General features: G+C 40.6%; 3 protein-coding genes across 3 annotated transcripts; all 3 read right to left on the bottom strand.

Moving 5' to 3' along the window:
• Nucleotides 1–275: 275 nt before the first annotated feature.
• On the bottom strand, nucleotides 276–2,418 carry LOC146385245 (uncharacterized). Its single transcript, XM_084929927.1, has 3 exons — nucleotides 1,643–2,418; nucleotides 1,070–1,393; nucleotides 276–416 (listed from the first exon to the last, which is right to left on the bottom strand). The coding sequence occupies exons 1-3, from the start codon at nucleotides 1,835–1,837 to the stop codon at nucleotides 276–278; spliced, it is 660 nt and encodes a 219-aa protein (XP_084786053.1). The 5' UTR covers nucleotides 1,838–2,418.
• A 7,518-nt stretch (nucleotides 2,419–9,936) lies between these two features.
• Nucleotides 9,937–20,503, bottom strand: LOC146385244 (von Willebrand factor A domain-containing protein 7-like). Its single transcript, XM_084930865.1, has 18 exons — nucleotides 19,928–20,503; nucleotides 19,258–19,480; nucleotides 18,538–18,745; nucleotides 17,955–18,040; nucleotides 17,746–17,839; nucleotides 17,497–17,625; nucleotides 17,210–17,396; nucleotides 15,212–15,381; nucleotides 14,905–15,017; nucleotides 14,536–14,652; nucleotides 13,964–14,167; nucleotides 13,744–13,879; nucleotides 13,286–13,438; nucleotides 13,063–13,155; nucleotides 12,651–12,760; nucleotides 12,009–12,173; nucleotides 11,419–11,742; nucleotides 9,937–10,798 (listed from the first exon to the last, which is right to left on the bottom strand). The coding sequence occupies exons 2-18, from the start codon at nucleotides 19,450–19,452 to the stop codon at nucleotides 10,355–10,357; spliced, it is 2,928 nt and encodes a 975-aa protein (XP_084786991.1). The 5' UTR covers nucleotides 19,453–19,480; nucleotides 19,928–20,503; the 3' UTR covers nucleotides 9,937–10,354.
• Nucleotides 20,504–29,191: 8,688 nt separating this feature from the next.
• Nucleotides 29,192–45,629, bottom strand: LOC146385243 (von Willebrand factor A domain-containing protein 7-like). Its single transcript, XM_084929925.1, has 18 exons — nucleotides 45,438–45,629; nucleotides 45,099–45,306; nucleotides 44,812–44,897; nucleotides 44,612–44,705; nucleotides 43,968–44,096; nucleotides 43,364–43,550; nucleotides 38,049–38,218; nucleotides 37,830–37,942; nucleotides 37,408–37,524; nucleotides 36,700–36,906; nucleotides 36,420–36,555; nucleotides 35,820–35,972; nucleotides 35,645–35,731; nucleotides 35,110–35,219; nucleotides 34,625–34,789; nucleotides 34,150–34,449; nucleotides 31,262–31,713; nucleotides 29,192–29,929 (listed from the first exon to the last, which is right to left on the bottom strand). The coding sequence occupies exons 1-18, from the start codon at nucleotides 45,627–45,629 to the stop codon at nucleotides 29,740–29,742; spliced, it is 3,096 nt and encodes a 1,031-aa protein (XP_084786051.1). The 3' UTR covers nucleotides 29,192–29,739.
• Between the last annotated feature and the right edge of the window lie 15,319 nt (nucleotides 45,630–60,948).

Here is a 60,948-nt window from a genome sequence, read left to right as displayed (position 1 = left end):
CCTGCTCTTTTCGTGTGCTACTGCTGTTGCGAGTGTAACTACCACCCCTCCCATCTCTGCTCAGCGCAAACACAAGGCTGACGTGCAGCGTGAAGCGAAAAAAAGTGAGAGAGAGGGCAAGAGAAAGAAAAAAAAAAAACTTCAAAGAGCCAGCTCTAAGAGCCATTTCGTTCGCGACTGACCCATCACTACAGTGTAGGTAACCAGCGTAATATTCTCACCCCCTGCTTCAACCACTGTGCTCATATTCAGAGTACCATTCCCTTGGTGGATGGTTACACTCTCAATGCCAGTTCCATTGATGCCATCAGGGAAATGGCGATGAACTCCCACTGGGAGGAAGCACAAAGCAATGAAGTGGAGGCACAGGTTGATGTGTTGACTACCTGGCAAACTGGACGGTTAACATCTGTCACCTGGAGACAGAGAAATAAACACGATGAGGAGAAACAGGTTGGGAATGTGTGGTAGCAGTTATTAAAGATAAAAAGAAAAGAACATAATCAAATCTTTGCATGTCATTTAGATTCAGTTTATCCTGCAAAGTATTTCTTGTTAAGTCTCTGTCTTTGTGGTAATGGTAATTGCTCTCACATTTCTGTCTTATTTTAGTAGGCTTTTGCATTTAGTTTTACTTCCTTTAGCTCGTCCTTGATTGTTTGCACTTGTTTGTTTACCCGCCTGTTCCACATTCACCTAATTATTCGTTGCTTATTAATATCCTCAGTTCTCCCTTTGTCATTTTTGTGATATCTTTCTCATGTGTCTTTCTTATAAATAAGAAAGACTCATGAGTCTGCATTTGGGTCCTTGTCTAGCAACCCATAACAAACAATTTAACATCAGTAATTCAGAAGAGAAGTATGACACACACTGTTATTTTTATTTTTGAAATAAAAGTAACAAAATATGTATTTCTTTTTGATGCATTATGTACGTGATTATTAATTATTACAGAATTAAGAATAATGTTAAAAAATATTACATTGAAAAATATCACCTAAGTCCCACCCCCCTCGGGACCCTATTAACGCTAAGTAAATGAGAATGGATCTAAAATATCACTCACCTTAGCAGTCACAGAAAACCTGAGAACTACATAGTTGATGTCGGTGGCAGCAGAGTTTTCTGCCTCAATGGTGAGGGTCACGTCTGTTCCTGATGCAGCACTGGATGGAGCCGTTAGGGTCACGGTGCCAGTGGCTTTACCACCACTGCCTGTTACAGTAGTAATACTGCTGGGTGAAGTGGAAGTGTAACTGCGGTCATTGCTGACTCGCACTGTAAATGTCTCAGTTGCAGAGTCAGTTATAACTCCATCAGCAGTTGTGGCGACTGTGAAGGGGATGGAGATAGTGGTGCCCGGCTCGATGTTGGTATTATTGGCTTCAGCCTGGACAAAAAGAGAGAGAGAGGAGCAGGGGAATGCAAATATTATTTTTAACATTGTTGACAACAATATGTTGATATGATTTGGTGTATAAACAACAGTGAGAATGTGTTTGTTATTGGTACACTCATTTGAGTAGATGGCTATTACAAAAATTATAAAAAGTGAAAAGAAAAATCAGTGTAAAAATCTTTCAGTTTATTTATGGTGACATTAAAGATTCTTCAGAAAGCACACATTAACTGTTCTCACAGTGACAGAGATGCTGGAGGTCTTGATCCGTGTGGACGCTTGTCTCTGGAAGCTGCTTGAAGTGGACCTGGAAGTGGAGCTGCTGTCCTCTCCTTTCAGGATAAGCACAAACTCACCTGCTGGAATTCCACTAAATGTCACCAGGAAATCGCTGCTTCCTAATGACTGCATGAGACAAGAAGGAGCAACATGCATTGTTACCAGATTAACAGTAACCAAACAATAAAGAGCATCTTTACTGCAGGGAAGGGCAGGTGCTAAGATTATTTATGGACATCGCAGCAGGACATTCATGTATTTAAGGTTTGAAAATTAGCTGCCATGAAATAGAGTGACAAAAATTGTCTACCTTCATTGTAAAGCCCCTGTCATAGAAGATCTTCATATAGCCTGGAAAAGTTTGGTTTGTAAGATTCGCCTCCAACCTTCCTTTTAACTGGAAAATTCTTGATAGAGTAGTTTTAAAACAGACATCTAATCATCTGCAGAGCACTTGTTTATTTGAAGAGTTTCTGTCAGGTTTCAGTTCATCACAGCACAAGGTTAAAAAATTATCTTCTTTTGGCCTCTGACAGCGGACTCATCTCTGTGCTTGTCCTGCTAAACCTCAGTGCAGGATTACAGTGATTAGAGCATGCTTTAGGTATTAAAGGTCCTGCGCTGCAGTGGTTTGTATCATATCTATCTAATAGATTCCAGTTTGTTCATATAAATTGGGAGTTTTCTTCACACACTAAGGTTAATTATGAAGTTCCACAGGGTTTGGTGCTAGGACCAATGCTGTTTACATTATACATGCTTCCCTCAGGCAGTATCATTAGAAGGAATAGAATATATTTTCATTGCTATGAAGATGATACCCAGCTTTATCTATTTATGATACCAATTTGACACAGACACCAATTTATTAAGCTTTCCATCCATCCATCTTCTTCCGCTTATCCGAGGCCGGGTCACGGGGGCAGCAGCCCAAGCCCAGAGCTTCCCAGCCACCTCCTCCAGCTTGTCCGGGGGACCACCAAGGCGTTCCCAGGCCAGCCGAAAGATATAATCTCTCCTTTTTTCTTTTTTTTTGCCTGTCCCGTTTGGCTCTTTTGCCATCAGAATTATTGTCTAAAGGCGAAGAAAGATGCCCAACGGATTTACTTTACCAAATGGACCATCCCAGCCTTGCCGTAATGGTCTATTTGATTCACCTTTTATTGTTTATTTTATTTTATTTTTACTTGTTAAATACGGGACAGACTTGACTGGGGAAAAGAAAGGGGAGAAAGAAAGAGGGAAAGAAAAACAGCGGGGAAGAGGGACGGGGATAAAGGGCAAAAAACAAAAAACAACAAAATAAGCAGACAAAAAATACATATATCAATCACCTGGATCACCTGTTGAGAAAGAAAAAAGAGAAAACAAGCAGAAGAAAGAAAAAAAGAGCAACATAATAAACAACATCACGATGATCTATGGGAATATAACAGTAAATACTAAATGTTAAACATTATTGTGCAGCACGTAAGATCGACAGCGCACAGTGTGCTTTAAGGTAGGAGCCAAAAAGGGTGTAGTTTGTGTGTGTGAGCACCCGTGTGTACACCTGTGAGCATGAACGCGCTTGTTTTTAAAAGGTTCCTTCATGTAATGATCTGTTAGAGGGTGTGGGGAGCCTGCATGAAGCAGGTATGGAGGAGATCAAGGCTTCAGACATCCAGAGGCCCTCAGAACACAAGAGACCAAGGAAGACCAACAGAGGGGCAGCTGCGCCACTATCCCAGAAAGAGCTGAGGAGAGTCCCAGATGAGGGTTCACTCAGCAGCCGCGGAGCATAAGCCGGGGGGGTTGCAGTGATGTGCCCGTGAGCTCCACCGGCAGCCAGCTGTGCCAGAGTGACCGAGCCCCAGGCCGAGAAGCTGAGGGCACCCCACCCCCGAAGTGGCCCGAGCGAGCCCCAGGCTCCAGGCCCTGACAAGCAGCCACCAAGGAGTGAGCCGGTGGGTACCCGGACGCCCATCCCCAGACACAAAGAACCACCAACGCACCGATGTCTGCGGGTGTCTGCCACCGGCAGGGGAAGTGGAAGATATAATCTCTCCAGCGTGTCCTGGGTCTGTCCCAGGGCCTCCTCCCGGTGGGACATGGTTACTTAAAGCTACTTAAACTCCTCCACTTGGGGCAGGAACTCGTCCCTGACCCAGAGTGGGCACTCCACTCTTTTCCGGCTGAGGACCATGGCCTCAGATTTGGAGGTGCTGATTCTCATTCCCACCGCTTCACACTCAGCTGCGAACCGTTCCAAAGCAAACTGGAGGGCATCACCTGATGAAGCCAACAAAGCCACATCATCCGCGAAAAGCAGAGATGAGATTCTGAAACCACCAAAGTGAAAGCCTTCCGCCACTTGGCTACGCCTAGAAATTCTGTCCATTAAAATTACCAACAGAATCGGTGACAAAGGGCAGCCCTGGCGGAGCCCATCACCCACCAGGTCTTGTTAAACTACAAGATTTTTTTTAAGATATAAAGAACTGGATATCTTCTAATTTCCTGCTTCTTATTAACTCTCTTGCACAGTATGTCTTTTGTCGTGTCTTCTCGCTTTCACCGCAACTGATCAGAGCAGTCTGCCAGAGGTTTCTTCCTGTTAAAAGGGAATTTTTCCTTCCCACTGTCACTTGCTTAAAGATTAAAATAAAGGAAGGCGTTAGTTGATGCTAAGATAAATGTGAGATTAAAATTGTTATTTTCAATAATTTTCAATGGCCTTAGGAGCAAATGTCAGTTTTTGCGTAGCATAGCCATTTTACATTAATTGAAGGAGTTCAGTTAATTTAAGATGACAAGAAAATGAATATCCTCTGACAAATATGAGGTATATTCATTCAGCACAGCCAAAATGGCATGAGAATTAAAAAAAAACAACAACAAAAAAAAGCCTGAATGGCACAAATGTCCTAAGGATATAGGACATTTATATTTTTAAAAGTAATTTTCACTCCAAGTTGAATATGAGATTTATTTTCTTTAATAGTAGAAAACAGTATGTTTTACTGTTAACACCTGTAGTCCAGACAAGGCCATTTCTGGGGTATCTCCTCCTCCATGTGGAAACAGACTGTTGATATGATCTTTGAAGACGACTGCATTCGCTGTCGTAACCAGAGGTCCAAAATCTGCATATAAAATACATAACATTATAACAGTATAACAAGTATTTACTTTATTATATTCTTACTTAAGTAAAAATTAAGTTAAATAAAGTTTAATATACTTTTAAAAAACTCACAAATTTAGTCAGAAGCAGCACAAAGTCATAAAATGCTTTTCAAACAAACAATAATATGTTTTCCGATGTAGTATATGTAAAGTAGAACAAACTACCTGGGTCATTGAAAGGTACCAATATATAACAGAGGGTTCCTGTCCTGTTCCCCTTTTTCTGTCAATGATCTCAAAAGAAACCCTCTTTGCTTCATCAATGTCATCACTCATACTTCCTGTTGTGTCCATGACAAAACACAACACAGGAGACTGGGAGAGGCCCATCAGTCTGTAGAAACAAACATGAGAAAAAGCAAATTACATATTGTCATTATTGATGGGGTTAAATGGGGAGAAACTACTGTAACATACTGGGATGCAAATTAATTTGGTTGTTGTGTTATTATTTTTTTGTGTGTTCAGAATTGCCACTTAGTTAAAGCAGAGATACTCTTACACCTGCAACAATATGATTTACTGAATTTTCTTGAATGCGTAGTAGCCTAGAGGCTGCAAGGCTCATCAATTATCTCAGCTACTTATGACACAGGCGGTGCAGACACAAGAGTGTGTACAGTATATGTGTTTGCGTGTCCAGTGGTGATTGGTGTTATTTTGGTCTGACTCCTTAGAAGAACCAGCTCTTACAGCTCCCAAATGGATCAGTCAGTGTGACTTGTGTGGAAATACAGAAATTTTATTGCTCATATATAATCTGCAGTTTTATCATTTATTTCTTATAGCATTTGATATTGTATTAAAGATGTTTATTAAAGCTAATCCCACCATGTTAACCTTTTATTACAGGTACAGCCAGAAGTATTTTATACACATTGCATGATTGTGCTCATTCAGAGTTGATGTTCAGTCTCAGTTTGTTGAAGGTTTCAAGCTTTGTGAAGCGCTATGACTTCACAATCTATTGTGTAAAAGACTTAGAACATAGAAGGCCGCGTACACGCTTATAATACATATACACCATATATAATCTAGAAACAGGCCTGATTAAAGGCCTGAGTGTATTCAGCAACCTGCTGCGTTTTAGTCTACTTGGTAACAGGTGACCAGAGTCAAGGATCAGCCCTCAGAGACCCAGAGACGTCTTTGATCCGTATCTGACGCCATGGGGGGGCGTGTACCCCAAAGCTTTAAAAGTGTACTCAAGATGTATTTTTGGCAGAAGACATATGCTGATGTTTCCTCTCCTGTGTGTTAATAAACTCATCGTTTGATTGCACTCGTCTGGGCCTTCGTGGTTTGTTTCACTGCTCTACATTGATTGATTTCGCGACACTTGGAGCTTTCTATTTTAGTATAATGTTTATCTAGTGTTTTCATAAGAAATGTATTACTGGGTCTTTTGTTTTGCAATAAATGGCGCTTATTTTTGTTTGAGTTGCAGAAAGTCGTGGTATACCTGCAGTTCTTTTTTTGTATTTTTTTTTGTATTTTTTCTTTTGCAAGATAGCACTGCAGCGGTAGAAGAACTTGGCTCAAAACAAGGAAACCTTTCCCAAGTCAGTGGATGACATCTGGAAGAGAGAGGGCAAGTTCTCCTCTAGCTGCATAGAAATGCCAGGGGTCTTTTGATGTCTGTTCAGTGTTGCTGTTGACTATGCTCTATTGGATATTTCATTTTGCATGGAAATACTTTGCATTCAGTTTAGCAGTCTTGAAATGCAGCTAGATGCTGGTCCTTTGCATGGTGTGCCCACCAAAATAAAGTACCACCTGTGCCTGCATGGATTTTCTTAGCGTGGGCCTTATCAAAATACAACAGATTATTAGGTATAAGCTGCAATCATTTGGCTTGCAATGCAAAACTTTAATTTCAGTATGAGGATAAGGCTGTCCATTATATCTTATATATCACATCTTATATTGTGCATTTACTTCATTTCCTACATTTACAACAACAAAATCATTTTTTTTTCAGTTTTTATGGTTTGTTGAATATTGAATTACCATCTAACTTAATTTTATATCTGCAAATTTAACATCTGTTATTTGCGAAAATCTTGTTTTCATTTTCCAAACATTTTTACATTTGACAGTAGAATATTTTGTCGGTATTCCAACTAACTAGCTGTGCATAGTGTGCAGACATTAAATCTGACCAGCAGGTGGTGCTAGAGGGTTTTTTGATTCATTTTGTTTTTGCAACAACTAATCAGAGCCAGAAGCAGGAAGTAACTCACTCATGTGGCTGGGTCATTCCTGTAGTTGGGTGCCATTTGAGTGTATTTTGTATAAACATGGGCCACTATGTGTGTCTAAAAGCGTGTCTTATACTATTAGCCCTCCTCTATCATAGAAAAAATTATATATATCCAAAAATTAGCATGAGAGGCCTAAAATCCCATGTGCCCAATTATCTGTTCAAATTCAGTTATCAATACAAAAAGTTAGAAAAATCAGAAGAAAAAAAATCTGCTGCATAGCCTTACTTATAATCTGCACCAAGTGTTATTTTTTTCCATTGATACACTTTTTGGAAGGAGATAATCCTCAAGAACCAGAGTAAATATCTCTCTTTCATCAATCTTTTCTTTTTGCCACGTTTCAGAATGATTCATATACTGTATGCGTAAAAGCATAACATGTCTACCCTGATACCCTTATTTACAGTATAAACAGATATTTTTGTATTTTTAATAATTTCTTTTATAAACATGTCAAAAATAATTTTTGTTGTCATCATTCGGTAGCCTTTTATGCATTACATGAGTAATAATGACTTGTATAATGACTTAATATCATAAAACTTACAAATAAAACATCCTCCCTGTTATTGTCCATCCTGTTACTTTATGGTCCTGGGTTGTTGACCATATGTTTTTTGTTTTCTGGCTTATTAGGTTCTCTCTGTTAATGAGCCTCGGATTGATTCCTAGATTGTTTAATATTTAATTTTTCACTTTTGTGCGTGCCCTGTTGTGTTTTCAGTCTTGTGTGTTTGTCCGTGCCTTCTGCTTCAGTTCCTGATTCAGTTCCTTTATTTTTTGGCAGCGTCTCATCTCTTGTGCCTGGGAGGTTTATTTACCCATGTCTTATTTTACATTGTATATGTTTTCATTGATAATCATTGATAATATGGCAACAGATGTAAGTGAGAGTGAAAAAAATCTTTGCTGATTTCGTTCCGTTTGACTCTTTCTGTATTTTGAAGGGAGTGTATTAATAATGTCACGTGTTGAAGAGTTATCTATCTGCCTAGCTGTGCCTACATCAGTAATGCCAAAACACATTGTCTATAAAACAATTATGTTGATTGTTTTCTGGCCTATATTGTCAAATTTTGATGTACCTGCTGTAATGATGTCCCGTCCTCCCTGGAAGGCCTCATCGTCAAAATGGCGTCCTGCACTCAGCGAAAAACCCTGGTCCACTAGTCCGTTGTTGAGGTACATGGTAGCAATCGATGTTTCAAAGTGGATGGTAGATGTGTCTGTACATGAACAGGCCTTTTTCACCTTGGCAGCAGTCAAGCTGTTATCAATCTTCAGAAAGGGATTTGTATATTAGAACATCTTAAACATGGCACTTTGATGTAAAGTAATTGTTTAGGATGTAAATATTTGTACATTACTTACTTAATCTATAAGTGAAGCAATACTTTATAATTTTCCAGCATGTTTATACAAATCAGCCATGGCATTGCTGACTTTATTACACAAAACAGCTCTGACTTACTGGACTTACTTGAATTCTGTGTCTTGTAATGACACCAAATTATTGACAGCAACTGGGCCTATATTGATTGCTTGGGCACATCTCAGGAACTTTTAAATGGATTAGGATCTGGGAAATTTGGAAACTTGTTTGGTGAAGTCAGTGATTTTAGAAAAATGTATTTGTATGTATTACTCCATGTATTCGTGTTTGTTTTTAAGAGTCTTTCCAAATCACAGTAAGACAGAAGTCCAGTCCTTTAGAAGCAGCGATATCTCGGCAGACCTCTGCTGTCTTTCGAAGGACAGCTATTCGCGTGATGTCACGGTGGGTGAAAGAATTTGAGTAGAAGAGTGGTTTAAAGCTACGAACGAGACACGGCAGGAAAAGGACCAGCACCACCAGAAGCATCATTACCTGTCTGGCAGTCATGGTCATAAAGCAGGAGGGCAGGATTGTAATGCTGAAAAAAAAGAGAAAAAAGTTCAGAGGTCTAACACAACTATGGGCAATTTAGAATCATTAATTAATTAAGATACGAGATGTGCAGCACCTGAAACTACGGATACTGGATGCCTGTGCTGGCATTTCTCTTGCGCTGTTGCTATCAGTGTGTGAAGAGTGGGAGAATCCAACACAATGGGCAGCACATTGAACACATTTTATAAGTGGTCAGAAACTCTTAAATAACTCATGAAAGAATAAAGTTATGTTGAAACCAAGCACACCATTGTTTTTCTTGTGACATTACCAATCAGTTTGATGTGTCACATGGCCCTCTTCCTATTGAAAAAACAAAAGTTGTATCCAAGATGGCTGACTTCTAAATGGCCACCATGGTCACCACCCATCTTGAGGAGTTTGCCCCCTCACATATACTAATGTGCCACAAACAGGACTTTAATATCACCAACCATTCCCATGTTATTACAGTGTATCCATATAAATGGCCCACCCTGTATATTGTATTTGTGCCCTCTTTCTTTCCTTTCATAGTTGTGCCTGTTGAGCTGTTTTGGAAGCAACTTGATCATATGGTATGGGGAAAGACTCATCAAGCCAATCCAGCTTCTGGAAATGCTCCAGGAAGCATAGAGTGAAATCTCATCAAATGACCTTAAAAAGGTCTCCCAGGCTGTAATCACTGCAAAACTTTTTTTTTTTTTTAAATGACAGCAAAATTTGGTGAACACATTTGTTATTTGGATTTAAATCATTACCAACTACTACTAACTCTGACTCAGCATGCCCAGTTCATTACATTTCCTATTCATCGTAATTTCATATGTTTTCACGGAAAACAATGGAATGTAGAAGTTATACCAAATATCTGATTGGTAGTGTTTATTTGTAGAACTTAGGACTTTTATTGTTATTGTACAGTTGCTTGCACAGTGAAATTAGCTAGCAAGACAAAGGTTGTTGCATATAAATCACAACACTGCAACATAAAAACTGCAATTTATTGTAATTTTGAGTGCAACATTGTATTCTGTTAAAATTACAGACATTGCCTAATGTCTTATATTCTTAATGAAGTATTGTAAAATACAATATTGTAAAATAAAACATTTAAAAAAAATTCTAAATATGTGCCAAATCTTTAGGTCCTAAAGAAGATTTCTCAAAGTCAATGCCGATGTGCCGATAATTGCAGGTCTTAGTATATGTATTTTTTTTTTATCAGTGTTTTGCTTCATAGCCAGCTCAGGTCAGCAGTCAAGGTTAGGTCACTTGACCCATATGTCACAGATTCAAAAATTCAGCACAATTGGCATTTCGTCTCTGTTACTTCAAAAGTACTGAAAACACAACACTAAGCCAAAGAATGGTTGATATGTTCAAAGTGTACCCTCCGGTGGATGTTGTTTGAACTGCAGTTGTAGTTGCAGGGGTAGGTGTCGTAGGAGGAGGTGTGGTAAGCACTCTAGCCTGTCCCACACATGTCCCCACATTTCCTACACTATCTACAGCAGTCAGCTCCACAATCGGTGAGCAGCAGGAGGCAGTGTAGGTAACCAGGGTAATATTCTCACCCCCTGCTTCAACCACTGTGCTCATATTCAGAGTACCATTCCCTTGGCGAATGGTTACACTCTCAATGCCAGTTCCATTGATGCCATCAGTGAAATTGGCAATGAACTCCCACTGGGAGGAAGCACAAAGCAATGAAGTGGAGGCACAGGTTGATGTGTTGACTACCTGGCAAACTGGACGGTTAACATCTGTCACCTGGAGACAGAGAAATAAACACGATGAGGAGAAACAGGTTGGGAATGTGTGGTAGCAGTTATTAAAGATAAAAAGAAAAGAACATAATCAAATCTTTGCATGTCAGTGTCAGTTCTTGTAAAGTTTCTGTCTTTGTGGTAATTCTTCTTACATTCTTGTCTTATTTTAGCAGGCGTTTGCATTTAGTTTTACTTTATCTTTATCTCGTTCTTGATTGTTTACCCGCCTGTTCCACATTCACCTAATTATCCTTTGTGCATTAACATCCTCAGCTCTCCCTTTGTCATTTTTGTGATGTGTTTCTCATCTGTATTTTTTTTATACATAAAGGTGTTTTAGTTTGTTCAGCCAGTCTAGTGAGTCTACATTTGTGTCCTTGTCTAGCAAACCATGACAAACAATTTAACATCAATAATTCACAAGAGAAGTATGGCACATAAAGCCTTACTTTAACTGCAAACAACAACATCAAATCAAATTGCATGTAAAACCTATCTATCTTTAATTTGAAATAAAAATGACAAAAATCTGTATTTCTTTTTGATATATTATGTACGTGATCATTAATTATTACAGAATTAAGAATAATGTTGAAAAATATTCTAACCATTATCACTCACCTTAGCACTCACAGAAAACCTGAGAACTACATAGTTGATGTCGGTGGCAGCAGAGTTTTCTGCCTCAATGGTGAGGGTCACGTCTGTTCCTGATGCAGCACTGGATGGAGCCGTTAGGGTCACGGTGCCAGTGGCTTTACCACCACTGCCTGCTACAGTAGTAATACTGCTGGGTGAAGTGGAAGTGTAACTGCGGTCATTGCTGACTCGCACTGTAAATGTCTCAGTTGCAGAGTCAGTTATAACTCCATCAGCAGTTGTGGCGACTGTGAAGGGGATGGAGATAGTGGTGCCCGGCTCGATGTTGGTATTATTGGCTTCAGCCTGGACAAGAAGAGAGAGAGAGAGAGGAGCAGGGGAATTATTTTTTTTTTTAAAGATTGTAGATAATAATATGTTGATGCATAATGACATGACTTCACACTGAAAGGAGCACAGTAGGAATGGCTGTTGTTTATGATTGTAGACTTATTTACGTAGATGGCTATTACAAATTATATAAAGTTAAAAAAAAATCAATGTAAAAATCTTTCAGTTTACTTATGGTGAGGTTAAGGATTCTTCAGAAAGCACAGATTAACTGATCTCACAGTGACAGAGATGCTGGAGGTCTTGATCCGTGTGGACGCTTGTCTCTGGAAGCTGCTTGAAGTGGACCTGGAAGTGGAGCTGCTGTCCTCTCCTTTCAGGATAAGCACAAACTCACCTGCTGGGATTCCACTAAATGTCACCAGGAAATCGCTGCTTCCTAATGACTGCATGAGAGAAAAAGCAGCGACATGCATTGTCACTGGATTAACAGTAACCAAACCAAACAATATATGACTACATCCTTATGGCAGGGTAGGGCGAGTGCGAGGACTATTTGTGGATGTTGCAGGACATTCATGTATTTAAGGTTTGAAAATTGGCTGCCATTAAATAGTGTGGCAAAAAATAGCGGCCTTCATTTAATTAAAATGAAAACTTCTGCCTTGTAAATTCACACAATATGAATTAAGCTCTGAAATGCCCACAATATCTCTGTAGTATGTAGTAATATTATCATTTCAAGTAAATGCTTTTTCATTTCACTGAGGTTTATTCACAGCTCGTGATTTCTATTGGACCAATGAACACTATGTTTTTTTTCTTTTTCAGTCACTGTGTTGTAGATTTGCTGGTGACACTTGGGATTAATGCATGACTCCAACTTCAACTAAGCCTTATCTGTCAGATAGATGGCCTCACACCTGCAATGATCCTTTGACCTCTGTTGGACCTGAGCTGTCAAACAGTGTGACTTCTGTGACCTTTACTGTTTCACTTCCTGTCACAGTGATCAAGAAGCTGGTATTACCACCTGAAAGACAGGTAAAGAAAAAAAGGTAACTAAATGAGTATCAGTATGACATGCCCTTAAAGCGAAACACAACCTGCACAAATAAAAAAGGTAAGCTGTAGGACAGAATAGTTAAGTTTGAACTGTACTGACTGTAACATGATGTAGCATAAACCTTTGGGACACAGAGTAACTTTTTCAAGACAGATGATTGTTGTTGTTGATTAAAAGATGACTCTTTGGACAATGTAGAAAATTGTCTACCACAACAGAACTTTACAACTATAAAAATGAACAAACAGTCACCATAAAAGTAGCCTGACCTGAGAGAGGACGTCCTTCTTTTACACTGAAGTCCCCATGGGCTCCCTCATGCTCTTCGACAAGGTTATAAATGAAGTCCACTGAACTTTGACCTGATACACAAAATAGATCAGAAGGGATGGAATACGTATGTTCAGTAGTAGAAACAGACCTTGTAAATAAATTTTTTCTAAAACATTTCATGTAACTCAGAGCCTAAAAATAAGCTTCCATGATACTGACCTGTAACCTTTACTAGGTAAGGGTTACTTGAGCTAATACTGAGTTGCCATAGGCCCGTTTGATTATCAGTGTTGAGGCTTAAACGACGCAAGTTTCCTGCTCTGGTGACAGATGCCAAAGGACCACTGGACTGACTGGAAGACTGAGATACACCTGGAGGAGAGGGACAAACAATTATAAAGGTGTTTTCAACATGACTGTGTAAGAAGTAAAAGTTTAATAAAACAAATGCATCAAATAGAGCCTTAGAATTAAAAGCCTGAACCATGAAATACTCGGCAGAAAATGTGTTTTTTGTGAACCTTCTCATTAAATTAAAAATAAATAAATAATACATATATATACTATATATATTCAATATAGTATAATACTATACTATATGCATTCAATTTGCATACATGAGTTTAAATTTCTATCATATTTGCTACAGGGTAAACAGACATTTATGATGACAAAACCTGTGGAGCTGGTGAGGCTGAAGGTGAGAGGTGAGTCTCCTGTGATGTAAGCTGTTATGTTCTGTAATGAGCTATCAACAGTAAAATTAAAATTGTCAGGCCTTCCAGGATTCCTTGATGCCTGAAAAACTGTCACCTAAGAGAAAAAGGAGAGAAACATCACATTTACTCACACAGTGTGATCTTCAGTCAGATATGATTCTCTTGATTGATGTCTTACCACAGCGCTGGCTGATGAGTCTACTATAACACTGGTAGCCAGAGAGAGTTCTGACTTAGTGACCTGAATGGCCTGACCTCCAGAAGCTTCAGCTAGGTCTTGGTATAACTGGACAGCAGATCGACTCATTACACGTGGAGCCACACCCTGAGAGGTTCTGCGGCGCCGTCGACCTGCTGCAAAGCCTGTGAGCATGAAAGTAACCTGCAAGCATGAGGAAAAAAATCTTAAAAGTTCTTTTCACTATCAAGGACCACAATCCTAAGTGTGAATGGAAAACATTTATTGATAATTAAGATGAAAGATTAATGATAATCAATGAGCTAGGCCAGAGGCAGCAGCTTTCAGGCCTGGCAGCCTTGACAGACGATGAAAAACATGCAAAGGAAAGGAGGTTGGAGCACAGAAAAAAAGGCACATACAGGTGTGTGGGGCACCTGTTTAAAAAGTTTGGTCCCTCCGAACTTCAGATAATGTTCTTCATTTCAAGACAAACGTTATACAAATTATCAGATGTTACATGCAAAAAATGACATTTTTAAGAGCAAGGATGATACAAAGTTCACTCTTACCTGAGATTTGGTGCTCTCTATAAGAGCAATAATGGTGTTTTTCAGGTGGGCGTCTTTAGCTGGAGCATCAGTGAAGAGAAAAATCTCAGAGAAGGGTGGAGCTGCCGTCAGTGCAAGCTTCAATATTATTTGTATGAAAGACAGGACAAAGTATCAACAATTAATAATTAATAATAATAATAAAAAAAATACAGTCTGAGTGAAAAGTGGCATTTCTGGCCACCTCAACTATACGTGTTTAATAATAAAAGGTCATTCTGAGAATACTGTGTCTATACTTTTTCTATACCATTTTTTTTCTCCCAAATCAAATATGATGTTTTTAAACTTTTGTCTAAAGTAGAAAACAGTTTGTTGTGTTGTTAACACCTGCAATCCAGACAAGGCCATTTCTGGGGTATCTCCTCCTCCATCCGCAGTCAAACTGTTGATCTTTCCTTTGAAGATGTCTGCATTAGATGTCATAACTATTGGTCCAAAATCTGCACATAGAAGAATAAAATTAAAAAAAATGTTTTGCTACAAACACAGCTGCTATTATATTCTCATTCATATGGAAAACAGAAAATTAACTCCCGAATTAAGTCTATAATAATATAATAATTATTATTACATTCTTTTCAAACAACATCTTTTCTACATAACAAAGCACAAATTCAACCTGTAAATGATCTACCTGGGTCATTGAAAGGTACCAATATATAACCAGAGGGTTCCTCTCCTGTTCCCCTTTTTCTGTCAATGATCTCAAAAGAAACCCTCTTTGCTTCATCAATGTCATCACTCATACTTCCTGTTGTGTCTATGACAAAACACAACACAGGAGACTGGGAGAGGCCCATCAGTCTGTAGAAACAAACATGAGGAAAAAAAAACTAATTACATATTTTCGTATTATTAATCTGATTTCTTTGAAACTATGGTTTCATCCATCCATCCATCCATCTTCATCTGCTTTATCCGAGGCCGGGGTCGCGGGGGCAGCAGCCTAAGCAGAGAGGCCCAGACCTCCCTCTCCCCAGCCACCTCCTCCAGCTTATCCGGGGGAACACCAAGGCGTTCCCAGGCCAGCCGAGAGATATAATCTCTCCAGCGTGTCCTGGGTCTGCCCCGGGGCCTCCTCCTGGTGGGACATGCCTGGAACACCTCACCTAGGAGGCGCCCAGGAGGCATCCTTGTCAGATGCCCGAACCACCTCAGCTGGCTCCTTTCGATGTGGAGCAGCAGCGGCTCTACTCTGAGCCCCTCCCGGATGGCCGAACTACTCACCCTATCTCTAAGGGAGAGGCCAGCCACCCTTCGGAGGAAGCTCATTTCTGCCGCTTGTATCCGCGATCTCGTTCTTTCGGTCACTACCCACAGCTCGTGGCCATAGGTGAGGGTAGGGACGTAGATCGACCGGTAAATTGAGAGCTTCGCTTTTACACTCAGCTCCCTCTTCACAATGACGGACCGGTGCAGCGTCCGCATTACTGCAGCTGCAGCCCCAATCCGTCTGTCGATCTCTGGCTCCCTTCTCCCATCACTCGCGAACAAGACCCCGAGATACTTGAACTCCTCCACTTGGGGCAGGAACTCGTCCCCGACCCGGAGTGGGCACTCCACCCTTTTCCGGCTGAGAACCATGGCCTCAGATTTGGAGGTGCTGATCCTCATTCCCGCTGCTTCACACTCAGCTGCGAACCGTTCCAGTGCGAGCTGGAGGCCCCCACCCGATGAAGCCAACAGAACCACATCATCCGCAAAAAGCAGAGATGAGAACACAGACTGGAGTGGTGCTAACAGCAGCTACGCATGATGAAGCAGTAGTCTTTAAGAGTATGATGATTGTCAAAGCCTATGCATTTTCTTTTTTCACAAGCATCAATGAAACCATGGTTTCATTGATGCTTAATTCATTAGCAGGGAAAAATACACTTATTAGGAACACCTGTTTAACTCCTTGTTAACACAACTATCTAACTATCAGGTCACATTGCATGAACCCCATGTATTTAGGCATGTGAACATGTCCAAGATAATCTGAAGTTTTAACCGAGCATCAGAAAAGGAGAGGAAGATTTAAGTGACTTAGAACGTGGCTTAGTTGTTGCTGCCAGACAAGTTGGTCTGAGTGCTGCAGAGAAAACTGCTGATCGACTTTGATTTTGCCACATAACCATCTCCAGTGTTTACGGAGACAGTAATATCCAGTGAGCTGCAGTTCTCTGGGTGAAAATGTCTTGTTGATGTCAGAGGTTACAAGAGACCAGTGGCCAGAGTGCTTTAGGTGAATAAGAAAGAAATAACCACCCACTCAGACCATCTCTGAATGCACAACACCTCCAACCTTGAAGTAGGCTATCTACAGCAACAGAAGACCACAGCGTCTGACACTTCTCTGTCAGCTAAGATTGAAGCTAATAAAGAGGCCACTAGAAACTGGACAGAAACGGTGGCAGTCTACAACGTCTGTATTTGAGATGCAGAAAAATATAGCTCCATGCACAGAAATACCTCAGACAAACCAATTTTTTTTAAATCCCCCTCATCTAAATCTAATCTAAAAATGATGATCAATTCAATAAAAAGCAAGAGGCGCAGGAATGTTTAAGTGTTTATTTTTATCATGTGCTTCAGCTCCATTTTCCCCACATTTGTTTCCTCTTGTGTGACACTTGAGAGCTAGCTTTACCTCGTGAAGTTTGTGTCTCCAGCTGCTAATCTGATGTCCTCCAGAAGCTCCATGGTGGCACGAATAGCCAGATTAGCTGCTTCATTGTGACGGAAGCCATGACTGGAATTAAGTGTATCCTTATTGATCCCGCCCACTGGATCCCTCCTGCTTGTGCGATCAGCAGATCCACCGTGACTGCATTTACCTTTGAACAGGGATAACATTTTATCATTTTGTCAAGAGATATTGAAAACATACAAATACTTTATCATAACATATCAAAAGAGATGATTTCTTCAAGTTACCTGTAGGTTTTGATGAGGAGATTAGGTTAAAGTAGCCTGAAGTCAGAAGTCCCTGGTTCAGCACATCAGGCAGAATGTTGTTAGTACAGTTCTCTCCTACGCAACTTCTGCAAGTTGGAGTATTTTGTCCTGCAGAAATATCAAATAACAAAGAAAATAAATATTGATTTATATTTTGAAAGTAAACATTACAAATACTACTACAAATTTAATCTAGATCATATTTAAACTGGAATTCTCAACTCCTACCTGCCAAGTTCTTAAGAGGTTGGTCAGGTCTGATCAGAGCACTGTATGGAGCTTTATTTCCCAGCTCCATCCAGTTACTGTGGCTGTAAAAGTCCTTCATATACAGAAAATGAAACAAATTTAGAATATCACTTTTGCATTTTGTTTTAATTACACAATGCTGTCATCTAGCAGTCTTAACAAATTAGCAGTAAATTAAGTATCGGTACCTGTAGAGTGTGACAGATTTGCCCTAGAGACCACCTCCCTCTGAAATAGTTTTCTATCTTAGCATGCGCCTTCACCACAGATGCACCTTATTATTAAAATACAACAGATTAGACACAAGCTGCAATAGTGTAGCCTGCACTGCAAAACCTGAATTACAGCATTACATCACCAGTCTTTATCCACTCAAAGCAGTGTTACAGTGTGTGTGTGTGAATGTTGAAGATGTTATTCTGCAAGATTTCTGTTTGAAGTTGGCAGTTCCAAGTGACAAACAAGTCTTGTTTGTTGAGTACTGAAGTAATCTGTAACATCACTTTCCTTCCCTAGATATAGAACTTTCAAGTATGTAAGACTTTTGTGGGAATTGCTACAAACCTAGTTGAAATGAGAAATGTTACAAAAATTCTTTCTAGATTTCAGTTTTTGTTTTTTGATTTTCTGTTATTTACCAAACCCTAATTCTAAACACTTTTCTTCATTAGGCTGTTGAATTCTATAGATCTGTATTCACATGAGTTAGTTATACATAGTATAACATTATTATTTTCATTATTAAACTATTATTGACAAGCTTTGAGGTACCTTCAGTGATGATATCCCGTCCTTCCTGGAAGGTCTCATTGTCAAAATGGCGTGCTGCACTCAGGAAAAAAAATCCATCCACCGCTGCATTGCTGAGGTACATAGAAGCAATGGCAGTTTCAAACTTGATGGTGGAAACGAAAGATGTGAAGGTATCCATAGATGAACAGGCCCTTTGCACCTTGCCAGCTGACAAGTTGTTATCAATCTGGAGACAATAAATTTGTATATTACAGCTCCTTAAATATGTTATTCGCATGTTAACCAAAATTGGTACTAAATATTGCACTAAAGGTAAGAGTAGTCTTATCTCATCATCAGCAATTATGACCAGCTAAGTAGTTTGTGTGTAACATAGTACATAGTAATAAAGTGCAGGTCCCACTGGTGACACCACTAATTTTGATAAGAGACCACTGGCAGCAGTGTGGCCTCTGTTGACTGGGCTTGCTTGAGCACAATCCAACAGAATCTTTGTCATTATGTATGCAGATGGATGTATCAAAGTGACACCAACATGAATAGTAGGACACGAGGTTTTATAGCACAACACTGAACTGTACGAAGAAAAATATAATTCATGTTGTGGCTGACTGATATATTTCTCCACTCAACAACATTAGAATGAGAATAACATATATTCTTTCGTTAGTGTTAAACACTAAGCGAAGCACAGATGTATCACTGTTCTTGCTGTGTTTCTTTGTAAGTCTAACTCACAATCAGATTGAAGTCCAGTCCTTTAGAAGCAGCGATATCTCGGCAGACCTCTGCTGTCTTTCGAAGGACTGCTATTCGTGTGATTTCACGGTGGGTGAATGAATTTGAGTTGAAGAGTGGTTTAAAGCTATGAATAAGACCTGGGAGAGAGAGGACCAGCACCACCAGAAGCATCACTGACTGCCTGGTAGTCATAGTCGAGCAGGTAGGCCGGATGGTAATGCTGAAAGAAAAAGAAATCCTGATGGAAACTCCCCATGAATGTTTACACCATTCTCATCAATGGTCATGACAATTTGAACAGAATCAACCTTTTGGGACAAAAAGGATCAAGCACAGAGACTGCCTTTGCAGTTAATGTAAAGCAGTGCAACTATTACACATTGAAAGTAAGCGGAAATAATCATGTTTGATATTTTATTAAACAGATTAACGCTATTAACATCAGCACTACATCATATGATAATTTTATACTGGACCTCACATTTTACTTAGATGTAAAAACGATTGATACAAATGCGTTGGTCATTTACTTCCATTCATTAATATTGAAAATAATATAGAAAAAACAAATGGGATACTAGGAAAAAAAACAGATGGTACAACATATGTTTAACATGCCAAAATAATTCTATGATACACTATAGAAAGGTTTCACTGTCCATCTTACCTGTGTGAACCGTTCTTAGGTCGTTCTTAGGTAGTTTTGTAGGATTCAGTCTTTAGCACTTCTTCAGTGTGAGACTTTGTTTACTCAAGTAGATTATAGTCTATAGTCAGATGTGTGTTTTCTGTTTCAATTCTAGGCTGCATCTGAGTGTGCTTTGGGTGTGTGTGTGTGTGCTCTGAATCCTTCCTCTTATAGTTGTGCCTCCCTTAAGCTGATGAATTCCAAAGAACACCCACACAAACTGCTTTTGTTTTATCTGTGCATCTTAGTGTGACATCAAGAGTATGAGTAAATGTGTAACAAAATGACACATATTGTACTGGTTGCTAATCTGTCACTTATCTAAAACCTAGATAAGGAATCTAAGAATCCCATGAATCTATGAATACTAATTTCAGTTAAAGGAATATTCCAGCGTATAAGTTGTTTGAGTATGGAGTTGAATGTAGTCTCGATTAAAAGTGTAAAGTAGGTTAAACAGAAACGGTAATGCTCAAATGTTTGTGATTATCCAATTAAAAGATATGTCATCAAATCACCTGAGATATAATTAAGATACTGCAGAGGTTAAAAGGCACTTATATAGACTCAGATATTTGACATTCTGAGTATTCATTTATGGATGTAATCTGTCTCATTTGATTAATTTAATGAGCTTTTCTTACAGACGGCCAAGCTGTAGAAGTCACTTCTTTATTTATTTATGCTGGAAATTTTATAATGCTTCTAGCCGAGGACTTATGAGTGCTGGCTCACAAAAGGATGTGAATGTTAATATTTGATAATAAGAGGGCAAATAAGATTATATGACATAATAAAATAACACATCATGGTCATTGATGAGGCCTCCGACCTGCTGGTGACAAAGCAGCAAAGCAGCTGCCTGCCGTGCTAAGAAGAAAGCTGTGCCTTTAATCATAGTAAATAAATTTATCCAAATAAATATGACAACAATAAGCATGTGAATACGCTCCTGCAGAAGTAAGTCCTCTTCCTTTATTCAGTTTAGTGTAAAAGTTCACTGCATTTCTTTGTTCTTTAGCAGCTTTTATATGAATAAAATAAAAACATTACAAATAATACTTGAAATTTCAATCTGGTTCACTGTAACTCTCATTTCATTGTTACCTTGTTACTACGTGGAGTGGTATATTCTGATTGTAAATTTGTTGTTTGGTTTGGGTTAGGACCGGAGATAAATGTTAATGTTAGTTTGTTCCCTGATTTTTGGTGCCCACTTGTAATATAAATTGGATTGTAGATAGGGGGCAGGGTTTAATAAGAATATTTTCTTCTTCCTGCTCCTTTTCACACATGGTTGTAGTGCTTTTTGATAGAAAGTGTGGTTGGTTTGTTTGAATTGTTGTACCAAGTGTGAAATAAATAGATAAATGAAATGAAATGAAATTTCTGAACACAGACAATGGGGAAAGTACAGACTACTACTATGAAGCTTTATGTCATGATCCGGAGTTTGTGACTCCGTGTTTATGGTTTTAGTAGTTATTATTATTTTGGGTTTTGTTTTCATGTTCCTATGTGTTCCCCAGTCTGTGTGAAGTTTTTGCGTTGTGTCATTGGGTGTATGCGTTTCCTGTTTTATTTTTGAAGGTCTGCGTCTTATGTGAGTGTTTTCAGTTTGCCTCCCTGGTCTCGTCACGTTAATCACCCCCAGCTGTGTCCCCCACCTGTGTGTGATCTCCCTGTATTCTCTGAGTGTTTTTAAGTCTTGTCTTCTGTCTTAGTCGTTGCTGGTTCGTCTGCGTTATTCCCCTCCGTCATCCTGTGTTGTTTCCCCTCGGTCTCCCTGCGTCTCTCCGTATGTATTTCCCCGGACCTCCCTGCATCTTCGTTTCTGGTTTGTTTTGTTAGTTTTACCCAGTTTAGGTTTTCCTGCTTCACCTTCACCCACGCCATTGCTGTTTGTATTTTCTTTTGTTAAATAAATACTCATCTGCACCCGAGCTGCCGCATTTTGGGTCCTATCTCCAATTCCACACGTCTGCCACCGCGGTCGTGACACTTTATTCCACAGTCTGTGACACACAGAATATGAAACTGACCTTTGCATTTTGTTTTAATCATACTCTGCTGTCATCTATCACTAAAAAAAAAAAATCCTTCAAGGGTACGATGGGTACTGTTAACTTTCACTTAACTGGGTGAAAGGACACTCTCATGCTGAACATAGAACACACATACACATGCATGTACACTGAAACAGATACGCACTCACCCACCCCAAATGCCTCCGATGCATGTCACGTGCTTTACATGGTGTAAATGTGAATATTCGTGTGCTTTTTTTGTGCTGAGGTGGGTTTTTTTTTTACTGACCTCAAGCTGGTTTCCAAGTTAGGAGCACAGTTCGAGTAGAGTTCTTTTTTTTCTCCTCTTGTCCCTGTTTTTCTTTTTGGCGTGGCTACATCTGTGATGGTGCGGCTGTTTTGTGATGGTAATGAAGTCTAAGCTTTGTGTTGATCAGATACAGAATAGAATAAAATAGCCCTTGATTTTCATTGCACATGCACAACGAAACTATGATGAATCTCTAAGTGAATAAACTGTAACCTGATGTACTTGGAATTTCAACTTTTAGTCATTTACAAATAATTGCACAAGAACCCTTCAGACAGGTTTTCAGTAAGAATTTTATCTGCACTGTGCAATTTCAGCCTCACAGTCTTGCACAATGTCATATTTTGTCTTGAATCTTTGTTTCATGTATTAACTGTGGTCTAAATCATTGAGTACAAACTAAAACGAGATAGCCAAGATAATCTCTCTTTATTTGCAACAGTATAGTGTACTGGCTGACCTGTTTTTACTTCTCTGGTCTGACAGAAGGGCCTAATACTCAAAGAATGCTCTAGAACTTTATCAATAGAAAATCACAAAAAGAGCAACGTGTGAATAATTGTGACAATTTACAGAGTAACATTTTTCAGCTGGACAGGCATGTTTGTTATAGTCATATTTCTGCACACTGCCACAGTGTCTTTTAAACCAAACAATCAGCATTGAAGTGCAGCCTTTTAGCTATGATTTTACATCAGCTTTCATTCAGTGCATTTTTTCAATGACTTTTAGATCGACATCAACATTTGGTGATGTCCTCTGTTCCTGTTAGAACTAGAATTATATTCTTCTTTGAAAGGAAAAAAAAACACATGGTTTTATGATTCTCTTTTCTTTTCTTTCTTTCTTTTTTTGGGGCAATTTCCCCTCATGGACAAGTTCATTTTTATGTTGTTGTCAGTCAGAGAAGATTTTAAATTAACTTTTAGTTTAATCTAATTCACATAAAACAATAACTGATATTACCTAAAGTTATTAGAAAATATCAGTTAAGAAGTAGACACTGTCTGAATCCGAATGTAAGATGGGATTTAGTCCTAACAGTTTCTTTACACTTACTGTTAACTTTCTGAGGTTGTATTAAACCACACACTAACAGCAGAATGTGCAGAATGTTAACTTTAAATGCAAGTTTTAGACAACATGTTCTTTACTTTGGACCATAAAACCTAATAAAAAAAAAAAACCCCAAAACAAAACAAAGAATACTGTGTGAGAGTTAAAACCTGTTATGAATAGAGGTATAAAAGGTTCTTAAGCAGAGGGGAAAAAACAGAAAGACAAAGAGACATAAAATACTTCCCAAATACTAAAAGACAGTGAGCTACATTGTGCAGAGATTTTATGCTAATGACCACACGGCTCTTGCCCCACACAAACACATAGTAATACCACTGTCCACTTTCAAGACAAATACATTTATCAGCACTTCAAATGGGTGTGTCACAACAGTTGACATGATGGAAGCTTTCACAGTCTCACTAGTTCAATAATAAACAAAAGACCTGCTAACCCGCACAAAGGCATTCATGAGCTTCCCTTCTGTTGATTATTTTGCCCTGTCCTTGACATTTGGTCGACCGTGGTTCAGGGGGTTGGGAAGCTCATCTTGTCTTGAATATCTTGAATCTCGATAACCTATGTTTATAGTGACAGTAGTGCACTAACTGACATATTTTTGCGTTTGCTTTTACTTCTTTGCTCTGACAATAGATGCTGACGCTCAAAGAATGGCAAAAGAACAATGATATGATAGTGACCACTTGTAGAGTAACATTTCTCGTAGTTTAGTTTCTGCACACAACCACAGTGCCTTTTAAATCAAACAATCAATCACGCTTTCAGCCTTGATTCTCCATACTTTAACTCAGTGGGTTTTTACAAAGATTTTTACATTAACCTATGGACATCAACATTTGGTGATGTCCATACAACGTTTTCTTTTTCTTGGAAATCTCTGCTAACCCTTTTCTGTGATCATCTTCAGTTCCTGCTTGTTTGCTTGAAATGCTTTCCTGCCTGTAGTTTTGTGTTTAAGAACTAAAAAAATTCAGGCAGCTTTTTAGTTCTATTGTGTTGAGATTGGGTAACTGACTTGGCAATTGAGGTATACTACATTCCTTTGCCTTGAGAAACTATTGGATTGCTTTGCTTATATTTCACAATTCATCCTGCTACGTATATCAGCAGTCATAGCTTCAATAAATACTAATGACCTGATTCCACTGTCAAACAGTCATGCTTTACATTACATAACCTCCACCGTTTTTGATAGATAATGAAGTATGCTTGAAAACCCCAAGGCCTCATCCACCTAGCACTGTCTAAATGAGGGACTTAATATCTAGCCCCAAGATAGTTGATAAAGTACAGCATTCCAAAATATATACACATGAAATTACAGTACTGGGGAGTTTAAAAAATGCAGTATTTAGGATTAACAGATGCAATAAAATGATTAAAAATAATGATTCTGTAATTTGTCTAAATGAGAGAAATGCAGTAATGCTGTGAACAGGAAGTCATCAGGGTCATCATATATGGCACAACAGGAGACATGTACCATTAAGAATGATCTTAGCAGGAGGGGAAATAGGGGGAGTAGAATTTTTAAATGACTATAAAAATGGGTGATTCTGTATTAATGGACTGTTGCTGTCACAGACCTTGCTGTGAACAGACGAATCATCTTGGAGAAATTAGTATACCAAAGGTTTGCAGTTGGATAATAAAATGAGGAGTGCCAGAGCACTAAACAACAAACCCATTCTTCTAGGCTCACTCTGCTGAGTTATATTACGGACTTTGGGAGAACTATGGGAGTTTAGGAAGGTGTCACCATTCCCTCATGAGATCTACATCCATTGAGGCAGAGGAAGGACTGTTGTGGCAAGTCAATGATCCTCTCTTCTTTCTCTTTCAAAGCAGCAGTAGTAGATGTACAACATCAGCTCTTATGATTAATCTTAGTGATGTACAAAAATTAAAGGAACATTCTCAAAACATATCAGATCTCAGTGGGATCTAATGGACTGCGATTCACCTTTCCAGCACCCTGACATAGACTTTGATGGGGAGGCTGAGGAGTGTGATCTCCTTATAGTTGGAGCACACCTAACGGTTCCCCTTATTAAAGATGGGAGCCATCACCCCAGTCCGCCAGTTCGCAGGTACTGTCACCTGACATTGTAGACCTGTGCCAATCAAGACAAACCTACAACATCCAGAGCCTTGAGGAACTCAGAGCGAACCTCATCCACCCCAGGGGCCATGCCACCAAGGAATTGTTTAACTGCCTCAGTGACCTGACCTCCAGTGATGCATAAGTCATCTCCCTCTTCCCCAGACTCTGCTTCCTTCACAGAAGATGTGATATGTGACAGGCACTACCTTGCAGCCATAGCTCAGTGCAGTAGCCTAGCAGTGGAGGTACTGAACACAGTCCATTCTGACTCAATGTCCCCAGTCTCCTTCGGAATGCTGTAGAAGTTCTGCTTGAGGGGGGAGTTGAAGATCTTGTGGACGAGGGCCTCTGCTAGGCATTTCCACTGCACCCTCACTATATGTTTAAGTGTACCAGGTCTGGCCAGCATCCTTCCTCACCAAGAGGAAAAATGGTAAAATGGAGTCCTTTGGCTAGCACTTTCTTTTCAGGTTCAGTGAAATTCCTATCCGAAAAGTTCTTCACCCAAATTTCCTGGCTGTCTTTACGACACCAACTGTCTGCCATCTATAGTCCAGTTTTGAGATCCCTTCTGAGACGACTTAACGTCTGCTCACATCCAGGGCCATTTGACCTCAGTAAATCAGGTTTCACAATGTTGTGGCTTTTGCTAGTCGCTCCCTTCACAAAGCTGAACTCCCCTACTGTACTTCAGAGAAGGAGTGCCTTGCTGTGATATGGGCCCTTGAACACTTTCACCCATATGTTGAAGGCATTCATGTTACTATGTTCACTGACCACAACAGTCTCAGGTGGCTCATGTCTCATCAAAACCCAACACTCCGACTCGCCCGCTGGTCACTTCACCTGCAGGCCTTTGATTTCACACTAGTGCACAAACCTGGCGCACATAACAAAGTTCCAGATGCGCTGTTCCGCAATTGTTTACCTCTGACTTGTGAGAGGCCGACAGAACACGCTGTCATGGGCAGTCTGGACATTTGTACTCTTAGCTCTCTGAACAGCTAAGACAGTGCTACCTTGTTACAGTATGTTGTGTATTGTAACAGTTGCTGTTGTAATGCAGTGTATCACCACATGGTGGCGCCTCCTGTCTCATGACTGGTGTGTCACCCCCTTTTTGTTCTTCTTCGCACTGTCCCTGTAATGGATGCTCTTGTGTGTATGCGGACTAGTGTGCTCTCGAGTAATGTGTGGTAGAGGTAGCACTTTTATTTTTGATATTTTAAATAAATGACTACTTGTGGAGAGGCAGAAGCTGTTGCTCATTCGCTATCCACCTGCACACCTCCGCGGCTGACTTCATCTCCACCGCACGTTACAGTATGACTCTCTTTTGTATCACAGAGACCCCAAGTCCACATGAGCTTCGCACCCTTTGAAAGAGCTGAAACTGTTTGCCCCTGTTTCCATGAGAGGAGCCTTGCTAGTCTATTACCATGATCACCCCACAGCAGTTCACCTGGGTGTTTCTAGGACACTGGCTGGACTGTGCTTTAGGTTTTTCTGGCCCAAAATGGCAGCTGATGTGAAGCACCATGTGACTTTATTACTGATGTGAAGCACCATGTGACTTAATGCTCAGTGTGCCAACTCACCAAGCCAAATCAGAAAAAAGCAGCAGGTCTTATGGTTCCCATTGTCCCCAAGAAACCCTGAGAGTATGTGGGTGTGGATTTTGTTAGGCCAGTGCCCTGCACCCCCGCTGGTAATGCATATTTGATCGTGTTTGTTGACTATTTAAATAAGTGGGTTGAAGCCAGTGCTGTCAAAGAAGCTACATCTCAGGTAGCAGCTGGTAAATTTGTCACTGACATTTTTGCTAGACACGATACACCCACTTACCTGATTTCTGACAGACGGTCTCCTTTTGTGAGTGAGCTTTTTGAACAGGTTGTTTCTGCTTTAGACTCGGTGCACAGACTTACTACAGCATATCTCCCTCAGACAAATGCTACTGAACGCTTCAACTGGACTCTGAAGACTGCAATCTGCTCTTATGTAGGTGATAAGCACACATCATGGGACAAGTTTCTCCTTCAGATTTGTCGTGAGTTGGACTCCCCACTTGACCTTATCACTCAGCCTTTTACAGCAGGTGTTGATGAACCGGGTGTACTTTACCCTGAGACTCTTAAAGCCTCCCCACAGGGAACTCACAACCACGCCAGAACGGCTCTTGACTATAGCCATAGCAGACAAAAACATTACACAAGCAAGGTCAGACGCTCAGTCTAACTTTACTGTTAAACTTGCACCATTGTTTGAGGGACCATTGTGTGTATCTCAGAGACTCAGTTATGTTAACTACAGGCTCACTTGGGTGGACTCCGGTGTGGATGCAGGTGTTTATCATGTTGTGAACATGCAACTGTTCCATACCTGGGACTCTCTCACTTCCAAGGAACATTCTGTTTCATCTCATGCTGTCAGAGAGACCACAAAGGATCTGGACACTGACACTCAGGCCCACCCTGCCCCCAAAAGATGGACAAATGATTTTCACATGACTGGGCTTGATCTGAAGGGAAATGTTTTGATTAAACCTATTTCATGTTGTCTTGGTGCACTGCAATTTTGAGTCATGAAGGTGTAGACTTTTCTGTTCACTCTTCTTAATCCAGTTGTATGGCTCTTTAGTGTGTTAAGGTTCACGTTCTTTGAAAAACAAAGAAAACAGATTTTGCACTGTACATATTCATTTCATTTTATTTTTGCCAAATTCATTTTTAAATGGTCTTTTAGAATAGAATAGAATAGAATAGAATAGAAAACTTTATTTGTTAATTTCTTCAAATGTACTTGCCATACAAAGGAATTGAAATTACGTTTCACACTGTCCCATGCGTAGACATTGACAACAATAAAGTGCAGATGCACAACAAAAACAGCCCTAACAATAAGGTAATATTAAATAGGTAACAGGATAGACAAGACCTAAAAATAAATAAAATAAAGTGTTCCAACAGTGTTTGCCCTGTGTGTGTGGTGATCTTAGCTATAACCTCTATGTACAGGGTACTGTTAGGTGTGGTGTGTGCTTCTTTAGCTGTGGGGACTATATAACAGTTGCTGTTGTAGTACAGTGTATTGCTGCATGGTGGTGCCTCCTGTCTCATGACTGGTGGGTCACCCCCCTTTTGTTCTTTTTTGTACCATCTCTGTAATGGATTCTTCCATGTGTACGCGGACGAGTGCATTCAAGTAATGTGTGGTAGAGGTAGCACTTTTATTTTTGATATTTGAAATAAATGAGTACTTGTGGAAAGTTAGAAGTTGTTGCTTATTCTCTATCCACGAAAGTTAAACCACTTAAAAATAACTGAGCACACGCTTCTAACAAAGGTTAAATTATGTTTTTCTTTGTTGCATGTTTTTCTTTGTTGTATAATCTCGGTGCCTTCAGTTGCCAAGTAGTTCCTGGAAAGCCAAACTGCAGAAGCAAAAGTGTCAAAGGGATAAACTCAACATAGTGCTGGAGGCAGGTTTAATCATCAGTCAATGTGGCAAACTGAAACTGCAAGAAAAATATTAAATTCAGTCACCTCATACTGTAATAGCCTATAAGTATAGCACATGATGGTAATCTCTTTAGGAATGAGACAATAAAATGAGACAGTTATAAACTGATGAAATCACATTTATTTATTGCTTAAACACATTAAAACTGTTTTGTGATTCTGACAAAATTCTTAAATATAAATTATATATTAATAGCCTGTTGTAAATCTTCCACAGTAGCATCAAAAGGCATCCAAGCTGTCTCATTCGGAAGTGATGTCTGGACTGGTGGCATTTCAGGATTTTCCAAATGGAGTTTTGTTTCTAAAAGTTGTCTAAATCATCATTCCCTTAGCAGATAGTAGTTGCTTATTACATTATACTGGGGCATGAAATGCAGCTTTGGACACTAAGAAATTGCTACTTTATGTGCACAGGTTAAAATGAATCAAATACTTTACAATTTCATCTATGAAAAGATTAACTATAACTTTGTAAGAGAGGATATTAATGTTGATTTATCTAGTGAATTCAATATATATGTTTACTTGGATCTTTTTTAGCAGGCAATGAAAAAAACAAATAAACAAAATGTACGTTATTATACCACTTTCCCATTTTCACCCCAAAAAATAAAAAAATAAAAATATGAGATGCTCAATTACACCTTTACAAAAATGCAATGGCTCATATTTTAAAAAGAGTTAAACGTATTACTTTTCTAAAACTGATTTTGATTCAATTCTAGTTAAATTTCTGTTTATATACCTTACTTAAAAAGCAGTGAAAAAGCAATGCTGATCCAGACATAATGTGTTACACTCATTGTATGACCTCTAGTGGATGCTCTGTTAGCTGCAGCAGTAGTCACCGAGGGAGTCACTGCAGTGGTTGTAGGGACAGGAGTAGTTGTAGGTACTGGTGTAGTTGTAGTCAGAGAAGCAGTTGTAGGTACTGGGATAGTTGTAGGTACTGGTGTAGTTGTAGTCAGAGAAGCAGTTGTAAGTACTGGTGTAGTTGTAGTCAGAGAAGCAGTTGTAGGTACTGGTGTAGTTGTAGTCAGAGAAGCAGTTGTAGGTACTGGTGTAGTTGTAGTCAGAGAAGCAGTTGTAGGTACTGGTGTAGTTGTAGTCAGAGAAGCAGTTGTAGGTACTGGTGTAGTTGTAGTCAGAGAAGCAGTTGCAGGTACTGGTGTAGTTGTAGTCAGAGAAGCAGTTGTAGGTACTGGTGTAGTTGTAGTCAGAGAAGCAGTTGTAGGTACTGGTGTAGTTGTAGTCAGAGAAGCAGTTGCAGGTACTGGTGTAGTTGTAGTCAGAGAAGCAGTTGCAGGTACTGGTGTAGTTGTAGTCAGAGAAGCAGTTGTAGGTACTGGGATAGTTGCAGGTACTGGTGTAGTTGTAGTCAGAGAAGCAGTTGTAAGTACTGGTGTAGTTGTAGTCAGAGAAGCAGTTGTAAGTACTGGTGTAGTTGTAGTCAGAGAAGCAGTTGTAAGTACTGGTGTAGTTGTAGTCAGAGAAGTAGTTGTAGGTACTGGTGTAGTTGTAGTCAGAGAAGCAGTTGTAAGTACTGGTGTAGTTGTAGTCAGAGAAGTAGTTGTAGGTACTGGTGTAGTTGTAGTCAGAGAAGCAGTTGTAAGTACTGGTGTAGTTGTAGTCAGAGAAGTAGTTGTAGGTACTGGTGTAGTTGTAGTCAGAGAAGCAGTTGTAAGTACTGGTGTAGTTGTAGTCAGAGAAGCAGTTGTAGGTACTGGGATAGTTGTAGGTACTGGTGTAGTTGTAGTCAGAGAAGCAGTTGTAGGTACTGGTGTAGTTGTAGTCAGAGAAGTAGTTGCAGGTACTGGTGTAGTTGTAGTCAGAGAAGCAGTTGTAGGTACTGGGGTAGTTGTAGTCAGAGAAGCAGTTGTAAGTACTGGTGTAGTTGTAGTCAGAGAAGCAGTTGTAAGTACTGGGGTAGTTGTAGTCAGAGAAGCAGTTGTAAGTACTGGTGTAGTTGTAGTCAGAGAAGCAGTTGTAAGTACTGGGGTAGTTGTAGTCAGAGAAGCAGTTGTAAGTACTGGTGTAGTTGTAGTCAGAGAAGCAGTTGTAGGTACTGGGATAGTTGTAGGTACTGGTGTAGTTGTAGTCAGAGAAGCAGTTGTAAGTACTGGTGTAGTTGTAGTCAGAGAAGCAGTTGTAGGTACTGGTGTAGTTGTAGTCAGAGAAGCAGTTGTAAGTACTGGGATAGTTGTAGTCAGAGAAGCAGTTGTAGGTACTGGTGTAGTTGTAGTCAGAGAAGCAGTTGTAAGTACTGGTGTAGTTGTAGTCAGAGAAGCAGTTGTAGGTACTGGTGTAGTTGTAGTCAGAGAAGCAGTTGTAGGTACTGGTGTAGTTGTAGTCAGAGAAGTAGTTGCAGGTACTGGGGTAGTTGTAGTTATAGGAGCAGGCGTGGCAAGTACTCTAGCTTGCCCCATACATGTCCCCACGTTTCCTGCCCTGTCCACAGCAGCCAGAACCACATTCTGTGAACAGCAGGAGGCAGTGTAGGTCACCAGTGTGATATTCTCACCGCCTGCTCCAACCGCTGTGCTAGTATCAAGGGTACCATTCCCTTCGCGGAGGGTGATGCTTGCGATGCCAGTCCCATTGATGCCGTCAGTGAGATTAGCAATGAACTCCCACTGAGATGATGCACAGAGGATGGAAGAGACATTACAGATACCTGATATATTAACTACCTGGCACACTGGACTGGACAAATCTGTTGCCTGAAAAAAGAGAGAGAAAGGAGATCAAGTAGTCAGAAAGGCAAAAGAACAGGAACAAAAACAAATCTGGTATAGATGCTACCTTATATCTCTGTTCTTTCATACTTTCAGCGTTTTCTTTTGTTTTTGAATATTACTTAAAAAATGTGTATGAAACGACTAGTGATGGGAATTCCGGCTCTTTTTAGAGAACCGGCTTATCAGGGGGGCGACCTTGGTTCAGGTGGTTGGGAAGCTCATCTGTAACCGGAAGGTTGCCGGCTCGATCCCCCAGCTCTCTTTGTCCTGGTTGTTGTGTCCTTGGGCAAGACACTTTACCCTACCGCCTATTGGTGTTGGCTAGAGGGGCCGATGGCCCGATATGGCAGCCTCGCTTCTGTCAGTCTGCCCCAGGGCAGCTCCAGTGTGTGAATGTGAGAGTAAATGAATAGTGGAATTGTAAAGTGCTTTGGGTGCCTAGAAAAGCGCTATATAAATGCAATCCATTATTATTATCCTCTTCAGGGTCACCGGAGCCTATCCCAGCTGTCATAGGGCAAGAGGCGGGGTACACCCTGGACAGGTCACCAGTCTGTCTCAGGGCTAACACATAGAGACAGACAACCATTCACACTCAGGCAATTTAGATTGACCAATTAACCTATCCCCGCTAACTGCATGTCTTTGGACTATACCCGGGGAGAACCCACACAAACAGGGAAAATCAGAATACTTTATTGATCCCTAGGGGAAATTATTCTTCCCTGCAACATGCAAGCTCCACACAGAAAGACCCTGGCCTGATGGTAGAATTGAACTCAGCGGCAACAGTGCTAACCACCGTGCCACCGTACTGCCTGAAATATGCAAAACAAAAAGAAAAAAAAAATTAACGCCCAGATCTTTAATTAAGGGAAAGGTTGGCATTTAGAAATATTAATATCAAACTGACTGTGTTTTATCTTTCCATTGTACTGATGGGTGGACAGTTCTCAGGTGCCTGTGCATTTTATTTGTGGAGCCAGCTCTATATGATAGTCTCTTCTTGCAGACTCTCCACTCTGCCTTTGTATTGTCAATAAAATTGAAATGGTTCCAGATTTTGCTTCTTTTCTTGGTGTCACTCATTTTCTTTACCATACCTTTCTAATGTGACGATGTTGTCTCTTGTTGTTGCCCCTGGTGTTCTGGGAATCCATCCTACCTGACAAACCATCCTACCCATTGTTTATGCGCATGCGCACAACACAAAATTAAGTGGCAAACCGTCCTACCTTTGTGAATATTAGCTAGAAAAATACTCTGATGGGTAAAATTAAGTGCCAAACCATCCTACCTTTGTGAATATGAGCTAGAAGCATACTTTAACAGCTAAAAATAAGTGGAAAATCATCCTACCTTTGTTAATAAGATCTAGAAGGATACTCTGTCGGGTAAAATGAAGTGCCAAACCATGCTACCTTTGTGAATGTTACCTACAAGCATACTCTGATGGGCAAAGTTAAGTGGCAAACCGTCATTCCTACTTAAATTTGTGCTGGAATTACTCTGTGACAGCAGAAATGTGCATAAATGTCTTATGGTAGGACATTTTGCCAAAGTAGGACGGTTTGTCAGAATACCGGCTTTCTTTGTCTCTCTCGCCCTCCTGCTCTTTTTGTGTGCTACTGCTGTTGTGAGTGTAACTACTGTCCCCGCCCCCTCTGCTCAGGGGCACAAACAGAGCCTTGCGTTTGTGCCCCTCCCGTCTCTGCTCAGCATAAACACAAGGCTGACGTGCAGCATGAAGCGAAAAAAGTGAAAGAGAGGGCAAGACAAAGAAAAAAAAACCCATGGCTCCCAATAAGGAGCCAGCTCGCATCGTTCACTCCAAAGAGTCGGCTCTAAGAGCGACGTTCGTTTGCGACCGGCCCATCACTAGTAATGAGATATTATTGTTTACAAAAAAACCTATGTCCTGAATTAAAACTCACTTTAATTGATATTATGGGTTATAGTATTACTGTTTCAATAATTTAGCAAATCTGGGCGACAAAAAGAATTTAGCACAGTGGTCAAATGACCCTATGCCAAATAACAAATTGTTTGTAAAAACCATTGAACAGCTGTGGAAAAGAACATTTCGTTTTTGGATTTACTAATACAATCATGATCAGAAAGTTAACAGATTAATCAATGGATTTCTTGGATGAAATTTGTAGCATGACCCCTTACATTGTCCACGCAGTGAATCATGTTTTTTTTCTTATTTTGAACTAGAACATATGTAGTACTAATTCATCACTGAGCTGATTCTTTTAAAAGCTCTCCTCAGATCACAGTTGAAGTATTATATAAACTGAAACATTTGGCATTTGACAATACAGAACAGTGATACATTTAGTTTGGATTATTAGTTTTTTTAAATGTAAAACACTGTTTTTAGTCCCATTTCACCTAAAGTCATTTTTCTTTTACCTTGGCAGCCACAGAAAATCGGAGGACAGCATAGTTGATGTCAGTGGCAGCAGCGTTTTGTGCCTGAATGGTGAGGGTCACGTCTGTTCCTGATTTAGTGCTGGCTGGAACACTTAAGGTTATTGTCCCATTGGCTTTGCCTCCATCGCTTGGACCAATATTGACATTTCCAGGTGAGGTGAAGTCAAAGCTGCGGTCATTACTGACTTGCACTCTGAATGTCCCAGTTACATCTGAAGACACTGTAAAAGGAATGATGATGCTAGTGCCTGGCTCTATGTTGATACTGTCAGCTTGTGCCTGGAAAAGTAGCGATAGAAGAGGGCAGGAAATTTGAAGTTAAACAATCACTCATTTCTTTTTATAATGACATAGAAAATAACATGACAGTGGTTGTTGAGTTTATCCAGGCAGATAAGATGTTTAGAAACTGGCTCTAGAAATTCAAAAAACAACATATGACTCTACTACTCACAGCAACAGAGAGACTAGCTGTTATGATCAGGGTGGAGGCTTGTCTCTGGAAGGTATCTGAGGTAGACCGGGATGTGGTGCTGGTGTCCTCACCTTGCAGTCGAACTACATAGTCTCCTGCTGGGACTTCATTGAATGTTACCAGAAAGTTGCTGTTTTCTAATGACTGTGGAAAACAGAAAGATAGCAACTGAGAGCACCTTATGCATGTTTAGATGCATAAGTTAGTTGTTAGATGCTGGCAACAATCAGTAATCAGAGTAAACAAGCAGCCACCAAAGACCAATGTTATTTATGTATCTTTTACTTCTTGGTGTTTTCTAAAGCTGTTGTAGAACTACAAAAGTTATGTTTATAACACTATGTTTGACAGTGCAGTTAGCATAGACTAAAACCGACTAAGTCTAGGAATGTTTGCTGTGGTCTGTTGTAGTTTCAGTTGTAATTTTGACCTTTTACATTTATCAGGTGTAAAATATGACATGCCTGTATTGATCCAATCAACTCCTTTGGCCCTGAACTGTCGAAGAGCGTGACCTTTGTGACTGTTACTGTATCACTTCCTGTCACAGTGACCAGGAGAGTGACATTACCACCTGAAAATGATAGCAAGCCACAAAAGAGTATTATTACAACAGATCCTTAGACTGTATGTGAACATTTAAAAATGCTGTTATGTTGTTAGAAATGGGTAGGGTAGATAACGTTGCCTTTATTGGATTTGATCGAGGGCTGTAATAATGCTAACAGTACAGAAATCATATCAATGTTTATGTATATGGATGGACACCAATTGCCTTTCTGCAGTTAGTCATTCGAAAGTACTGAAATTATGCCTGCACCACATGTTTTTAAGACCTCTGAGGGGAAATCTTCTTTAAACTTGAAAGTTTATGTTTATCTAAACCAAAAAGTTGGAAGTTTTCTACCCAGAAACATAAATCAATGTAATCATTTTTCATGACTATTTAGGTCATCTCAATTTCCCACAAACCAAATGATACATTTTTGTTTAGTCAACCTGTAGCAGGACGGCCTTCCTTGGGTCTGATGCCACCTTCCTTTTGTAATTCCACAAGGTTATAGATGAAGTTCACTGAACTTTGACCTTATGCACACAGAAACCACATCTAAGTTAGAAATATTATACCACTGAAAACATTTTCTACAGACTATTTCCTAATTATATTACAGACCTGTGACTTTAATAGAGTAGGGACTGTTAGAGTTGATGTGGATTTGCCAAAAACCTGTTTGATTTCCAGCATTGAGCCTTATTCTGCGTAGGTTTCCCACTGTTGTTAAGGATGCCAGAGAACCACTGGTCTGACTTGACTCCTGAGACACTCCTGAAAAGAGAAAAATGGCTGAATTATTTACCAGCATGACAATGAAATTTTCTTCCTCCTCCTAAATTTGTCATTGTGACTGTTGTTGTTTTTATTACTACTGTGCTATTACTGCAATTCATGGGTGTGAGACACTTGCAAATTACTCCACTTCTGTAATAGGCAAATGAATTCCAATCCACCTACACAGTTACTACTAAATAAGAACGTAAAATTATGACTAGTACCACTACTATACATTCTTAACCTTCACCTGACTGCCCAAACAACAGCATTGCACAGGAGAAATCAAAAGGCAAAAAGCAGAGACCAGAGATCAGGTCAGTTGAGGAACTTCCAGAGAGCCAAAGAAATAAAGCAAAGCTGACACAAGGTGGGAAGTGCCTTGTCTTTGTGAAATATTATGTTTTAGAAAACTGATGTCCAAAAAATATCGTTGAACTGAACCTGCTGAGCTGGTGAGTGTGAAAGTGAGAGATGAAACTCCGGTGATGTAAATGATGACGTTGCTTACTGATGAATCAACAGTAAAATTAAAATTATCAGGTCGCCCCGGATCCATTACTACCTGGAAAACTGTCACCTGAAAGACAAAGAAACAGAAGCTCCAGTGAGAAAGCAATTTTGAAAGAAAATCTGTTAAATATCTGGCCCCAACTTATCAAAATGTAGTCCTTCACAATTTGTAAACATGTAAAGTAATTCCTGTTAATGCTCAGTGTCTCACCACAGCACCAGCTGATGAATCTTTTATAACAGTAGTGGCCAAGGAAAGATCTGACTTCCTGACTTCAATAGCCTGACCTCCAGAAGCTTGGGCCAGGTCTCTGTATAGCTGGACATTTGATAGCCTCACTGCACGAGGTGAAAAATTTTGACCATCAATACTGCGGCGCCGGCGACTGAAAAAAATGTTTGTCAACAGGAAAGACACCTGAAAGTGTAGGGATAGAAAAATGCATCAGTTTATATATATCACGCTCAGTGGAAACTGGATAAGTTCTATCTAAAGTATCAAAGAGACCTAAAGTGACCATTCAGTACATGGATAAATGAAACTATTTACTGAAACTATTTACTGAAACTATTTACTGAGGTGTTTTGCTCTAGAATTGGACTAGCTTGAGTAAAACTGACTTTTTTGTAAAAAAAAAAAAAAAAAAAAAGCTTAAAAAAAGCTTTTGTAAAATTTGATAATGGAATGGCATTTATCAATCAATCAATCAATCTTTATTCATAAAGCACTTTTCATACAGAAATGTAGCACAAAGTGCTGCACATGGTTAAAAGCAGCCCGTCCCACTCCACCCCGTCCCGCCCCCCAATTCACTCCCCACACTCTCATTAACATAAGCGGTCATGGATAGATACACACACACTAAACTAACATCTAAAGTGCAACAATAATAAAAATGCAACTTATCCTCACACATACCTCAGTCTTGGTTCTCTCTATAAGGGCAATGTTGGTGCTTTTTAGATGGGAATCTTTGGCTGAAGCATCAGTGAAAACATAGATTTTAGAGGAAGGTGGAGCTGATGTCAGCGCAAGCTGTCAGTTATACAAATGACAGAAGAATTAAACATTATTTGTTGTGATTTACCAGATGTGCAAAACTGTAATTCAGAAAGTGATTAACAAGTAACAAAAAAGCAAGTTCTGATAATGCATGCACACAGTCATTCTGTTATTACATAATAGGACACAATAAGTTCATATTAATTTCCATAATTTCCTAACTATGTCCTTTGCACTAACTGCAAATACCCCATTTCTTCATCCTAAATTCATAATTCACATCACACAAATTACTGTGTAAGCAGATGCATGATATGATAGAACACAAGTACACTCACTTGCAGTCCAGACATGCTCATCTCTGGTTCATCCCCTCCTCCGGATGCAGTGAGCTTGTTGATTTCCTCTTTGAAGTAGTTTTTGTCAGTTGTCTTTATCACAGGTCCAAATTCTTTTTGGGGGACAGAGAAATACATGAACTTGCAGATTTTTGTAGATGTGCTTCATTTGTTGGCTCTCTTTGGCAACATGGAGAATATCCATAAAAGTGGAAGTACCTGGGTCATTGAAAGGTACCAGTATGTACTGAGAGGGTTCCTGTAGCGTTCCTGCGTTACTGTCAATTATGTTAAAGGCAACTTGTTTTGCTGCATCGATGTCATCAGCCATACTGCCTGTGGTGTCAATGACAAAACACAGCGCATAGGACTGGGAGAGGCCCATCAACCTGGAGGAACATAAGTGACAAAACAAAATCATCCCTTTGTTATTCTGTAAGGAACCCAATTTCTCTACATTCAGAATGATTGGTATCTTTGCAATTCAATTCAATTCAATTCAATTTTATTTATATAGCGCCAAATCACAACAAAAGTCGCCTCAAGGCGCTTCATAGATACAGAGAAAAACCCAACAATCATATGACCCCCTATGAGCAAGCACTTTGGCGACAATGTGAAGGAAAAACTCCCTTTTAACAGGAAGAAACCTCCGGCAGAACCAGGCTCAGGGAGGGGCGGCCATCTGCTGCGACCGGTTGGGGTGAGAGAAGGAAGACAGGATAAAAGACATGCTGTGGAAGAGAGACAGAGGTTAATAACAGATATGATTCAATGCAGAGAGGTCTATTAATACATAGTGAGTGAGAAAGGTGACTGGAAAGGAAAAACTCAATGCATCTTGGGAATCCCCCGGCAGCCTACGTCTATTGCAGCATAACTAAGGGAGGATTCAGGGTCACCTGGTCCAGCCCTAACTATATGCTTTAGCAAAAAGGAAAGTTTTAAGCCTAATCTTGAAAGTAGAGATAGTTTCTGTCTCCCGAATCCAAACTGGAAGCTGGTTCCACAGAAGAGGGGCCTGAAAACTGAAGGCTCTGCCTCCCATTCTACTTTTAAATACTCTAGGAACAACAAGTAGGACTGCAGAGCGAGAGCGAAGTGCTCTAATAGGGTGATATGGTACTACAAGGTCATTAAGATAAGATGGGGCCTGATTATTTAAGACCTTGTATGTGAGGAGCAGGATTTTGAATTCAATTCTGGATTTAACAGGAAGCCAATGAAGGGAAGCCAAAACAGGAGAAATATGCTCTCTCCTTCTAGTCCCTGTCAGTACTCTTGCTGCAGCATTTTGGATTAGCTGAAGGCTTTTCAGTGAGTTTTTTGGACATCCTAATAATAATGAATTACAGTAGTCCAGCCTGGAAGTAATAAATGCATGAACTAGTTTTTCAGCGTCACTCTGAGACAGGATATTTCTAATTTTAGAGATGTTGCGCAAATGGAAGAAAGCAGTCTTACATATTTGTTTAATATGTGCGTTGAAGGACATGTCCTGGTCAAAAATGACTCCAAGGTTCCTCACAGCGTTACTGGAGGCCAAGGTAATGCCATCCAGAGTATGAATCTGGTTAATTCAATTCAATTCAATTCAATTATTTATATAGCGCCAAATCACAACAAAAGTCGCCTCAAGGCGCTTCATAGATACAGAGAAAAACCCAACAATCATATGACCCCCTATGAGCAAGCACTTTGGCGACAGTGGGAAGGAAAAACTCCCTTTTAACAGGAAGAAACCTCTAACCTGGTTAGATACCATATTTCTAAGATTTTCAGGGCCGAGTACAATAACCTCAGTTTTATCTGAATTAAGAAGCAGAAAGTTAGCGGCCATCCAGGTCTTTATGTCTTTAAGACATTCCTGCAGTTTAACTAATTGGTGTGTGTTATCTGGCTTCATGGACAGATAGAGCTGGGTGTCATCTGCATAGCAGTGAAAATGTATGCTATGTCTTCTAATGATGCTGCCTAAGGGAAGCATGTATAATGTAAACAGAATTGGTCCTAGCACTGAACCCTGTGGAACTCCATAATTGACCTCAGTGTGTGAAGAGGACTCTCCATTTACATGCACAAATTGGAGTCTATTAGATAGATATGATACAAACCACTGCAGTGCAGTACCTGTAATACCTACAGCATGTTCTAATCGCTCTAATAGGATATTATGGTCGACAGTATCGAACGCTGCACTGAGGTCTAGCAGGACAAGCACAGAGATGAGTCCACTGTCAGAGGCCATAAGAAGATCATTTGTAACCTTCACTAAAGCTGTTTCTGTGCTGTGATGAGCTCTGAAACCTGACTGAAACTCTTCAAATAAACCATTCCTCTGCAGATGATCTGTTAGCTGTTTGACAACTACTCTTTCAAGGATTTTTGATATGAAAGGAAGGTTGGAGATTGGCCTATAATTAGCTAAGACTGCTGGGTCTAGAGATGGCTTTTTGAGTAAAGGTTTAACCACAGCCAGCTTGAAGACCTGTGGTACATAGCCGATTATTAGAGATAGGTTGATCATATTTAAGATCGAAGAATTAATCAATGGCAGGACTTCTTTGAGCAGTTTTGTAGGAATGGGGTCTAAAAGACACGTTGATGGTTTGGAGGAAGTAATTATTGAAGTTAACTCAGAAAGATCAATTGGAGAAAAAGAGTCTAACTTAACATCAATGGTACTAAGAGTAGCTGTAGATAATATTACATCTGTGGGATGATTACTGGTAATTTTTTCTCTAATGATAAAAATTTTATTTGTGAAGAAGTTCATGAAGTCATTACTAGTTAACGTTAAAGGGATGGTTGGCTCAACAGAGCTCTGACTCTTTATCAGCCTGGCTACAGTGCTGAAGAGAAACCTGGGGTTGTTCTTATTTTCTTCAATCAGTGATGAATAGTAAGATGTTCTGGCTTTGCGGAGGGCTTTCTTATAAAGCAGCAAACTATTTCTCCAGGCTAAATGATGATCCTCTAAATTTGTGACACGCCATTTCCTCTCCAGATTACGAGTCATCTGCTTTAGGGTACGTGTTTGAGAATTATACCACGGAGTCAGGTACTTCTGATTAGAGACCTTAGTTTTCACTGGAGCTACAGTATCCAGAGTCGTACGTAGTGAGGAGGTGAAATTATTAACAAGATAATCGACCTCTGTTGGGGTAGCGTTCAGATAGCTGCTCTGCTCTGTGTTGGTACAGGGCATTGAAGATGATAACAGTGGGTGGATTATATTCTTAAACTTAGTTACAGCGCTTTCAGAAAGACATCTACTTTGATAAAATCTACTCTCCACTGCTGTGTAATCAATTATTGTAAATGTAAATGTTATCAGGAAATGATCAGACAGGAGAGGGTTTTCAGGAAACACTGTTAAATGTTCAGTTTCTATGCCATATGTTAAAACAAGATCTAGAGTGTGATTAAAGTGGTGGGTGGGTTCTTTTACATTTTGAGAGAAGCCAATTGAGTCTAATAACAGACTAAATGCCATGTTGAGGCTGTCATTTTTAGCATCTACATGGATGTTAAAATCACCCACAATAATTATTTTATTTGAGCTCAGAACTAAATTAGATATAAAGTCTGAGAAATCAGACAGAAACTCTGTGTAAGGCCCAGGTGGACGATAGATGATAACAAGTAAGACTGGTTTCTGAGTTTCACAGCTGGGGTGGACAATGTTAAGCATCAGGCTTTCAAATGAATTAAAAGTCTGTCTTGGTCTTTCATTAATTAATAGGCTGGTGTGAAAAATTGCTGCCACACCGCCCCCTCGGCCTGTGCTTCGAGGTTTCTGGTAGTTAGAATGACTCGGGGGTGTTGATTCATTTAAACTAACATAATCATCCTGCTGCAACCAGGTTTCTGTAAGGCAGAGTAAATCAATTTGTTGATCAATTATTAAGTCATGTACTAACAGAGACTTGGAGGAGAGAGACCTAATATTTAATAATCCACATTTCACTGTTTTACTCTTTGGTTCAGATGTGGATACTGTATTGTTCTTTCTTTTTGATTGTTTATGTTTAAGTTGTTTGTTGCTGGTTTTTAGTTTGTTTTTTGTCTTTTTGGAAGCTGACACAGTCTCTATGGAGATGGGTTTTTGGGGGGGTAGCAGGAGGAGAGAAGCTGCAGAGAGGCGTGTAAGACTGCAACTCTGCTTCCTGGTCCCAACTCTGGATAGTCATATTTTGGGGGGTTTAATAAATTTGTCCATATTTCTAGAAATGAGAGCTGCTCCATCCAAAGTGGGATGGATGCCGTCTCTCCTAACAAGACCAGGTTTCCTCCAGAAGGTTTGCCAATTATCTATGAAGCCCACATCGTTTCTGGGACACCACTCAGACAGCCAGCAATTTAAGGAGAACATGCGGCTAAACATGTCACTCCTGGTCTGATTGGGGAGGGGACCAGAGAAAACTACAGAGTCCGACATTGTTTTAGCAAAGTTGCACATCGATTCAATATTGATTTTAGTGACCTCCGATTGGCGTAACCGGGTGTCATTACTGCCGACGTGAATTATGATTTTACTGAATTTACGTTTACCCTTAGCCAGCAGTTTTAAATTTCCTTCAATGTCGCCTGCTCTGGCCCCTGGAAGACAATTGACTATGGTTGCCGGTGTCTCTAGCTTCACATGTCTGAGAACAGAATCACCAATTACCAGAGTTTGACCCCCGGCGGGTGTGTCACCGAGTGGGGAAAAACGGTTAGACACATGAACGGGTTGGTGGTGTACCTGGGGCTTCTGTTTAGGACTATGCTTCCTCCTCACCGTGACCCAGCCGCCCTCTTTCCCCAGCTGCTTGGGGTCTGCCGGGGAACAGCTAGCGGGGCCTACGCTATCTTCGGCTGCACCAGCTACAGGGGCCTGGCTAGCTACGGGTGAATGAAGGGTGCGAAGCCGAGTCTCCAATTCAGTAATCCTGGCCTCCAGAGCTGCAAATATGCTACATTTGTTACAGATATCATTACTGCTAAAGGAGGCCGAGGAGTAACTAAACATCTGACACAATGAGCAAGAAAGTGCAGGAGGGACAGGTGAAGTAGCCATGGTGCTAACGAGTCGGCTACGAGCTAAGCTAAGCTAGCGAAACAGTACAGAGACAGTGAGTGAATACTTTGGCTATAAATTAGGTAGTGAGTACACAGAAAGTGTGCTTCGGATGAAGCACGTGAAGATTATACTATGAAAGAAGAATGTATTTAAAAGTTGTTAATTAAATTGCTAAGCAAATAAGCTACTCAGAAACACCACTGTGTTTGAGCAGGAACAGGAAGTGATACTCTACCGCAGAGCGAGCGAACACCAAGTGACAGCGCCACCAAGAGATGCAGAAACATGTGCATCATAAAAAGCATCACTTTTAAGATACATATTATCTTCTGTGAGGAAGGCTTTTTACTATTTTTCCTTGAAAGCTGTGTCATGAAAATAAATATAAACTGTTTAAATTTCAAATTTATTAGAGTTCTAATAACCATTTCATGAGTGCAAGAATGTCTCTGATCAATTTTTCCTGTACCGCAGGAAGTTCCTGTCTCCAGCAGCTAGTCTGATGTCCTCCAGCAGCTCCATAGTAGCATCCACTGCCAGATTAGCTGCTTTTTTGTGCAACGTGCCATGATCTGATGTAGAAGAATCCTTATTGATGCCCCCAACTGGGTCCCTTTTTCTTGTCTTGTCACTTAGACCACCGTGGCTACATTTACCTGAAAAAAATAACAAATTACATTTAATGATATCTAGATAAATAGCTGAATAAATGATCAACAAGACAAAAAACATCCAAAGAGTTTTAAAGTGTGGGTATGGCAATGAATAGGTGAGTTTATGTAATTTTGAAATTAAATTCAAGGTGGGACAACACATCTATTTGCTCTAATATTTAAATTTGTAGCTTGTGGGCATTCATTGCTGTGAGATTCTTTTTACATTTTCTAATGAAAAAAACAAAAAACAAAAACAAACAAAACTACAGAAGCCAATTTAGTTTTAGTGTGGATTACAATTTACTCATTCTGCTGGTTTGATAAACAGTCCATTTGCTATGAAACAAGCAAACAAAAGAAAATAATAATACAAATCCTAATAGTTTGCTGTTATACACAAATGAATGTGATTGTTACCAGTAGGCTTTGAAGAAGAGGATGTGCTAAAGTAGCCTGAGGTCAGGAGCCCCTGTTTCAGCACTTCAGGCAAAATGTTATCAGCACAGGCATCTCCTGTACAGCTCTTACAAGTTGGTGTAACTGGACCTGGAGCAAAGCAAGAGAAAGGTTATCCATAAAACCATCTGGAAACAGGTTGTGGCATACAGTATTTAAAAGGTGGGCCATCTATGCTTTGGCGATATTCAAGACTTGGTTTGAACTGTGCTTGTGTATAATTATTTTTGCTTTACAATGGAAAAAATGAAAAAATTAAATTATCCAACACCTGTTTTTGTTTAAAATTAAAAATGGCAAATTAAAAATATTAAGTACTTAAATAGTTATATGGCAAATATGTATAACTAATAAAAAGCACAAAATATTGTCACCTATTTAAACTCAAATTGATGATCATTAAAACTTTTCTACATTGTTTGTTAGATGAGGTTGGATGAATTTAATTACTTTCTCCTTTCACACCTTTATTTCTTTCCTATTTATCCCCTTTATCTCCCTTATTGCAAGTGTGTGTGTGTACACGCCCCACCAGGTAAATTAATTAAAACAAGTTGAGACAAATGTGTTTCTTACTGTGATAAAAGTTGCTGGAAGGCTTTTACCTGCTAAGTTCTGCAGTGGTTGATCTGGTCTGATCAGAGCGGAGTAAGGAGTGGTTTTCCCCAACTCCACCCAGTTACTGTGGCTGTAAAAGTCCTTAATGTATGGAAAATCTAACATTATTTCCAATCCTATCACTGCTTCCTACTTCCAAAATCTTAACATCATCAAGTTAAATAAAAACAACAATTATCACTCTCACCTGAATTATGTGACAAATTTGTCCAAGTACCTCTCTTGCAGCAACAAAATTCTCCGACTTCACACTAGCCTTCACGGCAGACATATCTCAAACAAAACATATAACCTTAAGAATCCAGTATAAGTGAAACCTAATGAAGCAAAATTCTGATTTTTGTTGCACCTATCATTTAAATGTATTTTAATTGGTGTATAGGAATATAAATTAATTAAAAAATTCAAAATAATCTACTATCTGTGTTGTACTGAATGTAAACACGTTTAATTTTGAGGAACTTTAAAGTGTACCTCTTGTGATGATGTCCCGTCCTCCCAGGAAGGTCTCACTGTGAAAATGGAACTTAGGGGAATCGACCAATGAGAAATACACTTTTTCGTTGCTACCGTAGATCTCATTAAGGGCAGTTTGGAAGATGTCAGTAGAGAGCGGAGCGGTGGAGGTAGATGAGGAGAAACAGGCCTTTTGCACCTCCTGAACTGACAGGTTGTCATCAATCTGGAAACAAAGAAATGCCAAGTGCTTAACTGGACATTTGGAAAAATCTCAAAATGTTAAACTTCACAGTTATGTTAGACTAAACATGAATGCATAAACAGTGACCCTGTTTTAAATGATAATAAGCCCACATTCAAGTTGAAGTCTCTTCCATCAGCGACGGCAAGGTCTCGGCAGACTTCAGCTGTCTTTCTGAGAACTGCCTTTCTGGTGATGTTACGATGAGTTTCATCAACAGAGAAGGATGGTTGAAATCCATGGGTTAGACCTGGTAGGTGGAGACAAACTGCCACCAGGAGCATGACTGTGTGTTTGACAGCCATGATGGACAGTGTTGTACTAAAGGAACAAGAGAAAGGGAATATAACAGTAAATACTAAATGTTAAACATTATTGTGCAGCACGTAAGATCGACAGCGCACAGTGTGCTTTAAGGTAGGAGCCAAAAAGGGTGTAGTTTGTGTGTGTGAGCACCTGTGTGTACACCTGTGAGCATGAACCCGCTTGTTTTTAAAAGGTTCCTACATGTAATGATCTGTTAGAGGGTGTGGGGAGCCTGCATGAAGCAGGTATGGAGGAGATCAAGGCTCCAGACATCCAGAGGCCCTCAGAACACAAGAGACCAAGGAAGACCAACAGAGGGGCAGCCGCGCCACTATCCCAGAAAGAGCCGAGGAGAGTCCCAGATAAGGGGTCACTCAGCAGCCGCGGAGCGTAAGCCAGGGGGGGGTTGCAGTGACGTGCCCGGGAGCTCCGCCGGCAGCCAGCTGCGCCAGAGTGACCGAGCCCCAGGACGAGAGGCCGAGGGCACCCCACCCCCGAAGTGGCCCGAGCGAGCCCCAGGCTCCAGGCCCCGATAAGCAGCCACCAAGGAGTGAGCCGGTGTGTACCTGGATGCCCATCCCCGGACACAAAGACCCACAAACGCACCGATGTCTGAGGGCGTCTGCCACTGGCAGGGGAAGTGGTGGGGGGAGATAGGCCTCCATACCTTGGAGGGCCTGAGATGTCCCCAGAGAGGTGGCGTCTGATACCCGACCTGACATATGGACACAGACATACAGGCACACACAGATACAAGCATCCATTCCCACCCTCATGCTCTCATATGCGATTACTCAACACTCACCCAACGTGGAGACAGACATAGAGAGACACTGTACACACAATCACACTCCCCAAGCGTACTCTAAGCCCTGGGTCTAGGTACCCTTGCCCCTGGAGGGGGAAACTGCACCCAGACCCAGGTGGTGTTACCCTTTTCCCTGCGGTGGCGAGATGCAGACCGCCCCGACTCCGCAGCAGCAGGGAGGCCCCACATTCCAGAGCCCAGTCGGACAGCCAACTCCTCCTCCTAGCCCCCCCGTTTCAGCAGGCCGCAGAGAACGGGGGTGTGAGAAGACTCCAAACCTCCCTCCGCCCGCTCATATGTAGTGTTGATGCATGTGTGTTCTAAGGTGCATTTAAAACCCAGGAGGGCATGGAGCTACCTGCCAGAGAGCAGCAGGTAAGTGCATAGCCCCTCCTGATAGCCCTCAGTGTCTACGTGTATTTAAAATTGAGAGGTGGGCAACGACGCCAAGGGTGAGGTGTACACCCTGATGGTAATTTGGAGTCCGTGTAGCGTGCCCACCCCCAAGATCCTATATGTATGTGTTATGAGAGTGTGAGTAATGTGAATGTCTAAGTTGTGAGATAAAATTGAGGCACAGGCAGCCAGAAGGGGACAGAGGGGGGGGATGCCTCCCCTGCACCCTGGTGACACACCTTTACCCCAAGGCCCTGCATGTGTGGGCGATTGTGGTGGAGCGGGAAGAGGGAGGCAGCTGGAGATGGGGAGGGAAGGAAGGGAGGGGCAAGTGACCCCTCCCTGGGGCCAGCTCCCCCGCTGACCCCAGTAGGCACCCCCATACTCCGCAACCCGCCAGGGAAAGGGGGCCCAGGCCCATCCGGACCGGGGCCCAGTACAGCAGCGCCGCCTGGCCCCACAGAGCCCGGGATAGCCCACCCGACCCCACCTCAGAGAAAACTGCACCCACCCACTCATCTTCCAGACTACAGAGTGAGTTCCTGAAGAGAGGAGAGCTCCTGCAAGATGTAACAACCTCCCCCACCAGTCGAAGAGCCCCCCAGGTGGCTCGATGCACTGGCGGCACCCTGCGTCAGGGCTGGGCCCCCATACACCCACCCGCTCACAACCCCGGCAACACACCAACCAGGACCCAAGCCCCCGAGGTCCAGCCAGGGCCCCAGCCCGGAGACGGAGCACCCCCACAACCCCACGCCCGTCCCGGACCCACCCCGGGGCAGCCAGGCTACCAGGTCAGTAACCCACGTCCGTCAGCACAGACCCTCCCCTAGCCCCGCTGCACGCAGCCACGAGGAAACCGTCACCTAAGAGCCAACAGAGCCCTTAATAGGCCATGACCGCTACCCCAGGTTGAGCCCTCCAAGGAAGATGCTCCTGGGGAACCCCCCGACGCCCTAAGCCTGTCCCTACCCCCACACCAATCACAACAGCGAAGGTGGGACCAAACTATGACCCCCCACCCACACTAGGTGATGGAGCTGATCAAAGGAGCCCAGAGCAATTGATCTGATGTGGTGGCAGAGGCTGTATCAAGAACCTTCACAGACATATCAAGACTAATGTAATCTAATAGATAATTTCTATATTGGTTAGAATTAAGATTATTTTTATTTTTCCAGTTCATGAGGACTGTTTTCTTGGCTATGCATAGGGCAGTGAAAACCATATGGGCTATATTCTTATCTGTAGTGACATTATCTAAGCTGCCCAACAAACACACTAAAGGGGAAGTTGGAATGTTACATTTCAGACACTTTGATAAGTCTTCACATATCTTGCGCCAAAACTTCAGAACTGGTGGACAGAACCAAAGAGCGTGGATATAATTGTCCGGTGAGTTGGTTTGGCAGAGTGAGCAGTTGTTGGTAGACGTATAACCCATCTTGAACATCCGATGACCTGTATAGTGCACTCTATGTAGTATTTTGTATTGAATTAATTGAAGACTGGGATTTCTAATTAGATGAAAGGTTTTTAAGCAAATCTGAGACCAGAAGTTTTGGTCTAAGTTAACTGATAAATCCGCTTCCCATTTTGCAATAGGAAGTGATATTGATTCATCTGTTTTAGAAAGCATTCTGTAAATTTTGGAAAGTAATTTGGGGGGTTTTAAGAGTAAGAAATTGAACCACACTTGGTGGCGTTTGTAGTTCAACTTGACCCGGTTTGAATTTCTTTTTTTACTATGGATTTAATTTGTTGATATTCTAAAAAGCTTTTCTTGTTGATCCCATATTGTGTAACTAGTCTGTCAAATGGAATAAATTCTGTTCCTTCTAATATATGTTCTAAGTATTTGATTCCTTTACCACTCCAATCTGAAAAGTTTATCATATTATTGTTTTGTAATATGTCAGGGTTGTTCCAGATAGGTGTACGTTTGCATGGGATTAATGAAGACTCCGTAAATTTTAGAAACTCCCACCATGCTGTCAGAGAAGAGCTGATGTTGATGCTTTTGAAGCATTCATGTCGTTGGATGTTTGAGCTGATAAATGGTAGATCTGAAATCTCTATATTATTGCAAAGTGCTTGTTCTACATCTAGCCAAGGTTCATCTAAGAGAACCTAAGAGAAATATTGTAGTTTCAAGGTTTTTACTGTATGAGTAGTCTATCAAATTAAGTAATCTGCGTGTATTTGTTGATGAGTGCCTACCTTTTATGAAACCAGTTTGGTCAGGATGAATTAAGAGGGGGGTTATTTTCTCTAATCTCTTTGAGAGAGCTTTGCAGATTATTTTAAGGTCTACATTTATAAGGGATATTGGACGATAGCTTGAGGGATATACAGGGTCTTTGCCTGGTTTTAGCAGGAGATTAATGTTTGCAGAATTCATATTTGATGGAAGTCTGCCCTTTTCTTTGATTTCCAACAACGTTCTGAAAAAACTGATGCTAGAATCGTCCAGAATTCTTTGTAGAATTCTGCAGGAAAGCCGTCTGGACCTGGAGCCTTATTATTGGGCATACTTATCAGGGCTTCCTGGAGTTCACCTGATGTCAGTGGCGAATCCAGTGCCATTGCTTGAGTGTCTAATAATTTTGGAAGAGTTATGTTGTTTAAAAACTGATCAATTTCCTTTTTAGATGGATTTATTTGTGGTGAATACAACGTTTTATAGAAATCCCTGAAAATGTTGTTTATTTGTCATATACTGTTGTTCTGATATCAAAAGTTTTTAAGGTAGACTGTTTTCTTGGATTTGGTAAATGTTTAAATATGCAATTGTAACTCTGTGGTGCCACCTTAAAACCTGTAGTCTGTAATAGGACATGATGTCGTCGGTAAACAGGAAGTAAGTCTGTGAATTAAGGAGAAGGCATGTGCAGCATGGTGGCCTTAGCCAGATAAATCCAGTGGCATCCACATACATCCTATGCCTTTGGTAGCATTGTGGGTATGTATAGACTTGTTTTATATTTTATGTGCATGTATAGACCACTTTTTTTCAAATAAGTTCATTTTTCTGTAAGTTTAATGATAAAACCAATCTTATGCGGTTTACGCTAGCAATCGCTTATGGAGCTAGTTAAAGGGGAACGACAAACGAATTGGAGGCATTCATTATAGCAAGACTTGTTAAAATCATAATTTGATGTTTGTATTTGAGTTAAAAAGGGAAGTAATTCATATGAACATTGCATGTTGACATATTAAAAAACTGGGTTAATATATTTTTATCGTTATATATGTAAATGGTGAATAAGTACAGTGATTATGCCTTGTACTGTTTGTTACAGTTTCACCTTTCCCTGTGTCAATAAACCTGTGAACCGGAAATCATGTCATCAGAGTCTTGATGTGGGGAAGGAGTTTAGCTGACGGCCCAACCATAGCAGAGGCAGTACAACTGTGTTCCCAGATGAATCTTGAACAGCACCTATAGTTGTTTTTTCTTTCTTTATTTTTAGCTGGTTTGCTAGAAATTTACCGGATTTATTACCATGTTCATAATTTTGTAAGCATAGTCTTTGTACTAAGAATTTTGTTTTTTATCAATTATCTCATTTAATTCTAGTTTTGTTTTGCGTATTTTGTTCAATGTTTCCTGATCTTGGTGGGACGCGTAGGTAGAGCTGGGCGATATGACCCAAAATTCATATCTCGATATTTTTTAGCTGGATGGCGATATACGATATATATCTCGATTTTTTTATTTTTTTATTTATTTATTTATTTATTTTTTAAAGCCATAAGGTAAGAACAAAAAGAGAATTTAGTCAAAGCTGTGTCCCAGATGTCAATCAGGCACTTTTATTAACATACAGCATAGATATAGTACATGAAGAAATTACTCAAAAATAAATTATCAGCATTTATTAAATAATAATGCTCCATAAATAAAAGAACACAATGTTGTTTTTGTGCATAACAAAAAGCTCACAATTGTGCAGTCAAAATGTAAACTAAAAGACGCTGAGCATAATAACAAAGACAGACAGATTTCACGGCTGCTCTATTCCCAAGTTCTACTGCGTGACTGACAGCCTGGAGTTTGAAATCCTCTTTGTAACCGTGTCTCTTAACAGGTGCCATTTATGGTCCTTATATACACACACACAATACAGTAATATTACCTTGAAGCACAGTACGTATCACTCCGCGAGGCTCCATTACGGTAGCCGTAATGCTCCGACAATCCATCAAGCGGTGCGGCTCCGTAGCTCACCAAAGTCGTACTAAAACATTTTTTGACAGATTGCACATAAGGTGCACTGTCGAGTTTTGAGAAAATGAAAGGATTTTAGGTCGTTAGCGCGGTTAGCTCGCTAACACGTTGACGCCGTCCAGCCCCACGCACGGGGCGATCCGCGGTAACTCGTTAACGGAGATTTGCCGTGTTCATCTTGTCGTTGCCTGCAGGTGAAGCTATAGGGGAGGGGGAGTTGTGCTCAGTGAAGGAGAGGCGAGGCCCAGTAACGCAGCGTAGAGACAAAAATGGACGAAAGAGAGGCAAACTTGCGGCTCCACAAGTATAATTATAACGTAACATAGACTATATCGATATAAACGATGTTGTCACATCTTATATCTCGTATGAAAATATATCGATATTTTTTAAAAACTCGATATATCGCCCAGCTCTACGCATAGGCTTCTTCTAGGGATTTGATGTTTTTTTTCTAATTCCAGAATATTTTTGTTTTCTTCTTTCTTTTTATGTGATGAGAAATAAATTATTTTACCTCTCATCACAGCTTTCCCTACTTCCCATAGAACAGACGCTGATGTTCCGGGAGTGTCATTATAGTCTAAATATGAAGTCCACTCTTTTTTAAAATATTTAATAAAGTCTTCATCTTTAAGTAGTGATGTATCCAGTTTTTACTTGGCATAGTATTATTCTTGTTCATTAGTGTTAAAGATACAGGAGCATGATCGCTGACAGCTATAGGGTGAATTTGCGCTCTTAAAATTAAAATAACTTGATATCCACACAGAGTATTTATTCAACTTATACAGTTACTGATAAAGTTAACATCGTCCACAATATCACTGAAGTGCGGTCCTCTGTGGAAATTCAGTTCCCTGGAATTGTTTGCCATTTTTGCAAACGATTCCCTTATCGATTCCAGTCGCCCCGAATGACGTCACCACGTTGCGGAGCGTCATTTACCTGGCAGGAAACATGGCGGCTCAAACGCTCAAAAGTTTGGTTATACTTTACGAGAACGGATGACAACAGGGCAACTTGCAATACTTGCAAAGTAGATATTTCATTTAAGGGAGGAAACACTACGAATATGCAAAAGCATTTGCTCACAAAACACGCGATGACCTTAAATGAATGTCGTGTTTTTAATTCCGCTCCAGACTCGTGAATCTCAACCCAGCAGCAGCGGTAACGTTTGCACGTCCTCTCCCGTTAATGCGGCAGGTAAATAATCAACTAACAGTGCACATTATGTTAGCGCGATCTGCCTTATTACAAAACCTGCCATTACTGTGCATTTAGGTGACCATGATGAGTAGGGCTGCACAATTAATCGTTAGAAAATCGCGATCTCAATTCATACTTATGTGTGATCTCATTTCCAAATGACAACGATTTTTTAAAAAAAGAAAAAAAGATGACGATTGTACCGCATTTTGATCCGGGACATAATCTGCATGAAAACAAGCGCTCACTCTTCCTGCTCAGCAAATGACAAGGGCGGAGCCTTATACCACGTGATACAGAAGCCCTTTCTCTCATCCACCTGCTGTCCTCCACCACTTGCTAATGTTACTGAATCTGTGGAAGCATCGCGATAGCCATCACCAAACAACTGAGTTATTTTTACACACCGGCCAGCATCTGACCAATCCACCACCTTTCATTGTTTGGTGGCCCACCGGGCAAATGGTTGTGGGAAAAAATGTTCAGTAGTAACACATTTCTCATAAATGCTACAGGAAGTAATTAAAACGGCCAGGAATGCAGTTTCAAAAGTGAAACAACAATCTGAACTAGAAGGCTAACCTCACATTTAACCTTTCATTTCAACTATAAAAATGTAGAACTGAATTAATAACCAGAATTATACATATAATAGACATGTATTATCTTATTTAATAGCGAAACCACATCACAACAATAAGGTTACTGGCTGATCTGGGCAATGATAATTGATTGTTCAAATCCATTTTTATGGTAGTGTTTTAAACACTAAAGTAACTATATAAAACTGCTTTAATGGATTTTCTATTCATCATATGCTTTTTTTATGTGCCTCCCATTTCTATTCATGGTACAAATATGTAGAAGAGTTACATTGTTTGGTGTGTGATGTGCAGAACAAATAATATATGTCAGTTGTGGGGAAAAATGTTCAGTAGTAACCAGTGTTGGGTAAGTTACTTTAAATTAGTAACTTAGTTACATTACTAGTTACTTCTATCAAAAGTAACTCAGTTACTTCAAGTTACTCGTTACTTTCAGAGTAACTAGTTACTAGGGAAAGTAACTTTGGTTTTACTCAGAATTCTCTTGTTAATGTGTTGCTTCCGTAACTTGATACCCAGCAAGATTACCAGTCTTCTAGCTTGCTTACTTGCCACAACTGCACTGTGCCACCTACCAATAGAAAGGAAAAAATAATGTGCACATTTCCACGAGAGAAATCCCACGCCTGATTCTATCCTAGCCTGCTTTTTACATCCAACACAAAAACTGCAGTCGTGGTGCTTTCGATTGTACTCAGAACTCGGAAATTCTGCCTTCTGAATAGGAAGATGTAGGTAACACCAGACTGCAGATGACATCTCCTGGTTTCATCTTCATGTTTCCCTCTCACCACATATCCAAACCGATATCATGACCAGCAGGTTTACAGCTGTGGCTCCAGCAAACATCAGCTGATACTAGAAATGAATATTAAATAAATTCTAACAACAGCTGATCAAGCTTAAAAGTGCTGCTGTTGTTTACCGCGAGATCCGCTGGTTTCCTCTTTCTGGCGCAAAGCGGGCGATAAATAAACGAGAGAGAAAAGCCGATCAGCTGATCACTGATCAGTTTCATGATTGAAGTAGAAACAGGAGAGGGAGGGTGAGAGAATGAGAGAAGAAGAGGCAGCTGTGCAGCGTAAACACAGAATAACTCCAGCTTTGTGTCTTTTTCATTGTAGCTGAAGTCCGGGACAAACTGTTCCTTTTCACCTCAATACGAAACGCGTAATATTTTCTCTGGATACGAGACGATTCCGTTTTTTACGGGACGGTTGGCAACTCTAATAATTAACCTTATGAACAAAATAAAGTTCAACATCAGTAACATAGCACCCACCCAGCTGTATAGAAACTCCGTCATGCTAGCTAGCACGCAGTATGAAAAAGTCAGCATAACGAAAATAAACTCCACCTAAACTTGGTTTATATCTGACCCAGATGGACTGCAGGTTATAACTTCTTACCTGAAGTTCAGTTCACCTGACACTCTCGGACCAGCGGCCGCTTCGGGTCTCTCCTCTTGCCTCCCTTTTCCTTCATCCACCTGCTGGCTTCCACCACTTGCTAATGTTATTGAATCTGTGGAAGCTCCGCGATAGCCACCACACGAAGTAACGAATAACGAGCCTATCTAAATCCCAGTAACGAGTAACGCGTTCCTGGTTTTGGCATAATAACTAGTTACCGTGCTCGTTACCACAATAATAACGTAGTTACTGTAACGCGTTAGTCCCAACACTGGTAGTAACACCTCTCTCATAAATGCTACAGGAAGTAATTAAAACGGCCAGGAATGCAGTTTCAAAAGTGAAACAACAATCTGAACTAGAAGGCTAACCTCACATTTAACCTTTCATTTCAACTATAAAAATGTAGAACTGAACTAATAACCAGAATTATACATATAATAGACATGTATTATCTTATTTAATAGCGAAACCACATCACAACAATAAGGTTACTGGCTGATCTGAGCAATGATAATTGATTGTTCAAATCCATTTTTATGGTAGTGTTTTAAACACTAAAGTAACTATATAAAACTGCTTTAATGGATTTTCTATTCATCATATGCTTTTTTATGTGCCTCTCATTTCTATTCATGGTACAAATATGCAGAAGAGTTGCATTGTTTGGTGTGTGACGTGCAGAACAGATAATATATGTCAGTTGTGGGCAGGGCTGGACTGGGACAAAAAATTGGCCTGGGCATTTTGACTAGAGACCGGCCCCCCAGGTATTATAGGAAAAGCCATAAAGCCTTTGAATGAAAACAGACACTGTTGTGAAAGTGATGTACACTGTCTTGGTGGTATATGTATGATTTCTATACATTTTACGTCAGATAAAAACTTTGGTTGTAATCTTCAGATAATTATTTAATAAAAGCGAGACATTTTAAATGAGAATAAGAACGTATTTCTTTGTGCCCCCTTTTCCCTGTTAATGCCCTACCTGGCCCCCTGGCAAAACTTTGCTAAATCCGCCCCTGCACAGTTACCAGCTGTCAGCGTAAAAAAGGATCCTGGTGTTATTTGTCTCTCAGAAACAGTTCATAACTTCCCTTTAACTCATTCCTGTCACCTAAAAGGTAAACCTGTTTGTCCATCACCTGTTCAGCTCTGATGATTCAGTAAGGACATCTCCTGGTTTCATCTTCATGTTTCCCTCTCACCACATATCCAAACCGATATCATGACCAGCAGCTTAACAGCTGTGGCTCCAGCAAACATCAGCTGATACTTGAAATTAATATTAAATAAATTCTATCAACAGCTGATCAAGCTTAAACGTGCAGCTGTTGTTTAACGTGACATCCACTGGTTTCCTCTTTCTGGCACAAAGTGGGCGATAAACAAACAAGAGAGAAAAGCTGATCATTGATCAGATTCATGATCATGTTCATTGAAGTAGAAACAGGTGAGGGAGGGGAAAAAATGAGCGAAGAAGAGGCAGCTGACAGCATAAAGACAGAATAACTCAAGCTTTGTGTCTTTTCCATTGTAGCTGAAGTCCGGGACAAACTGTGCTCCTTTTCAGCTCAATACGAAACGCGTAACATTTTCTCTGAATGCAGGACGATTCCGTCTTTTTACGGGACGGTTGGCAACTCTACTAACGAACCTTATGAATAAAATAAAGTTCACTATCAGTAACATCATAGCACCCACCCAGCTGTATAGAAACTCCGTCATGCTAGCTAGTACGCAGTACGAGTTATTGTAAACTGACTGTAAAAAACAAAAAACAAAACAAAAACTGACAGCACAACAAAAATAAACTCCACCTAAACTTGGTTTATATCTGACCCAGATAGACTGCAGGTCATAACTTCGTACCTGAAGTTCAGTTCACCTGACACTCGGGCCGGCGGCTGCCTCGGGTCTCTCCTTCTCCTGCCTCCCCTTTCTCTCATCCACCTGCTGTCCTCCACCACTTGCTAATGTTACTGAATCTGTGGAAGCATCGCGATAGCCATCACCAAACAACTGAGTTATTTTTACACACCGGCCAGCATCTGACCAATCCACCACCTTTCATTGTTTGGTGGCCCACCGGGCAAATGGTTGTGGGAAAAAATGTTCAGTAGTAACACATTTCTCATAAATGCTACAGGAAGTAATTAAAACGGCCAGGAATGCAGTTTCAAAAGTGAAACAACAATCTGAACTAGAAGGCTAACCTCACATTTAACCTTTCATTTCAACTATAAAAATGTAGAACTGAATTAATAACCAGAATTATACATATAATAGACATGTATTATCTTATTTAATAGCGAAACCACATCACAACAATAAGGTTACTGGCTGATCTGGGCAATGATAATTGATTGTTCAAATCCATTTTTATGGTAGTGTTTTAAACACTAAAGTAACTATATAAAACTGCTTTAATGGATTTTCTATTCATCATATGCTTTTTTTATGTGCCTCCCATTTCTATTCATGGTACAAATATGCAGAAGAGTTGCATTGTTTGGTGTGTGACGTGCAGAACAGATAATATATGTCAGTTGTGGGAAAAAATGTTCAGTAGTAACACCTCTCTCATGTAGGCAGCTGCTGCCTACAAGTGCGCTGTTGGAGAAACGGAGCTAGACAGACAGAGGAGAACTGAAGTTTGACCAGGTACCAAAACAAATCATTCGTACTGTACAAATAATGTAAATATGACGGTGTATCACGAAAGATTGATATCAAACTGATCACTTGACCCATATTACGTTACTTGCTCTTCGAGTGAATCAACAAATGGCAAAATGAAAAGCCGAACAACAACAATGCTGTTTCTTTAGAGAGTCTCATTTTTTTACTGTACAACATCAATTTAGAGTAAACTTGTTTTGTTTTGGATAAATAAATATTGAAATATCTTTTGAATTAGTTAAATGTCAGAATAAAGAGAGACAGATCTGTCTATTTTTTATCACTTTCATCAAATTTAGGAGTACATATACACTAAGTTTATTGTTAATAAGAAAACTCCAGACGATTCCATTCTGAGCTGAAGAAGCTTCTGATTGGTTAGTAGAGTCCATGTGAGTAAATTGGTGGCACACCTGTGGATGCATATAAGGCAAAACACAGAGCCTGTTTCTTTGAAATGGGAAAATCAAGAGATGTCAACCAAAACACCAGAAAAAGAACTGTGGAGCTCCATAAGTGTGGCTCAATTTTGAACACAATTTGGTGCCATTTACAATTAAGAAACACAGATAGTTTCTCTCTTTACTCTTAAAGTTAACAAATATGTTTTTTATATTTATCAATCTAAAAAAATAAACATTTAGTCTGATTTGATGTTACAATTAAAAAAGTGTTTGTGTTTTTATCTGAAGAGTGTGTAAATATCTGGTTTCAACTGTATATTTGATGATTGTCAGCACAAAGAGGGAGAGAGAGGAACAGAGAGGGAGAGAGAGGAGAATGAGGACAGAACTGAGATGGAACAAGAGCAGGTGAGACACACATGTTAGTCAAATGGTTGTTTACCAAAAGTATCACCGTATCATAGGTCCTCATGTATCTCGTACCTAGTGTTTCTTTTTAGGTTTGCTATTTTTCAAATTCTACATTTATTAAGTTATGCAGGCTTGTTTGCACAACAAGGCTAAATAATTATATAAACTTTTCTCAATCTAAATAGTGTACTTTGGTAGAATTAAAAAAATAAGTGTAGTGCAGGTCTATGATGATTTTTAGTGCTACTATCATCTAGTTCTGATTCTGGTTCTGTCTTGGTTAAGTCCTAAGTAGTCCTGATTTTGAACTGTTGTAGTCCTGTTTTAATTCCGGATCAGTTCTGGGTCTGGTTGAATTGGGGTTTAGTCCTCGTGTCTTGATACAGCCCTGACTTTGTTCTGCCTTGCTGCTTAATTAAAAAACTAGCTTAAGGTGTCCTGCATGTGTGATATATATTTTTCCCTATATGAAGTCATTCTTTTTTGAACAAAACTCAAAACAGAGCCTATTAATCTTTCAGTCATTTCTAACCCCCCCCCCCCCCCCCCAAAAAAAAAAAAAAAAATCCCACATGCACACTACCCTTTAGGGCTAAGCCCCGGGTGTTTCAAATGTCTGGCTCCGCCTCTGGTGCTTCGAATATTGTGTGTAGTTTTTTGTTTTATACAGTTGTCAGCCAGGCATCTAACTATGAAAAAATTACACTCCAAAAGACCCCGGGCTTCTGAAAAAACAACCCGGGCTTAAGCCCAGTAAGCCACCCCCCCCCCCCCCCGCCACTGGTGCCTCCCATTTCTATTCATGGTACAAATATGCAGAAGATTTGCATTGCTTGGTGTGTGATGTGCAGAACAGATAATATATGTCAGTTGTGGGAAAAAATGTTCATTAGTAACACCTCTCTCATAAATGCTACAGGAAGTGTTACGACCCGGCTCAAAATGACCGTAACAAGAGCGGGGTGTCCCGTGACTTCCCACGCCCAAACAGACACAGTTTGTAGGCGGGGAGGATGGCAACAGCGCACACCGGGGGCGCTGTTGTATTTTGCTTATGGGGATAGAACAGTTTCAACGTATTCACATGACAAACCCTGGCTTTTCGCCGCCGATCTGGAGTGCGAATCACATAATGGTTATTGTCAAGTTTACATTCAACACTGTAAGGACCAGCAAACTGTGTTAGTAAACTGGACCCTACTACAGGCAGTAACATCAACACCTTCTCCCCTGGTTGAAAACTTCTATCCACAGCTTTTTTGTCAAAACGAGCCTTCATTTTGGTTTGCACTTGCTTTAAGTTTCCCCGGCTATTTTCCACGCTAGGCGAAGCCTATCTCGAAGCTGACTCACATAGTCAGGTACACTACACGGCTCCTCCGGGGCCTCCGACAGCCATTTTTCCCTCAAAAGTCGGAGAGGGCCTCGGACCACATGTCCGAAAACCAACTCCGCAGGGCTAAATCCCAGCGACTCCTGTTTAGCCTCTCTAATGGCAAACAACAATAGGGGCAACCCCTCATCCCACTCTTTACCAGACTCCAAACAGAACTTACGTAACATAACTTTGAGAGTTTGGTGGAACCTTTCCAAAGCACCTTGACTTTCGGGGTGATATGGACTCGATGTACCATGCTTAGCATGTAGTTCTTTAACAACCTGTGCAAAGACTCTGGACATGAAGTTGGTGCCTTGGTCCGTTTGAATGATTTTCGGCAACCCAAACACAGAAAAAAATTTGATCAAAGCTTTAATTACTGCTTTGGCTTTCACCGTACGCAGCGGAACGGCTTCCGGAAATCTCGTTGCTGAGCACATTACAGTAAGAATATACTGATGACCGGCTTTTGTTCTCGGCAACGGTCCCACACAGTCTAGTATTACCTTTTCAAAAGGTTCACTCATTATTGGAATAGGAGTTAACGGCGCAGGTGGAATGGGCTTATTGGGTTTGCCCACCAACTGGCAGGTGGCACAAGATCGACAGTAAGCAGCTACATGTTTTTTTAAGCCAGGCCAAAAGAAATTGCCCAGCACTCGGTAATAAGTTTTATTTATTCCGAGGTGCCCAGCCATGCCGGCATCATGTGCTAAGCTTAGCACCTGATCACGATGCTGAGATGGTACCACCACCTGTGTAACACTTGATGTTCCACTCTGATCAGAAGACCACCACCTCATTAACACACCATCCTGCAGGAAAAAACGGGGAAGGGTGCTTTCCCCAGCCGTGACAACGGCTGCAAAACAGGAACTCAAAGACTTGTCGTTTTCCTGAGCGCTTACCAAAGCTTCTTTATTCACATCGCCGCTCAATGCCGGTATTAATTTTAGCACACTGCATTTATCCCCCACACTGTCTTTCTCCCGTAGAGAAGGTTTTTGCTCCCCAGCCACAAACGTATCTGCGATACTAACCACATCAGCAGAAATGACCGTAACAAAAGCGGGGTGTCCCGTGACTTCCGACTGTCATGGCTACTGAACGGACTCACGTGACAGTTCTTTCTAAGAGAACAAAAGGAGATTTATTTACAACAGGGATCACCTCAGTGCTATATATATGTACAGTGAGTTGGGAGGGGGGTCCAGGGCTCCAGGGAGAGAAGGGGGGGGATCCACACACACGCTTCCTCTTCCACACAGTCACCGCCACAGCTCCTCCGCACACACGCACTCCTCTTCAGCCGCACTTGCTCCAAAACTCCACACACGCTGCCACACCTGGGCAGGTCCTGTGATTTGGTCCAGAAGAGGGATATCTACACACAGAAGTTAACGTTAGTTCCACAGCAAAATACATACAAGGGATTCTTTTGAAAATGCCGAGAGCACGAACTCAGGAGGTTCAACGTTCCAGCGGTGAGCTGCTCTGTGCCACTGCCTTAAATAGCAGCTGGGGAAATCAGCCAGATCAGCAGCAGGTGGACACAATCACACAGGTGCGTGGGCCAAGAGCGAGAGCCCGTAACAAGCTCCACCCAGGCAGAGAGGAGGAGGAGAGACAAAGAAAACAAAAACGAACAACAACAACAAAACCTGTAGCCAGCGTGAGCCAACCAGAGAGACACGGGGACCGTGACACCCACGCCCAAACAGACACAGCCACAGCATCGGACTTTTAACAATAGTTTATTGACAACAATGGCACTCA

The sequence above is a fragment of the Perissodus microlepis genome, chromosome 6 (assembly GCF_051167445.1).
Source record: "Perissodus microlepis isolate ML-2025 ecotype Zambia chromosome 6, ASM5116744v1, whole genome shotgun sequence".
Lineage (NCBI taxonomy): Eukaryota > Metazoa > Chordata > Actinopteri > Cichliformes > Cichlidae > Perissodus > Perissodus microlepis.
The sequence above is the reverse complement of the archived record's forward strand: the minus strand, read 5'-3'. Positions and strand labels throughout refer to the sequence as shown.

What these genes read in the sequence shown, in the direction of transcription:
- LOC146385245 (XM_084929927.1), bottom strand. Translation starts at nt 1,837, where the DNA reads ATGCATGTTGCTCCTTCTTGTCTCATGCAGTCATTAGGAAGCAGCGAT. An exon ending in CCTCCAGCATCTCTGTCACT is followed by an intron (nt 1,394 to 1,642) that starts GTGAGAACAGTT and finishes CTTTTTGTCCAG; the next exon opens with GCTGAAGCCAATAATACCAA. An exon ending in GGTTTTCTGTGACTGCTAAG is followed by an intron (nt 417 to 1,069) that starts GTGAGTGATATT and finishes CTCTGTCTCCAG; the next exon opens with GTGACAGATGTTAACCGTCC.
- LOC146385244 (XM_084930865.1), bottom strand. Translation starts at nt 19,452, where the DNA reads ATGACTACCAGGCAGTCAGTGATGCTTCTGGTGGTGCTGGTCCTCTCT. An exon ending in GGTACCTTTCAATGACCCAG is followed by an intron (nt 15,018 to 15,211) that starts GTAGATCATTTA and finishes TTCTATGTGCAG; the next exon opens with ATTTTGGACCAATAGTTATG. An exon ending in CCTCCAGCATCTCTGTCACT is followed by an intron (nt 11,743 to 12,008) that starts GTGAGATCAGTT and finishes CTTCTTGTCCAG; the next exon opens with GCTGAAGCCAATAATACCAA.
- LOC146385243 (XM_084929925.1), bottom strand. Translation starts at nt 45,629, where the DNA reads ATGGCTGTCAAACACACAGTCATGCTCCTGGTGGCAGTTTGTCTCCAC. An exon ending in ACGGGACATCATCACAAGAG is followed by an intron (nt 44,898 to 45,098) that starts GTACACTTTAAA and finishes GTTTTGTTTGAG; the next exon opens with ATATGTCTGCCGTGAAGGCT. An exon ending in CAGCTAGTCTCTCTGTTGCT is followed by an intron (nt 34,450 to 34,624) that starts GTGAGTAGTAGA and finishes CTACTTTTCCAG; the next exon opens with GCACAAGCTGACAGTATCAA.